At 38.2% G+C, this 72,089-nt stretch overlaps 1 protein-coding gene and 1 long non-coding RNA gene across 14 annotated transcripts; one reads left to right on the plus strand and one right to left on the minus strand.

The window, feature by feature from the left end:
• Positions 1-10,811: 10,811 nt before the first annotated feature.
• Positions 10,812-37,901, minus strand: SLC35B3 (solute carrier family 35 member B3). 3 transcript variants are annotated; one of them, XM_037378836.1, is made up of 10 exons: positions 37,774-37,901; positions 32,947-33,225; positions 31,095-31,222; positions 29,443-29,597; positions 27,809-27,916; positions 23,050-23,147; positions 20,108-20,200; positions 19,590-19,701; positions 15,194-15,263; positions 10,812-14,078 (listed from the first exon to the last, which is right to left on the minus strand). In XM_037378836.1, the coding sequence occupies exons 2-10, from the start codon at positions 33,145-33,147 to the stop codon at positions 13,928-13,930; spliced, it is 1,116 nt and encodes a 371-aa protein (XP_037234733.1). In that variant the 5' UTR covers positions 33,148-33,225; positions 37,774-37,901; the 3' UTR covers positions 10,812-13,927. The 3 variants fall into 3 exon arrangements, with proteins under 3 accessions (XP_037234733.1, XP_037234731.1, XP_037234732.1); XM_037378834.1 differs by lacking the exon at positions 37,774-37,901 and adding an exon at positions 37,687-37,725; XM_037378835.1 differs by lacking the exons at positions 31,095-31,222; positions 37,774-37,901 and adding exons at positions 31,531-31,652; positions 37,687-37,710.
• Positions 37,902-38,034: 133 nt separating this feature from the next.
• Positions 38,035-58,644, plus strand: LOC119144039. Of its 11 annotated transcripts, none has more exons than XR_005102951.1 (7): positions 38,035-38,405; positions 38,503-38,628; positions 39,195-39,305; positions 40,095-40,203; positions 41,305-41,446; positions 42,203-43,788; positions 44,575-58,644. It is a non-coding gene; the product is annotated as an uncharacterized LOC119144039 (long non-coding RNA). The 11 variants fall into 11 exon arrangements; XR_005102944.1 differs by having other exon boundaries at positions 38,037-38,405; positions 42,203-42,938; positions 43,647-58,644; XR_005102942.1 differs by having other exon boundaries at positions 38,046-38,405; positions 42,203-42,322; positions 42,827-58,644.
• The last annotated feature ends 13,445 nt before the right edge of the window (positions 58,645-72,089 follow it).

Below are 72,089 nucleotides of genomic sequence, written 5' to 3' on the forward strand. Positions count from 1 at the left end.
ATGGTATAATTGCGTTCTCTGTCTGGAAAGCGGGATGTACAGATCCATTTTACTGTGTGAATACTCAGGCTTTCAAGATTTGAACATTCTCCCTAAATAAAGTTAGGCACGTGAACATTTTAATCCGTAACTCACAGATGAGGATGGGAGTTCTTTGCTTTGGGGTCACATTGCCCAGGAGACTCATATCTCCCTTTGTAGCTGGGTGGGAAAGGGACCTACTTCTGTCTTGCTGCTGTGAGAGAGCATCCTGGCGTAGAGACGGCTGCAAGCCTGTGTGCTAATTAAGGCAGCCCTAGGAAGTTACTGCATCAGAAGCATTTCCTGATGAATCTCCAGCAAGTATCCAAACACTTGCTGAAGTACTGACTAAGCTCTTTGCTCAGCTGCCCTTCTGCCTGCTGTGGAGAAACCTGTGGGAGTCTACTTAGTGAACGTGGCATCCAGGGGACTGAAAGGCTATAAAATGAATTGGGGTCTCTGACACAGCCCTATCTGGGCCACCACAGCAGCCCTGGAAGGTATTTTCAAACTACATTTTTCATGTTATACCAGCTAGAATGAGAGCAGTTGTCAAGCTAATGAAATTCTTACCTCCCTGTCAGCTGATGGGAATAAAGCCATGCAATACCATTTCCTAAAACAGCAGCATGAAGTCACCGACCGAAAGTGCAACCTATAAAACAAAAGAAGAAAAATACAGCATTTACGGTACAAAGGCGCCAGGCTGGGATCCAGCAGGCCCACCTTAGGGTCACCCTGTGCCACATTCCTGTGTCAGCTGTCCTCTCCTTTTTTGCTGTGAAATGGGGAGAAACCTCTCGTCATTTTTCAGGGGCGGCTGACTGCTTGTGGATTCTGTTTGCTCTCCATGATGAGGACAACTTCATACAGCAGAGCTGTTTGGGAACCAGGGAGGCAGAGCTAGGCATGGGTCACCCCGACACAAACAGCGATAGCTAGGCGGTTCAAGTACTCTCTCTAAACCAAGTACTCTAAATCCAGAAAACTCAATTAAGGTTACGCTTACGAGACAGCAGAAAATGTACTTAAAGCTCTCGGCCTCACGGCAGCCCTGCAGAGACACAAAGCTCTAACTATTCAGTAACAGAGAGGTATTTTAGCTCCTCAAATTAAGCACTTTTAAAACAATGCTATACATGTTCCTCCAGTGCTTCATCCTCTGCATGCCTGGGTGCGAGGCAGAGGAAAGGTGTGGGGGATCTGGGCAGGGATAAAGTGGCAAACTGTATTGCTCCGGCTGGGGATAGTTATAACTTCCCCATAAAATTTATGTTCTGTGCATTACATTATCAAAACCTGAACTTGATTTTAATTTAGCTCAAGACTTTCCTTAGGATAAACTATTAAAAATCTATTACATGAATGCCAATTAAGAAACTCAAATAAAATACTAGCACTCAATATTCCTAATGAAGACACCATTTTAAAAAATACCCCCCCCCCCCCCCACTCATGCAGTCCCCTCCTCCAAAGAAGTCTAGAGCAAGAGCAAGGAGAAACAAGATAGTATTTTGGCATTTGTCCCCCCTTTGCTTTCTGTTTTAGAGGACTTGCAGAGTGGCCAGATCTCTAAAGTATGGGTTAAACAGGACCCAATATTTCTCCACATCGAGAATGCTAAACTGTCATCCCAGCCTTACTTTGGAGGAGTAAGAGAAGTGGAAGGAGCAGATTCTCAGGTATTGATGCTCCAGCTACATGCTAGGGAAATACAAAGAGTAAAATTGAACAGAATCATTTGTAAATGTGCTGATTTCACCCTATAGAACTGGTAAGATTCAGTTCACCATTTATAGAAAACCTATATAGAAGACCTAATTCTATTATTTCCCTTCTCTACTAGCTACAAAAATGCCCAGGTAGATTACGTTGTACAGTTTGGTGGGATACTGTCCCTTCACCTTTCCATCCTCATATTTGAACCTACTCTATAAAATCAGTATCATCTCTGGCAACATTACAATCTTCTTAAGGAAAAGGGACTGAAACAGTCTCCAGCAGCCAAGATGACTGGTATGGTAACTAGCGCAATGGGTAAGTCTCCTGTTCCAGCACTTCTGCCAATCTAGTTCTTCGTTTCTTTTGGCTTTTTGATGGTAACATTATCTAAAAATGTAACATCTCATCTTAGATCAAACAGTACTTTCCATTAAGTGCAAACTGTTCTTCCTTGGGTTTGGGTTTTCTGGAGAAACCTCTGCATCTCCTACCACCCAAAAGTGCCCGACACTTCCCCTAAGGATTAAATTTGGCCTCAGCCCGAACCAAATATACATGCAATTGCTTCGGTTTGGCTGTTGGGTTTGAACGAGTTTAAATTGGTGAAACTCAGCCCCAGGGAGGAGCTGGGTGATCTCCTTTTGTAGGAATTAGTACATTTTTGCTCTTCAAGAATTTCTACAAATGTCTGTGTTCGGTTTCTTTAAAAAACGATTGTTCTTAGTTACTCTGCATGAAATGCTAATTTCGTGCATATTAAACGTATGAGCTCATAGCAGCGCCCTATCCTTCATTTACAAGAAAAGGTCTCAAATAAGGGTTTTTTTCTTCAGAAAACATGTTCTTTTTTTGGCAGAAAGAAGCACTAGCTCCTCTGTCTCAACAAGAAATCCTAAAGATACGAGATGTTATTCTGAGATTTCTGTTCTCCTCTGAAATGTAACTAGCAGTTACAATCCTCTTGCAGTGAAATAACAATAGATCTCCAGTCCACACCGCTCGTATGTGTCGACAGGCTTTATGGTACATTGTGCAATGCACTACATTCAATAGAATTGGTATGAATTTGTCGTTATTGCACTTCTTGCAAACTAACAGTATAGATTTTTGTAGACAACTGTGGAGAAACAGGGAATCAGGACTGAACAGAACTTTATTAATCCATTGTTTAAAAAATAATCTGCAGCAGTGTCAGCCACAGACTTCTGGGTAACAAATCCAAGTAAATCACTTGGTTTGCTTTTAGATACCAGCATTCCGGAGGAAAAGAGGCTAACTTATGTTAGAGTCATAAGTGTCAGTTTTTCCACCAAATAAATCCACTGACTACACACATTCATTGAGAGTTGAGAGAGTCAGTATGTAGCTCGCACATTAACTGAGATGAAACTACACCTGTTCAAAAACTGATTTGGTTGTATTTGTCAGTAGGATAATATAACGAGTATAAATTCACACTTAATATTAACTGGTTTAGCAGAGAGAGGGTATGTTCACCCCTACAGCAGTGTGCAGCTCACAGGCTACGGGTACGGGTGTTTTGATAGCTGGATATTAATAGACTCTACAGGCAATGGGACTTCGCTATGATTTTTCTCCATCTTTTCTTGCAGAGTTCTGAGGTTACGAGGCACATGTGTATTCAAGGAAGTATGGCTACACCTCTCTGCTCAGTCCCAGATTTACTCCAGCTTCTTGCAAAATGTAACGGAGTTCAGATCACAGACACATGAACAGTACTGCAGGATAGGGAAGACCATGATCTTATACTGCCAGCTATTCCACAGGAACAACCTATGTGCTCAAAACACATGAGATAATTCATGTTTTTTTCAGTGAGAAGTGTATACACAGGCAGTTTCTACTGAGTTTACTGTGTGGCAGCTTTCTGAGTCTCACGTCACAGAAATAATGCGGACACAAACTCTTAGGTGTCTACCATCCATTTAAAGGAGCAAAATGGTTACATATTTTGGGGGATCTGGTCTTTTTTTTTTTTTTCCCAACAATTCAAAACTTTCTTTGCATAAAGAAATAGTACATATACCCTTGGCTCAAAAGATAAGAAAAGAATAAGCCCATGGACACTCAAAAAAGTCATAGTTGTCACGGTGAAAGGAATGCAAAATGACAGAAAAATTACTTGCATAGTATAAAACTAGTAACTAGGATGCCAGGTCTTCAACTGCTATTCTCCAGCTAGCCTACAGGAATGAGAAACCAAAAAGGGTGAGGGCAGAGGAGCAAATACGGCAATAAAACCGCAAGTAATGCAGTGTGGGTTGCTCCTCTGACCGAAAGGAACAGCCTTCTCCCAAAGGCCCACTGCCTCCTGTGGCTACCTCAGCTCTTTTTCTGTTGCTGCCTTACAACATCCACACGCAGAAAAATTAAGCTTCTTGCAAGAAATAACAGAGGTAATGGATGTACTGCCAGCCCTCCCTGCTGTGGCAATTTTGAGAAGATGATGTGTTATGCACCATCTTATTTGCTGTTGTGATAAGCTTCAGACATGTACCATTATTTACTACATGAGGCTGAGAAAATAACACAGGTTACCAATTCTGTTGAAAAGAGATTACAATAATATAAATGAACACAGGGAAGAAGAGATGCAGACAACTTTTACTGTGAGTCTCAATAAATAAACCAGAGAGGAAAAAAAGGTCAATATTGAAAATTGCTCATGAAGAATCCCCTGTGCCACAGAATATTAATTAGAAAAACAAAGAAAAGAAATCAACCTGAAGCCTCTCCAAACTGTGCAAATGCAAAAATACACATTTTAACACTGTAAGTCATTACCAGAAAGAGAACAGCTAAACTGATTCAACTGCCATAGCTCTGAAAGAAGAAATCTAGGAGACTGAAGAAATGACCCACTAAATCATACACAGATCCCTTCAGCCACCTGCCTATCCACCAAACGTGCTCACTCATTTCCAGTCTGGCACAGCTATTCTCGACTTTGAAGGACCTGCAATGAAGATGACTGACAGGAGCCATCCTATTTCTGACCATAAAGTCTCAACATACCTAAAAATAATGTCTTTGCCCATCAATCAAGGTATACATTTTAAGATTAATCTGTCTTCGCAGTGGATCTCCACAGCCAGCAAGGGAAGATTTGCACAGGGAGGGGCCACCCAATGCTGTCCTCTGGGGACTGATTTGGTATTTTCAGAACAGTAAAGCCATTAACACTCAACAGGATTTTGATTGTCTTTGTTTTGAAAAATCCCTGTCCCGATTCTTAGTCCGGTTACTGAAACCTGCGTTGTATCTGTTGCATCCCACATTGTGTAATGGAGACATAAGATGGCCAAGACATAATGCTGTTGCTGTCCAACACATCTTGATTTTCATTGCTTTCCTCATCCTACCACAGCGCACAGTGCAGAATTCCAACCTGGTAAAAGATACCACATTGCATTTCTCCGATACACAGTTACACCTGTCCTCCACACAGATGTAGCTGTCGGTAGGAAAAAATCTGGCTCTCCCAGTTAGTGACATTTCTACTTAGGAGCCAAACATGTATCATTTGTACACAGTCTATGCTTCAACTTCTTCGGAAAAAATGAGCTCTTATCTGAGAAAGAATAGATTATATTGAAGCTCTCTTGCAATGCAAAATTTACCAAGACTAAGATGGTCAATTCAAGCTGCCCTGGGGATCCAAAAGCTTTAGGCAGTAACTGGTCTCATCCCTGGCAAGCATGCAAACATGATTGCTTAATCTCAGGCTGCTTTAATCCCAGGAAAGATGGAGTATGCAAACCAGGGTTGTACAGCTGGGCATAAGTAATTTATTAAGGATAAGGAGTCCAGGAAAACCAGGTGTATCTCACAGTAAGGATTAGCTACTTTAAAATCAGTTCTTACTATGTAGTTACGTAGAATTTGTTTTCATTTGTTAAAATCAAGGATGGTGATACTACCTGACAGCCGGAATAGAGTCTTCATTGGAAGAGGCCAAGCACTCACATTCAGATTTTACTATTAGCTGCACTGCATAGGATGGGGTAAACTAGGGATAGAATACTACCAGCTGTTAGCTTGAACTGCTTATTAAGTGCAATTTTTAGTGTATTTCTCACTAAAATGATTTTCCAGTACCAAAATTTGGATAGTACACAAAACAAATAATCCTAACTTTAGGCTAGAGCAACAAAAGATTAACGGCATGTTAAAGCCTAAAGAGCTTAAATTCTGCTTAGTCGCTGCCTGAAGCCTATATGAACTCTGCTTTATGCATGAAAGCCTTTCAGGGGCCTCAAATCCTCTTTTTGGACATAGAACCATAGAATAGTTTGGGTTGGAAGGGACCTTTAAAGGTCATTTAGTCCAACCCCCCTTCAGTGAGCAGGGACACCTTCAACCAGATCAGCCCCGTCCAACCTGGCCTTCAGTGTTTCCAGGGATGGGGCATCTACCACATCTCCACCTGTTTCATCACCCTCATCATAAAAATTTCTTCCTTGTAGCTAGTCTAAATCTACCCTCTTTCAGTTTAAAACCATTACCCCTTGTCCTATTGCTACAGGCCCTGCTAAAAAGTCTGGCCCCATCTTCCGTACAAGCCCCCTTAAGTACTGGCAGGTAGCTACAAGGTCTCCCCGGAGCCGTCTCTTCTCCAGGCTGTACAACCCCAGCTCTCCCAGCCTGTCTTCACAGGAGAGGTGTTCCATCCCTCTGCCCATTTTTGTGGCGCTCCTCCAGACCTGCTCCAACAGATCCATGTCTCTTCTGATCCACCTCTCTTCTGAAGGGGTACTTTTAACTTTTAAACTACAGGTTGTTTTGAAAGGTGAGATGGGGCATTGCTATTGCTGTCGCTGTTTTGCTCATGAAGGACAATTACTTAGCTGCACTTGCTCATTCAAATTAAAGCTGAGGTGGGTTTGAATAACTCACCTACCTGCAAATTTAAGTGCTTCTACTTTCTATAGATAGCCTATAACATAACCCACTTCCTAAGCATAGCCTGTAGTGCCCTTAATTTTTTGTGCTGAGGACTCTACCTGTGATGTGTAGTCCTGCAAAACACCGCAGTAGTACCCACGTAATGGAACTACCACAAGAGCCTGCAAGTTTTGAAGTCATGGAGAAGCACGCAATAAGGAAACACCTCTGTAGTACACAGCCAAAAATATCCCATTATACGTGAGACTGGGCTGCAGAGCTTCTGCAGTGCTTTGGCACTGGGATGCACCATTCCTGTTCCCCAGCTGCAGACAACAGCGTGAAAAAGCCTTTTCAGAGGTTTGGTTCTATCCATGTTTGTGTTAGCACTGAGTGCCAATAGTTACGGTAGCGCTGGGGAAACGAAGGAGTTCAGGAACCTAGAATGAGGCAAAAGCGAAAAGATAGGAACTGTAGCCTGTCAAGAAAGATTCATTCTTCTACATATGGCACTAGTAAACGGATCCTATAAATGTGTCTGAATTCCCCAAGATGATGTTAGTGGCCTACTGAACCGCTCCCCAGTTGCTTCCCAGGCTACGACTGGAGCTACAGCCTCTCTCTTGTATAACAGTACCGCATTGGTCCTTCCTAGGGCGGACAGGGAGAGCACCCACTTCCATCTCCATCTGGAAAACACCTTCCATAGGAATGGCAGAGAGTTCGGGGAGACCCATGTTCCCTCAAGGTGCAGATTGCAGAGGAAGTAAACACCGATGCTTTCCTTAAACTGCGAGTGAGGCTTGGCTTGGTAAATCCAGTTTACTGCCAGCACTACCCAGAAAATGCAGCAAGCTGAGGTGAGAGGGACCTGCTGCCTGCACAGAGCGCAGGCTGGGCATACTGGCGGCACAGCCCCAGCCAGGTGTGGTGCGCAGCCCCAGCCTGCTGCGGTGTGCAGCCCCAGCCACACGTGGTGCGTAGCCCCAGCCACACGTGGTGCACATCACCAGCCAGACGTGGTGCGCAGCCCCAACCTGCTGCCTCGCAGCCCTCTCCCGCGCCACACCAGGTACTTCACCCAGACCCAGACCACGCCACCATCTATCCCAGGACAGTTTGCAGCAGAAGCTGAACTGAGCCTGTTCCGCACTCAGACGTGCCACACTGCCAGGAGCCCAGGGGACAGTGATTTGATCAGTTTCCCCTTTACTGCTGCAGTTACAGGCAAACAGCAGATCACCCTGTGACAGGTTGTGTGCTGGTTAACAGCAGCGTTTACCGCGTGTGCGTTCCAGTGCTGCTGGGGTTCAAATGTTCAACCCGACACAGCAACTCGGCTTCAGTTGTACGTGGAACTAGGGCTGCTATACAATAGATTTTTGCATATATGCTTGCGTAAATGCCTGATAATACAGAAATGTGTTTAAGTGGAATTTATACCTGGGTTTTGAGCAAGCAGAACGGCACCTAGCACCACTGCCCACGTTCATGCAGAATGCCGAGTGTAAGGCAGCAAATGGTGTAGCGACACTTCTAACAGACACCTGCAGAGCACCTCTGGTCATCTGGTCCAACCTCCCCTGCTCAGACGCCAGCTGCCCAGGGCTCTGCGCAGACACCTTTTGAGTATCTCCAAGGATGGAGACTCCACAACCTCCCTGGGCAACCTGTGCAACCTCAGTCACCCTCACAGTACAGTTATGTGTCCTGAGGTTCAGAGGCAGCCTCCCGTGTCCCTGGTCCTGCTACTGGCACCGCAGAGAAGAGCGTGGCTCCATCCTCTCTGCACCCTCCCTTCAGGTATTTGTACACACCACGTAAGATTCCCCTGAGCCTTCTCTTCTCCAGGCTGAACAGTCCGGCTCGCTCAGGCTTTCTTCAGAGGAGAAACACACCAGTCCTGCCATCATCTTTGTGACCATTTCCTGGACTCTCTCCTGCAGCCCTGTATCTCTCTTGTCCTGGGAGCCCAGAACTGGACACAGTACTACAGGTCTAACAGAAATTACAAGGTAAAACTTCACACCTGAAATAAATAAAAAAAAAAAAAAAAAGAGGAAACATAAAACTGAGAAATCTAACAAAGAAAAAATATTTAAATATCCAAAAGCGTAGAGAAGCAATACATTACTATCACAACTCAAGGAAGGAAAAAAAAAAAAAAAAAAGTGAAAAACATCAGAAACTGAGCCAAGTACAGAAAAGAAGCATTAAGTCAGCATCATATTCTAAGCTGAGTATTTGCGCCGGGATGTTCTTTATTGCATTACTGTCTTTGCTTCTCCACAAGTGAATGGCAAAAAGATATAGATCCAGCATACCACTATGCTCAGCTCCTCACATTATTACAACTCCTCACAGCCTTCCAGCGGCAGCAGCTTTTGAGCAGTGGCAAGGAGAACGAAATTCAGACCAGCCACCTGAAGGGGAATGATATCACACCTCTCCTACGGCTGCTGTGCTCTCTGGCTTGTTTCTATAGCAGTGTTCACAGAAAATGGAACAAATCAACAAGACGGTAACAATGCACACAACGCAAAGAAGCTTCAAACAACAATGCAGGAAACCTATTTTATGGCTGCCTTAATTTCAACCTTAAATTATACTAGTATAGAACACAGACAGAAATAATTTAAAATCTCTAACACCAGGGTAAAAGGAAACTGAGCTTACATTGGTACCGTTTCATTTCAGATACAGAAGGGCTCTGTTGGACTTGGGGCATGGAATAACGGAGGGTATTAACATCCATTCCTCGCTCATCACGGACTTACGAAGGCAACTTTGGGCAAGGTACCATCTCGGCTTCATCAGTGAAATGGAGATAGGATTTTTCTGCCTCATAGGCAAAACTAAAATTAATCTCTATGAACTGCCTGAATAGTCAGGAGTTTTATATTAAATATTAAAATTAATATAAAGATTTTTAAACAGGTAAAATGTAAAAGAAAAAACCCACCTTCCACTAACAAATTCTGAGCTATTACCTAAAGCACATATAAAATCCCTCCAGAAAAAAAGTACGAATCCATTTAATTACTTCCCTAACTTGTGAAGTTTACTTATTATTTCCTGCCCCCCAGAGTATACATGCACTTCTATACCTCTTTTCAGAACAGTAAACAACTCAATTTCCATGACTGAAGCAGCAGTGGTCAAACATGAGAGAAGGGCTTGTTTTTGCCTGGGAGCACTGGAGGCATAAAGAAAAGAAATAATTAAGACAAACCAGGTTAGTAAGGAAGGCACTTAAACAAAAAAAGAGCACTTGTGAGAATTTATTTCCTCTTCCTTCAGTTCTCAAAAGGCAAGCAAAGGAGAAGAGAGATTTTCTTGGAAGATGGAATGAGGTCAAGGAGCTAACTCATACATGTACTCATCAAGACCCTTCCAAAAATAATGGAAAGTGTAAAAGGAAAGATTTTTTTTTTTTTTTTTGTGGAGGAAAAAAAAGGATATAAAAGAATCATCCATCCACTCAGTCATAACTGATACGAAGCAGGAAATATGGAATGTGACCAATCTGTAATAGTATAATGTGAGCCCTTAAATGCAGGAATAGAAACCTGAACCAACCCACAGCGCACCAACAGAACACGTTACAGAGGAAGTCAGCACCCAGAAGCAAGACGGGTAAGGAAGGAAGTCAGGAAGACAAGCAGGAATGACGTGTGCCTGTTTTAGCTTAAAATGTTTGGGAAGCACACGAGTGGTAAAACAAGATTAAGAAAAACAGTTTAATGCAGTATCAGGAGCCACTGTAGGTGTGGGGGAAGGGGCCGGGGTGGCGGCTCATAGCATTAATTCTTCCACACTTGTATTCACACACAGGTATCTGAGTAATTAGCAGTTCGACAATACTGACGTGCCGAAATACTGAAGAAATCCACTGCACAGTCAATTACTCTGGTATTCAAGTGTGCCAAATAAATGCAAAAATGTAATGGGAAAGCAACAGCAGGCACATACTGATGTAGTCACGCAGAGCTCCCTGGGTCCCCCCAAGGAGGCAGGCACAGAGCACGGCACTGGGGGAGGTCGCCAGCATCAGTGGAGACCTTGGGCAGCCTCATGTTTCAGTGTGGACATCAATCCCACAATAACCAATTCTTGTATCACAGTGTTTCTGCCGCGAGGAGAAAGCCGTGTACCACAATAAGTAACTAATTCACATTATATTTAGATAATAGATTTTATGGTGACAGAATGAATGTTTTTTTTCCTGTAGCTTCATAATGCCTACTGCAAAGAGTCCTGGAGCCAAGGAGTATGAAATGCCAAAGTGACTACTATCAGCCCACACAGCAACATGAGGGAGGGTTAACCAACACCCCAATGTAAGTGCTCTTACACAAAAAATAAAGAATCTACAGTTACTTTGTGGACAAGCCCTTATTCATATTTCACAGATAACACAAAATCAACATAGATATACAGTACAGAGGATCCTAAACCAAAATTATGTAATAAGAACACTTGGAGGATTGTGAGGTTCACTTACTTGCATGCACTATAAAGCTTATTAAAAAGCCAAAGAAACCCACAAACAGCAATTCAATGAAATGAAAGTTTTCTTAAATGTCTCCATGAAAGTATGAAACTGCCACAACAGGTGGAAAACTATGAACTACTCTCGTGTGTGCATTTTCTTTAACACACATATTGTTGATCAGCAAGTACTAGACTCACACCTACGAAAATAAAAATCTGACTCTTAAGCTATTAACACTAAATCTACAATATTCATTTCTGTATAAAAATAAGTTTTAAAAGTACACCTGCAAAACGAAACATTAATTTCTATAGGTAAGAAAATGAATAAAAAATAAATCAAAACTTCCCCTAATGTGCTTCATTAACTCAGTCTTGTATACAATAGAGAATAAATTAAAAGGTAAATTACCATGAACACTACACTCTCCAAAGAGAAAACACAGAGACAAAACTGCATTAAATAAACAGTTTGGCAATCTACATACTACATTTGATTTCCACTCAAAAGCTTTGGGAGTGACCTCATCTATTTATATACGATGCCAAACAAATTGTATTTACTAAGACTTTCTGCATGTATGGAGCTTTCACATAATTTGGTTTCCTGAAATTCAGTAAAGTTTAGCAATAGTGTTTACAGATGGCAAAACTGAGACTGAAAAATTGTTCAAAATTATGCTCAAATGCTAATTACCAAGTTCCACCAAGATAGTGAACAGAGCAGTAAATGTAACATAATTAACTTTCTTTTCAATGGTTAAAAAAACGTCCCTCTCTTAAGCTTTATAGGTAACGTAACCGCACTGGAAAGAGCAACCTCATCTAGTGAAAAGAATTCATGGGAATATAAGAGTTGATAAGTATTATGGGGAAAGAAATGTGTCAATCCCCCTGACTTGGTCAAATGCCCTCTTGCATCAAATTTGCAATTGTAACCCTTTTTCGTATCTTATCATAAAGCTCTGGCTGCAACATGAAAACCGATTGACAGGGCAGGCCATCCTTCTCTATCAAGATGTATCTGTCCATCAAACTCGCACCTCTCTGCCTTATCCAGGGCACAATCAATCATGCAGCAGCTGGGAATTTAAAAAGCAAAATTGTTACACGCAGTAATTTCTCCTAACTTGACAGCATTGGGTGTATATGGGTTGAAAAGCTTTGCTGACACACCAGAGTACTGAGTGCTGGCAACAGCGCCGTTACGTGGCACTGTTCTCCACGCCACTTGTCCCATTGTGCTAAGATGGCTACGTTATTCCATGTTCTATTTCCTAACATAATATGGCACAAGCTAGCTACCAACTCAGTAAGTAAAATCTAAGGCACATTTTGTGTCTGGGGTTTGACTGCAAGCTCCCTGGAACGGCAATTCTTCCTAAGTGTCTGAAAAAACATTTTGCACGTTTTGAATACTTTAATGAAGTACTATTTTTGGCAGAAGGCAATCCTGTGAGGTACTTCCATTCTTTGTATGTTCTTCCCGACTATGTAATTTTATGATCCAATTTACTTTTGTCCAAGGTGAAAGAACACACACCAAGATGCACCTAAGGGACACAACAACAAAAAAATCATGAGCACATGAGAATGAACTGTAAGGTGATTAGTATTTTTTTTAGTGTTCTTAAAGTGCTATTGTTAATTACATAAAATGAAAGAGATGGCAAGTGATTCAAAAGTAACTTCAATATGAAAGTAAAAGAGATAAACGGACTTAGTCTTCCTAAATTCATGATGAAAAAGACAGACTGCTAGTACATTGTCTCCTCCTGTCGTTAAATAAAGAAAATAAAGAAAATTGTAATCTGTACTCTAATCCTCTTCAGTTCATCACAGGACCACACAAAGACTGACACAATACATATACCAAATACATCAGCAGATGCTGTCATTCTTTACTCCAATATTGAAAAGATTGAAGAGCTTTGATTTTATGATATGAATTTAGAGGACTTCCATGTCTCTTTACACCACTATGATACGGAGGACCACAGGCCACTAAAAATTCTGTGTTTCACCACAGAATAAGCAAATAACAGTGTGTATTACACCACTGTTTCAGTCATGACTTTTTCATTTTGTGTTCTCACCCTGTTCAGGCCTCAAAGCCCATTCCTCCTTTGTAAAATGGGTGTTGACTGCACAAACTCAATCACTTTTTTGTTACTCGCAAGCACAAGTCAAAAAGAGTAACACTGTGAGATTTCCATAAAAAAAAAACAACACAATTATCACAATAAATACCAAGTTCTGTGATGATCTAATCAATAAATTAAAAAAAACCCCAACACTTTTATTTAAAAAGAGTGACAACATACCATATTCTAAACCCTCCACCTTTAAAAGCACAATTTGGTCAACCAGTTGCTGATTAGGTTCCATTAAATGTTAATACAGTATTACATTTAAATTACCCCGCCTAAACAATTAACAAAGAACCACTATTCTCAGATCAGCCATATGGGCCATATTATTAAAATGCCCAAATTAGTCTTCTACTGTGTCCCACTTGGAGTGCAGCTTCTCAGCAGTTTGCCAGGAGCTGCTGTCCTTCATTGCCTGGTAGGGCCATCTGACAGTGGCCTGCAACACCCTTCACGACGAATTCAAGTGCTCTGAAGAGAGGGCTCAAAAAAACTTGCATTTGTAGCAAACTGCAAGCAGACAATATGCCTTCAGCTCCTTTGGTTTTAATAACGTTTCCTTTGGAAAGTGAATCAGTTGAAGACTGTTCCAATAAAATAGTAAGTCATGGTCCAGACAAGGCATAAACCACTGTCTATACAGTTTGTGACAACGTCCTTGTTTTTCTTTCTTCCACACTTTTTTTCCAAAGACCATGCAGTGAAGGCAGTTTGATTTTATCCATATTCTTACTGTAAACATTAAGAAATATACCAAGGACAACCAGTAAGCCTGACCACACGTACCTAAAGAGGAAGGAGAGGAGGGGGGAAAAAAAAAAAAAAATCATTAGCATTTTATCTGTAGTGATTACATACCGATATTTGTGGATTAAAAAAAATAAAGCCCCTACATTAAGGAAAGAAGAGTTTTAAGAAAAAATTCCCCAACATAAATTAGCGACTCAGAAAGAATTTGCATGAATCTTTATCTTTACTAGCCTTCCACCATTCCTTTTCTCATCCTGGCTGGAGAGCTTATTAAGGTGCATTTATAGTTGAATAATAACAGAACAGTAGCTGCTCTTTCTCACATGAATAAAGCAGTCCTGAGGGGTTTTACTGTTTTTCCTTCCTAAGGTTATGAGAGCTATACTCTCAATTACTGCTCCAAAATGTGTTCTCACTCAGTGCCTTACATCCACACTTCCCAATGTAAGCTCCTTTTCGTTTCAGCTCTCCATTAACTTAAGCCTCAAGATTTTTAGCTGGAATAAAATCCATTTGGGCATTTGCCTGTAAGTTTTATTCTTAAATCTCAGATAAATGTATACATAGCAATTTAACTGAACGTTATTTTGTTTCAAACTAGCAGCAATTAGGATCTATGTAGCTACTCAGCTGCATTTATCAATGTAAGCTCTTCCTTGAAATTAATAAAAGGGAAGAAAATAAAACTAAAAAATCTTGCAGTTGAATGTATCAGGATAACAGAAGCTTGCAGTTATTTAAAAGGGCTAGCTAAAAACTTAAACTTGAGCTCATAAAAGGGGAAACAATACCGTTGTGGAGAAAATGCCTTCCGTTAGCCAAATCTTCCACAGAGAAAGTACCCAAACAATTTATTATCACACACACTAGATATTACGTAAGATTTTCATTAAAAACACCCCAAAACCCACCAACACACAGAACAGCCTGTCTTCCAGACCTTTAGAAAAATGGAAACTATTTTCTCTGGCATGATTAGCATCAACAAGCCTGCAATATTTACAACAGATTGCCAACATTTGTAGAAGATATGAAATGAAAAGCATTAAAGCCTGAATATGATTAATTATTGTTACTATATTTCCATGATCAGGAATATGACCTTTTTTTTAGAAAAGATATAAAAAAAATTTAAAACTATAAATACTTACTGTAATGTGAATGGCTTTGCAAAGAACAAAAAAGAAAGCACAATGGTCATTGCTTTTCTTCCTGTTGTTACTGCAGAGGAAAACAAATATTTACTACTTTAAGAATTCAGTTGCAGCAAAAGATTGTAATACAGGCTTCAATATTAGTAGATAACCTCATTCCATGATTAATTATCTGGCTAAACCAATGACCATCCTTGGTGCAAACACAGCCTGCAGATGCACTATCAGTCCAGTGCAAAATTGTGCTAGAAACATACATTGTTTGAAACAAGTACACTGTGTCAGTACTATCAGCTCCAGTCAAAATATCTGCAGCAGAGAAACTTCCAGAACAAGACTTGCTATTTAATAACTCCATGCTAATCAGTTCAAAATATCTGAGAGCAACAAACAATTGTTGCATGTAGCTGATGGCATAAACTAATCTGTTAAAGCAGAAAAAAGTGGTATCACTGTTTGGATACACCAAATCTCTTGCCATTTCCACCTCATGTTGTTACACACAGTTCAGTGGTGTTTTGGGCTTTAAAGTGGAATGGGACCATCACCTTGTCATTCTTTTGAAGTTACTGAAAATTTACCTAACAGTGCAGAGAAATACAATTTTGGTCAGAAACCGAAGAGACCAAGAACATCTGACTTCAATGACTGCATTAGGAAGTTTCCATCAAAACCATTAAGAGACCTTCTTCTGTATGTGGTATCACTAGGAGGAATCAAGGTAGTAAGAAGAGGTGAGAACACAATCCTGTTACCAAAATGGAAGTAAACAATCTGTTTGGGTTACTCTCAAATTAACTGTAGCTCCAACAGTTATTTGAACAATTTCAATGCTATCTGCTATGAACAAGAACACAGGGTTGCTAGCAAATTGTGTATTGGGAAATCTATAAAGTTTATCACTAAACCAAAAATCAATAAATGAGTAAAAGTTATAGAAAATTAAAAAATAAAAGTAAAAATAACAACGTAGCCAGGCACACAAGTTTAGCTATGGAGGTTAAGGGTCTGAGAAGGTGTTATTCCACACAATAGTGCAGGCTTCTCACTACAATTGTCTGTACCTAAATAGACCTACATTTTTTAGCAACAAAAATTATTTTGCTTACCACAAAGTATTTTTTACTATACAATACTGGAAAGCCTTACTTGTATAACTACATCCACATGAGTTTTCCTGTAACATACTGACAACAGGAACCAAGGACTACTGATGTATTTTCATGCTGTTACGGCTCCTAAAGCAAGTTTCATTCTCCCCAACCCTCCCCCCCAAACAAATTTTTACTTAAAAGCATGTTTTTCAGCGGAAGAAACAGCCTCCACCATTGCTTTACCTGCCCTATCCTCAACTTTTTGGTAACAATTTTCTTTACATTTTAAGAAATTTATGTGTATCGAATAAAATGATTTTCTATTACATGAAAAATTGAATGAGAATGAAAAAGAAAATTGAGTTTTAATTAGAAAACAGTTTACAGATGAATAATTTAAAAAATGGTTAAATTACTTCAGTTTTTCTAATTACAATTATTTCTGTTCTTTCAAATCAGTTATTAATTAAAATATTTATGTAACCATTTCCTTCTAAATTAAGTGCCTTTTCTTCTTTTTCCCCAATTAAGTCTGACAATTTCTCATTCTGCTAATAGAAATACAATTTTCATTAAACTCTTTCACCCCAGTCCCCCCCAAGAAGGGGGAGGGTGTATGGGGGGTGGGAGGGACAGTAATGAATGTAGCATTCTTCCAAAGCACAATAAACATTTTCACATTGCTACAGGCAAGACAGAAAGGGCTCAAGTGTTAGGACTGTCAAGGTCAGGCATAAGAAAATCTGGGAAGGGTTTGCCATTCCACAGCATTCTTAAACATTTTTTAGCACAGTAAGACTTCTTTTTTCTTTCTAAAGAGCTATTTTAATGCATGAACCAACCCTCTCGTCTGGGCCAATTTCCAGTCAGGGGGCATACTGAATTTTGTTAAAAACAAACATAAAACAGAAGCACTATAGAGGAAATAATTAATAGGAAAGCAGAGCAAGCAATCCAATCCTCAGGTCGGAAAACAACCGTCTATATCCTCCTCTCCACTGCTGGGGATGAAGTGAGCAGCTTTTAAGGGTAGAGGGAAGAGAGGAAAGTTGCATCTGGCTACACCTTCCCCCTCTGGTCCTTGTGACTAATATTTGTAGTTTAAAAAAGGTAACCTCAGGAAGGAATGAGCCTGCTGTAACTGTTCTTGATAGGCTACTGTAAAGACTATAGAAATTATAGAAGCAGCTAAACAGGCAATGACTGATTCTTGAAAATACACTCAAGTTACATTTTAAGTTTAGAAGCAGCAATTTTCTACAAACAATTTTATGTTCTATAGCAGCTGCATATAGTGAACAATAATAATTTTAGGGAGAGCCTGAAAACAGGTGTACAGGAAGATGATGAAAAATGACCAAGTGTCAGACTTCTCCTTTAGTGTTGTTAGATACATAAAAAATGTTAAACATTAAATTAACTGCTGTTAAAATGAATGGCAGGGTCATTTCCTCTTATTCCTGCAGTTGAGGATATTGTGATATGTATACAGTTGAGTTACTTGACTGTTTTACAAACTCATAATAATACAGGTGACAAGCATTCAGCTGTAACACAGTTTTGTCAATTGGCTGTAGCCAGCTTTGCCACACTCGGGTAACGCCGCATGCTAAAATAGGCCACGGTCTAACAAATACAGAGGCAAGCCAAAATAAACCAGTACAAATAATTTCTGAGTTGCAATTTCTGTTGCATCTGTCTTACTATCGATACCTTTGATTTAATCAGATTCTATACCGCTTCTTCCGTTAAGGATCTCAGGCAGGTAAAGTATAGGCTGTGAACACACTTCCTTCTCTGAAGCCATACGGTTCTCCTTCCACACAGAATATATTTTGTTTTAGTATTTTTCTTTGTTTCTAAGGCACACATCGGCCAATGCACTACTAAAGACCAAGCACCACTACTCAGTGCAGTGTTGAGACTCACTGTGCTCAGTGGCTTCCTCATTCATGGAGAGCCAACCTCAGCTATTAGGATTTCAGTCTCTCCACGTGATTTTCCCAGACCGCTGATTACTCAACATAAAGGGTATGTCCAGTTGTATATGTGATAAGAGTCAAGTCTGAATATCTATAGAGGTAAAAAATCTATAATGGTTGTGACTGCTTCTTGCTTCACATCCTCCTTTTTCCTCATCCATCTGGATACACACCTGGAACATGTCAGTGCAGATAGGTCTGACTTGCATTTATCGCTAGGTAATTATTGTATTATTAGGGGAGAACACCTTATCACCAAAACTTTCATTTGTGCGTGAACTATCACAGAAACAGACTCTTTCTTAGCCTGAGGAGGATTCCAGTAACTTCTGACATACTTTAGGGACTTACATTGTTCCACAGTCACATGTGGCTAGCAGACACACCAATGAGCGGCCCAAATCTTTTCAACCTATTACTGATCAGTGTTCTTTACATTTGTTTCTTCTGATTGTCATATGCTGTACTCTAAGCATTTAACAGAAAATACAAATGCTTCCATTTTTTGTGGGACAATTACATTAGAAGCCTAGAAGAAGATCTGAAAGCCTGGACAGTCTACTTTTGTTCTTAACAATAGGCTTGTGTCTGTCCTGTGAATACACAAGTTGCAATTTAGAGATAATACAGCAGCTGTTACACAGCTCACCAGAAGCTTGTTTAGTTCAAACCATGACTTCCAAAACTAATACACACCCTTTACTCCCTTCAGTTTAGTAAAAAGAACTGATGAGACTATCACAGTGTCAGAATTTGTTTCACTTGAGTTCCTTCTGAACTGAGTCTGGAGTGTACGTTTAACACGGCTAGAGCAGCATTCCACTGAAAGTGTATGGACATTCAGGAGCTTCGGGGGAGTTCTTTATAGTTTTTCTAGCAATACCAATTGTAGGAAATCTCTGGAAATTCTGTGCTTAGAGACTATGACACTGCCTACTATGCCTTACTGGAATCCCCTTACTTTTTCTTCCATGCTTCAAATAATAGCTGTCTTTTCATTACACCTTGCTATACATTTCCATTGCACTCCTCTGTTTTGAACGGTGTTCTTTCTGCACTAAAATATAGCACAGGCTATATGCACAAGATTACTTAACAGGCTCTTCAAGGTTGAAACAGTGGAACAGAAAGAACCAGGAAGCTCTCAGACACATAGTAGTAGTGAAGATTCATGCTACACAAACCATAATGAGTCAGCACAAAGAACAGAAAAAAAGCCAGAGTAAGAACAATTCTCAAAAGCTCTGTCTTAAATAATAGAATATGACTACTTTGTGTTTTTAAACCAAAAGCAGTAAAGATATCATTTGTTCATACCTGTCACAGCCAGAAGGGCACCAAAGATTTTAATCAAAGCTAGAACAAAGGATATGCCAAAATACCCAGTCAGGGAGAAAAGGAATGCATAACCGTAAGTCTGAACTGGATGCTGCAACGACAACAACAAAAAAGCCTGTTAGGAAAATGTAAAACAAACCCTGAGGTATTGCAAAATGACATAAACTACAGACTTTAATCAACTGCTTGAGCAATAATAAGCTGTTCAACAATGCATTCATGCAAAGATCCTTATTTAATTTTAGTTAAATAATGGAAAAATAATAATGCAATTATAAGCTCATAAGACTGGTCCTGTGATTTTGTTGTTTTTTAAAACATAACCGTATCTTATACATCAAGGACTGTAACAACTTGCTTAATGTATGAATTATACAAGTTAACCAGTTTACATGATGAAAACATAACTTTAGAGAAGTAGTGAGATTTTCTAAACCATACAGAGCAAAGTTTTCCAATGAGGTTCTTCATAGAAAAAAGGAAATCTTTACACCTACCTTTGAGCAAAATGTTACTGCAGGGCTTAATCCACTAGTGCATGTTAATCCAAATAAAATATACACAAACCCTATTGAATAGGAATACAAAACCTAGAATAGTTTAAGAGAAAATAATTACCAGGTGATACTATACAAAAGGACAAAATTAAATGCTTTCAAATGCCTGGTCCTATTAATAACGTTCAACTTCTCAGAGCTGAATCTGCAGTGTTTGAAGGTATTTTTACTAGTACTTCTGTAACAGCTGATGTACAGTGAAAAGTGAGTAAGTCATCTTAAGACATTCTTCCTCCTCACGACTACATAAAAACAAGTTTTCTAAGCTAGTCAGTTAATAATATCCTGAGGTCAATGCTGACTGTGGTAAATCCTTCAAATTCAGGATTTCACAGCCTAAATAAAACTACACACAACTATGTAATTTAATAGTTTGAATAATACGTTCAACATATTTCATTTTCTGCTACTTATCCTGCATGGTAAAGATCCATATTGCATTAAATGTGCAAAGGGTAGCACATAATCACCATAATCTGCCAGAATTGTTACATGAGTTTCATCTGTCACATGTGTCACTTCTGTTGACGCACATGGCGCCCCTGCATTACGGTTATAGGATACAAAATTTTCAAATATGACCAGCTCTAGCCTAGTTCAGTACTCAGACTATACTCAGCAATCAGGTAAACTCTTAATTTTGTCTGTACCCTTATTTAATGCATAGCTTCATACATCAACGAAAGAGTCTTCACCCTACCCTTTCCCATGTAAGGGCAGCAACCGGAGCTGGAACTGCCCATCTGTACACCCTCCCATGCAGTGGGAGGCATTCGGGTGTTTGGGGGACATTTAGTGGCCTTTTCTTGTGAAAAAGGGAGACAGTGAACAGAGCTACTGTATTTACACATTACTAGCTAGAACACGCTGATCTACTTTCAAAACTCAGTGTCAATTACAGGCCTACTTCTTGTGACAAATTTAATCGTTTTCTTGTTATACAATCTCAATTATTTGCAAAAAAATTATGTAATAACAATTAACAATGCCATGAGACAACAGAACACTTATCTAAAGTGGTTTTTAAACTAATAAAATATTATAAAAATATAAATTAAAATAAATAAAATAAAATAAAAATAAAGGAGGATGACTATACGTTTCAACAGCAGAACTGCTTTCAAACTCTTAAAGAACAATGACCTGATCTTCAGAGTTCTTATTTTGCAGTGTTTATACACACACAAGTTAGTCTCTAGTTCTTCATTTGCCATCCTGCTTTTCTCCCAAACTACCCAAAGACCTCACTTTCCACAACCAGGACTGAGCATCACATTGCTACTTCCCCGTTAGGCAGTGTGATGTAAGTCACCTCCTTAGAATCACACACAAGGCAAAATTAGGTATAACCTTCCAGAGCAGGTTACTATTTCAGCTGCAAGTCATCTTTTCTCTTTTCATAACTGCTTAATCCAGGGCAAGTTCCAAATTCGGCAATGAAACAGAGATCCTGTGGATGACAGGTTCCTTCACTATTCACTTCCAGGTCATTGTTCATTAAACATCATCTCTGCTTCAGAGGACCTCTTTAAGTTTTTACCCACAGTCTTCAGTCTCAGAAGAATGATTTCTGAAATTCTGCTTGTACTTCTGCACTAAATTCTACAGATAAAATCCTGGAGTGTAATCTCTAGGCCTCAAACAAACAAAATCTTAATATCCTTAATCACACACTGATTCTCTACAAGTAGTATGAGTATGCAATATGAAGACCAACATTTGTCAGACTAGCGCAGAATAAAAAGCAAAGTTCTGGAGATAACAGGAGCTTTGTAGGTAAGGCAGTTAACAGCTGCCAGATGACTGTTACCAAGATGCAAAGTGGGCAAGAAAACAGTTAAGAAATTGTATTTTGTTTTGGATTTCAGAGATTATAGCTATAGAAGGCTGCACTGGGTCAGATGAGGTCCATGTAGCCAAAATCTCTGCCTCCAGCAGCACTCAACAGTGAATATTACGGAGTACAAAAATAAAAACATACAACAACACTTTACAGGCATATTTTTCTACTTCCCAGAAACTGGCAGCTCAAACTTCTTGAGACAACCTACGTTACTTTCAGTCTTAAATGAAGCCTCATTCTAATGAATTTGTTATCCATTTATGAAGCTATTCTCATGAGAAAGCAGATTTTGTAGTTAAATGTAAAAAATATGCATAATATGATAAATTTCAATATTTTTTAACACGTGGCATATTCAATTAATGACTATTATAATAAAATATTTTCTTTTATTTACTTGAATTTAGAGAAAACGATGCCAAATTCAAACTTAAGTTTTGTCTAAAAAGAAAAAAATTATCAGGCCATAGAAACAGATAATCCACATTCCAAATAACATATAAAAAATACAAAGCCAAGACTTTTTCAAAATTAAGTCATCGAGTCAAGAGCACACATTCATCCGTTGTGAAAGAGTTTTATGGACTTCAAAACCTTCAACAAAGGCTGCTTCTAAAATACTAGCACACTTGAGTTCTAAGTCTAGCAAATAAGAAAACCAGTGTGTTCCATCTAACACATTCTCATTTATACCAGAACAGTATATATATTTCAGACATTAAGTGCATAATCATACATAAAACACTCCATTGATTTCAGGCCTGCAGAGTAGACAAACTATTGCTAGAAATGAGTGTTTCTATAGCAGCAATATACATGTGAAGTTGCACACAGAAAACAGCACCCTTGAAAGGTTAAAAGCCAACCAACCAAAGAAACAGCAGAAGTCCCCAAACAAACAGAAAACCCCAAGAGCAGCACAGCAAGAGCTCTTCTTTACATATGCAAGAGAAAAGCAGATTGAAGTTTCATGTCTTGTCATTGTATGCCTTGTCTACGATGGAACATGTTCTTTTAAAATTGCAAATCTGGTATTTACCATTTCTGAATTAGAACCATTGTGCAACTTCATAGCTTTTTCCTGTACATTTCCTATAACTGCATCTGCGCAGAGGGCAAGGGATATTAGGACCACACCTAATATAAGAAACAAACAAACAAAAACCTGTTCAGAATATTTATCAGCAGAGTAGTGTCGAAAACCACTCTGTACTTACCCTGAAAAAAATAAAAAAATCTCAGGAATAGAAAAATAATAATAAAACCCTCTCTGTATCGTACTCTAAATGTCAGCAAAATTATTGCATTATACCAGTATAAAGCGATGTCCACCCACACTCCCTCCACCAGTTAACCCCTGAGCACTGTGTATCTCTAAACTTGATAGGAGCATCGGGACACTGGTATAAAGAAGCCAGCTGTAGTTTTTGTAGTAACAAGAATGAAAGACTGGCAATTGCATTTATTTCGGTATTTGTAATGAAGGTAAATAACCAGAGAACATACTCTTTTGAGTAGTTAATTCTAGATTATTTTTTCCCAACAAAGGCAAGTAGAAATGTTAGATGAAATGGTAAAACAAACATAAAAGATTCACAGTGGAAATATTTCGTTACCGAAACACTAATTTTAAAAAACCTACTGTTCAGGTACAAATCCACGGGTTTAGGTTACCATATTTGTTCACAACAAAGTCACTGCACAGTCAATAATGTAACCAGCTTTCCAACAACAAAAATTAGTAACTCTTTATCCATGCCAGTCACAATTCATTTCCCAACCTCCAACGATTCTTTCATGACTGCAGCAACTGTTGTATTTAATGAAGCACACAGGTTGAAAATACCGCTTTTCTTAAGTATAAAACATCACAGACGGTAACAGTCATCACAATCATGTTTACTGTCTGATCTAGTCTTGGCTCCTTAAAAACATTTTAAGTGTCAGGGAAGAATGAGGAGAGGAAGACTAGAAACAAGCAGTGTTATGTTTTCTTGGTATTATGTTCTTACTATCGGAGGTCTCAAAACAGGCATGCTGATGGACCAAATGGAGTATAAGCTCCTGACAGAGGAAAAAAATCCCAGCTCCCAGGATTTTCAGAATTGAAAGATTTTTAAGACCAATAAAGTTTAAGGTGGCATCTCCTTGGCAAATTTTTGGATATATGAGAACTTCCAAACCAGTGTTTTTAGTTTGGGAACCATTTCCTTTTCCAGGCTAGACTTACGCAACTGAAGCAACAGAAAAAGACTCTTCATTATTTAAAGTTATCAGGCACTGGAAAAGGTACGAGTCAATGGAAATGATAAAAGACATAGATATATTAACTACATAGATTCAGTTCTGGTCCAAAGGTATTATAACACCTCCAGCTTAGCAACAGCCTTACTGCAGATCACTTCTGTAAAGTGACACAGACGGAATATGTCTCCATCTGTCTTCTCTATCATGCTTGTTCCATCAGTGCTTAATGGCCCAGGCATATCCCTGGGCAAACACATGAGTTCAGGACTGGATTGAGATGAAAAGGTTACCTGGAATCTGAAGTGCAAGTGCACATGGAAAGGAGAAATGCAGGGACAAGACAAATGTCAGTATTACATACATACACAGTTTGGAGCATTAAGAGAAGAATTACTCCACTCATTGTGATAGCACTGCACCTGCCGAGCAGCAGCAGCAAAACCACAAACGGGACCGGTAATGCTATGTAGTATGCCAAGCATGAAATAAAACTCATTGGAAGAAGTGGCTCTAAATTAGTTCTAAAAAATTAAACCTGGAGGTCTTGCACCAGCAGACTTCATTGAAACACTACATTACATCGTGTTTTACGCTATTAATGTGACACTTGAAGTCATTAAAATACTGGATCTACCAGCGTTCCTCAATAACACATTCTCACACTTGCAATCCCCACCACACCAATGTGTTAGGACCAGTGAGTTGTTTGGAGTTTACTTGCCCATTACTCCAGGTTTTTGAAGGCTGCTACACATAAGATTGTAAGACACAGTAGAGGCAGCTAACCAAGTAATATCACTTAACAGTGAAGCTAAGGACTAAACACCCCAGTCTGCAGAAGACTAAACTTCAAGTGTACAAACAGTCCTAGGGTGGAAGAATTTGCATGCAATTGATATTTTTACTGTGTCTTCCCTGAAAATAGTTAATTTCCGTTTACACCTGCAATGCCAGAACAGTAGAAGTTCCCACAGCAGCAATGTTTCAATACTGTCTCCTTCTGCACACCCATCTCTTCTGGTTTCTCTTTTGGATTATTCACAGCTATTTAGGATATCTACCACTGCCTCTCCAATCTGATAACGCTATGAGATGCTTTGAGCTCTTAGCATCAACTCCATCTTGAAAAATATACCTCTTCCTTAGTTATAAATATATACCTGTTCTGTCAGAAGAGAGTTTCAATTTCTTGGCTGACTTTCATGTGTAAACAAAATCTGTGCAGATTCCTGTTTTGGCCCAGCAATACTGGGAGGTCAGATTTCAATAGCCAGGGACAGGGGAAGAGAGACGGGAGAGATGAGAAAAGAACTTGTGAAATTGTTCATCCAGATATTATTTTATGTCTGCTCATGCACCATTTTTAGTATTTGCATCAGAAAACAAAGAGATTATATGTTTTGTTTAACTTCACAGCATGGTTTTGCTCTCTTAGTACTATGAAATGTAAAAAACCTTTGTTCTTAATGAATTAGTCTAAGTTCTATGAAATCATGCTAGAATCATACTAGTTTGCGTGGAAACAGTTCTACGTAAATGTGCATGAATCACTGGCACAAAGTCAGGAATTTACAGGGCAGTAAGTAGGCAGTAACATAAAATTGCAACTTTAGAAAACATCCTTAAATTTAACATTTGTTTTGCTGTTTTGTTTCTGAAAATTTTAATAACCTTAAATACTTTGTTATTTCTTTGAAGATCCTCTGTGAAGATACAAAATTAAATTCTGCGTCTCCGCTTTCAGTTCTTATTCCATGATTTACCTCAAGAAAAGTGTAATTATTCAAAAGACTGTGTCATTTTGCAGAGTGAACAAAGTTTTTAATAATTCTTGTAATTAGTTTTAAACTTTGGCAGCTCTGAATTTCTGCAATACCAAAACCCAGTATATTTCTTGAAGGAAAGGAGCATCTATTTCCATAATTCATCCAAGAAATGGAAAACCTCAACCTTTCTGCTTATCGTAAGTTTCTTCTGGTTAAATTAAGTGACATAGGAATAAACCAAAACAGCTCGAGAGGGAACAGAGAACTACAGAAAGAACCTTCTCAGAAGGTGAGAATTTTGAATCATGTTCCTAAGGGGAGGTCCAGACTTTCCAATTCTAACTCTATATTCTATTTCCACAGAACTAAGTTCCTCCAAATGTTAGTGCTCTAAGTTTCAATATATACAAACTTGTTTGAAGTGCTCAAAATAGATTAATAATTAAATACAACCCTGTTTATTCTCTGAAGACGGTTAAAGTTTTTTATCTTGTGCTTTGCACATCTTTGAGGGCATCAGGACTTTGGGACATTTGCTGCACTTTACCTTATCTCATTCAGTTGAAGAATCACAATTTCCAAACCTTTTCAGAATTAAATCATAGCACACATTTAAAACAATTCAAATTTTACAAAAGGAATATATTAAGATGTGAATGCATTTAGAGGACACAGTCAAAAAGGGCTGTAATGGTAACATATATCTATATATCAGAAACACTAAAATATAATTACATGCTTACCAGCACCATACTGTACTCTATATTTTTTTTTCAAGTAGCCACCCAATTACACCACACAAACACTTTAAATGCACAGCAGGTTATATAATTCACATGCTTTTAAAATTTCTTCCACTATCAGTAGCACTAAAATTACATTAAAAGGCATGAGAATTAATTTATGAGCAAGGCAAAAAAGATACAGTTTAGACAACATCACAAATTGATCATTACTAACACTAGATGAACTAACTATATTGTGAGGGCAAAAAGTATTTTCCTTAAAACTGAGAACGTATTATTATTTTTAGGAACAAAACATCCAAATCAGTGCCTCCACTATTAAGAAACAAAGGTTTCACACTGAACGTCTGTCATAATGGTCGTTGCAAGTCGTCTCAGAATTTCATAAGAAGAATGCACAAAAAGTTGAATATTCGAAAGTTTTTCAAGGTTCAGTATTAATCCAAACACTGGCCAAGTAAGTAATATGGATTTTATAGATAACCAATTCTTCTTCCCTGTCATTTGAGAAAATAATTCCAGGAAGTTTTCAAACCCAAGCAGGTTAAAATATTTTCTTTGCCTCTGATTTCACACAGTTAAAGTTAGAACGTAGGCACTCCAGCTAAGAACTACAGTGAATCTGAGTGAGACCACCAATTAATATAAAATAAATGGTTCTGAAATGGAAAAAGAATTAAAGCTTAAGACTCAAACTGGAAAAGACAACTGATGTTTGGAAGTTTAAAAATGGTCAAACTGAATTTTGTTGTATTTATTTTAACATATCTACTGAGAAGAAAGTACTTCTTGAGAACAAGCATGAGATTTCGACCTAAAGGGTGGAATATGCAGAAATTCTGAGAACCTACAAAGTAACACTTAAAATAAAGGCCTCTTCTGCCACAGACAGAGTTCTGCTGCTGCAAAGCTGCAATGAAACATGCATTTTCTATATGATACCTGAAGGCACTCCACCAAGAACTCTCTGAACTTCTATGGAACTGTTCTTGGGAAAACCAAGTATTTTGTTGAACTCTAAAATGTAATATATCTTTACCTGTCAAGTTGAAGTTTGGCGCAACTGTGCTGTCAGCTAAAGTAAACCATATCAACCCAAGACTCATACACAGGGCAGCGGACACATCTGCAATATTATAACGTTTTCCTACAAAAGCAATAAAAACAACATGAATGGGCTGTTAACACTCTCAGAATTTCACATTTATCCTGTTTAGCACACTAGAAGCAAAAGGGAAAAATGTTCCAGTGTCATTCTTTTACTTAAGCAGAAGACTTAATGCCCTGGCCTTTCATGACTGGAATTTGTTTCTTCTACAACAGCAGCTGCTAAATGGAGGAGGACCTTAACAGACAGTATCTGATTCTTGTGGTCAATTTTAGTTTTACTCCTACTGACATAAAGCACATTGTCCCTGACAAAGCACCATCTCAGCAACTTCAGGACAGCTTAGATGTTTTCTTACGATTTTTCCCTCAGGCAAGACATTTTGGCTGCCTTTACTGATCAGAGGGAAGTAATTCCTGAACACTAACAGATGATTTGCGTACTTTCAGAACGCTACATCATCTTTTAGTTTGGGAGAAACAGGATGTAAAGGAGGGGGTGCAAAAAGAAAGAAAATTGGGAAATGGAAAGGCAGGAGTTAGTATATATGGTTTGAAATAACATGTTCCTTTCCCAGATGCTATACTTTCAATATAAGCTTCCATGGTAACTTAACTGAAGTGAAAATGTTAACTGAAATTTTTTAAAGCAATAATAAAAAGAGAATAAAATCACAGCTTCTGAGAATACAACACAATATAAAGTTTCATGAAGCTTTAAGGGAATACTAGTTGCTCTACAATAAAACTATATAGAATGACTTCTGATACAAGGTAAACAGTGTGTGTGCATGTGCATATGTAAACTTGTACCCTCCTCTGAAAGTTCAGCTTCCTATTGCAACTAGGCCAGAATTAACTACACAGAAATATACAATTCTAGATTCTGTTCTGTAACGCTTGCTCATGCAGAGATTTACTTACTTAATCAATCCTTGTGTATTGAACACATAGAAACTTTTATCACATACATGAGTCTTCTAAATCCAGAAATACTGACATACGTTTATTCACATAACTACAGACTTTATCTGTGCTACTCCAGATCCCTTTTTCTGTTCTTGGAATATGAACTATGACTTTTGGACTAGCCAAAGACATGTAAAGTCAGGTGTACTTCTGATTACATGTTCTAGCAAAATTTAGAAATTTTAATTAGGAATTTAGGAACAAGACGAGTAGGGGATTTCTTCACAAATCATGGCTGGATATTTTCTTTCCCATTTCAAGTTTTCTATTTCAATACTGGAAATATTTTATTTGTGACGTGATTAGGTTTAGAAAACATCATATTACATAAAAATTAAGAAAGCATCCACTAAAATTAAGTTTTGCAAGTGACCTGTGAAACTTTTTTCCCCACATTTTCTGTTGGTATAATTGTATTTGTACATTTTCTGAGAAGATGCTTCAGAAATACACATTTTTCCTCCATAGGAAAATGCTACCTGCCCCTCTCCATTCCAAGAGCCTCAGTGAAATTTAACAAAGTACAGGATTCCATACATGCCAGCCTCCCAAAGAAAGAGCAAAAAAAAGTCATCTAATAGCAAGTTTAACACTTACCTTGTATAAAAACCCCGCCTATCATAACTGGAATCAGTTTACAGCACTTGAAGATGACTTGAGTAGGGTAATTCAGATATCCTAAAGAGGTATTGGACAAACCCATAGTTCCCACTGTTAAAAATGCTATTATCATGTAGGTTTTGCCAGGAATTCTGCAAAATATAAGCACATGAATCTTGGTATTACAGACTCATACAGAGGAGATTTAGCATGGAAAATTTAGATAAAGCAATATGTTTTTAATACAACTTGACTATCTTTCTCACTGAATTTCATTCTGTAACAAAAATTTAAAAACGCACATAAATCACTGATTTCAAATTTCATTTATTTTAATTACTGCTAATAAACAGCATTCAAATACAAGACAATAAAAACTTCATGACTCATGAAGCATTCAAACAGTAATTCTTTAACCTCCTTCTAAGAAGTTATATTATTTACAGGAAAATCGAGACAAGGTTTCAGGTAACTTATCAAAGGAAATACAGAATGTTGGTATACCAAGATATTCTGAATGTTAGTCCTGTCATGGTCACTGTGTCAATTTTTTTGGTGAAGCTTTCACATGAACATTGACATTTTTAGAATAAGGAAAGTTGAAAAAAAGTACCATCGTTTTATAAAACTCAACAGAACTAAGAAAGAAGTGATTCAGATATCATGAACGGAGAGGCTTATTGAACATTTACAGATGTACTGTTTGCAATTTGATGAAATTATCACCTGACAACAGATGATACGACAGTAATTTTTAGCAATCACTGTGCTCACTCTGTGATTTTTTTACAGTTATTGTGCATATGTTCAGCTATTTTTTCACGCATACTCAGAGTCACATTAAGCAACATAAGGAGATGTCTTGCTCTAACGCTGTCTTATCCATAACTCATTATATGATGTAGGCATTCTGTGAGGAATGCAAGAAAAAATTACAATTTAAGAAAGAGATTTCAGCATAAAAATTAGGATTTTTTAATCTTCTACAAGAAGATGCCTAAATTATAGCAAATAAAATGTAAAATGTGTTTAAGATCTACGTTTCCAACATAGCTTACTTACAGGGTCATGCTCTGTAAGCATTAGTAACTACTTGGTATTCAAAACCTAAATACCAGTTACGGAACACTCAAAAGGTAACTAAGCAATATCATCTGATGCATCTCAAAAAGTCAGATAACTTGAAATACTAAATAGTGAGTGTTTAAAAGAAAAAAAATTAAATTAAAATTATATTGTTTGGCTATAGAAGAATTCTATTACCTAAAATCAGTATATGCAAAATCAGCTAAGGCTGACTACAGGTAAGGAAAACCAGTTATGCTCAGCTAGGCTATAATACTTTAAAGAAATTTTAAAATATATGTACAGCATGACAGCCTCTATCCAAGCTTTCAGAGGGCCTCAATATACAGTTTTCAGAGGCTGTAGTTGGGCAGGAAGCCATAGAAAGGCTGCACTGTGTCAGATCAAACTATCCCATATCCACACAATTCAAGACAGCAAGAATCTCCTGGGTCAGCTGCAGTGAAAACCCAGAATAATTTTGTGGCAGGGTGTTACGAGTGCTATCTTAAATGAAAAATGCAAAAACTAAGCACATCCTTTGAAGCAAATCTACACAGCCATATGGCAAACAGAGAGCAGACCTCTTGACACTCTCCACGATGCACAGCATGCTAGAGGAACCTCTTGGTGAGGAGGTGCCGTGGGGTTTGAGGAAAAGGTGTTCAGTGACAGATGGCTTCAAGTGATGTGAAGTGCAGTTGGCCCTATTCTGAAAGTGATAATCACAAGCAACACATATGAGTCAGTCTGTATCAGCTACCTCAAGGACAGAATATGCTCTGTAAGTGGAACAAAGTGACAGTAGAGTCAACAAGACTACTTACAGGTCTGAAATCTAAGCAGGTGCTTACAAAACATTTTCTATCATTGTCCAGTAAAGTCACATCATTTTAACTATGGAACTGCTACTAATGCCTCACAGTATTCACATTCAAACAACAGAAGTTAAATTTACCACAAATATCAAATGCTTCTAATTTGATGGACAGTGGGTAAAATGCTTGGAAAAACACATACCTTCTCCTTTTGTCCTGAATCAACTGCAATTCTATTAGTCCAAAAATGGAATAAAATCCAAACTGCACTAAAGTGAGGTACCAACCAAAAGGTTTAAAACCTTCCACTGAAAATATCAATTCCTATAAAAACAAAAACCCACGAAGATCACATACATACACCAAAATATTACATCAAAACAAAACTAACAATTTTTTTTTCCTTCACGTACATGCAAATCTAGCCTTCGCAGCTGATGGTTATTAATGAGAATTTACCTGCCATACATAACTTGCAAAGTATTTTAAAAGACAATTTAGGTTCTCCAAAATGCAAAGAGAAAATTTACTGCTGGTGTAAATCCACTGAAATTAATGGATTGATTGATCTGGGGAATACATTTGATCCATTATTTATCTCAAATTAGATGTCCTCCTGTCTGCTTTTCAGTTCATTTACTTCAGTAGACTGTTTTTATCCAGAATGTATAAATAGCTCACAATAAATCAAATACAAAGTTTCTCTTACAGACATATTTACTGGTAGTTTTCATCTCATAGGAAGGCATACCTAATGTTTTGAGCGCCTACATTAAATAGCACTTGTGAGCTTATAAATTTGCAGTCTGTAGGAACATTTAAAATCAGAGCAATTTGTTATGAAAAAATACATGCACTGTATAAAGAATTATGTAGATGCGTCAGTTATGGAAACAAAAGGCTACCTAATACTTTCCTTTTTGAGACTCGGCTTTCAATTACTGGTAACTGTCTAACTCTTTGGAACTTTATTTTAAAAAACTTCTCAGCTGTTTTTGAGAACTGCATTTGAAAACATGGTGACTTTTAATTATCAGCTTTTTAAAGTCACTGCTTTATTGAGAAGACTCACTGAACTTAAAAAATATTTAGAAAAGGAACAGAAATGTAGCTGCTCAAGATAAAAGGGAAAAAGTTAGCAGGAAGAGAAAAGTCTTAACGAAAACAGCATAAGAATTATGCTTCTGCTTAACAACCAACATCATTCACATTTCAGCTTTGTCCTGAAGGGAGAGCAGAGAGCACAATAGACTGTACGGCACTCATGGACTCAAGGAGATCTAAAGGTTTCAACACCAATGAAGACTCACATGTCAGTCTGTATTGTTCTACAATTTGGTTGTTTTCAATAGACTATGAAATCACATTTAAAAAATACATATTCAAAATAATATTGAAAGGTATGTCTTACACACAGAAGTAAAAGATGAGGTCCAACTGAAGGAAACCTTGCAGGCACATAAATGGAATTTTACATTATGCAATTACTGTTCTTGAATTCTGAAAGCTTGCCTTTGCAATCAGTATCTATTTTAAATGACTATACATATTAAAATACATACTATATTACGCTATTGAAAAAGAAAACTGGGCTAAGACACAAATTCATAGGCTTTACCTGTAAATATCCATAGATCAGATAAAACATAAAAACTCCAGAAACACAGATGAAAAACTGAGTAGGTTTGTTAAATTTGCTGAGATTCATGCCAAGAACTACAACATCATCTACTGATTTGATATGAGGAGACATAGTTTGAGATTTGGAAGGTACACTGATGGAAACGTATTTTCTTGATGAAGTGAATTTCAGATCCATGATTCCTAGCTCGCTGCCTTCAGTGCTATTGTTATCTTCTTTTTGCTCTTCTATTTCCGTGGGTCCTCTGCCTGAAAGCTGAAAGAAATGCTAGTTAGATAAGACATAACACACAGCCTTCCAACAGTAACAGTAAAGAAATGTGGCATTTCTTTATATATATGGAAAATATAAAGATTTAAAAGTTTTGTTGGAGTGTTTTTATTCACAAATTTTATTTATCTTTTCTGATGTTCAAAGTTAAGATCAGTTAACGTAAGAGGCCAACAGCACTTTATGAAAGCACTTTTGCTTCATGGCAGGAGGTAGTATTCCTCCTACCCTCCACAAAACAAACCAACCAACCAAGCCCAATACACCGGCTGTATGAAACCAGCTTGAGCTTCACAACAGCTCAAACTAGCCCTTTTATGCCAGTACTCACAGGAATGACTGCTTGGGTGAGAAGTGATCTCTATGATCAAATCACAATGAAAGATCCAGTACTGAAGCACTGTGGTTCTGTCTACTCTACTTCATTTCCACAGTGAAATATACCAGACTAGTCCCCTGCATGGGAAGCCTTCCTAAAAACTATGAATTCAAGCCTATGATTGGTTACAAACACCAAACTGGAAGAAGTTATCCCCTCATTCTCACATTTATTTACTATTTCTCAAACACTTCTGAGGAAAAGAACAGAAGATGGAAACAAGAAGATTAAGTAGCCAGTCTCAGAAATTAGATTAGTTATCTGATGAGGTCTATGGTATGGCAATCCCTTTAATATTAACCACATACAGCCATTTCCACATGTAATAGAAAACAAAATTAGATCACTGAAGCCTGGAGAAGGAATTTAGCAGCTTAAAAGATTGAGAGGCAAATAATTCTTTTCTCCAGCTCAGCAGAGTATGATGTTTCAGTCTTCCCCCACGCCCCCACCCCCCCAGCCTCAAGATAAAACACACTGGTCAGTTGTCCCACGATTTTTAAGTGTAGGTCAGCATCTAGTTCAGCAAGCAGTCAGTAATTACATTGTTTGTCTCAACTATTTCCTGGTTTGTTCTCCCCAGCTCAAAAATACTTTTCATCACACATGTACAAAAAGTGCTTTTCCCACTGTTTTTAAATGGAAGAAGTGCCAGTACACAAAAGTTTGATCACGTAATAAACGTAGCAAATGTAATCTGCATGGACATTGGTAATTTATTATACAATAAAAAAATGGCAAGTTTAGCTGAAAAATGAAGGATTCATATAAAACTTGCAATGTGGTTACGTTTCCTTTTTTGATAAAACATACTATCAGGTTCGAACAAGGTTCCTATTGAAGTCAGTCCTGAAATAATAGCTTGGGGACTATTATAGGAGTTTACGGACTATAATTATTATTTGTGTTTAAATTCAGAGCTCTTCAGTTGAAAAAACAAAAGTGAGAGGTAGTGAGTTTACCCTTGTGGACTGTTAGCTAATCCCAAAATGAGGTAACCATAAAAAAAAAAAAAAAGGAAAAAGAGAAAGTTTAAGTAGACTCTTTTCAGTAAAAACAGAGAAGTGCCAGTGTCATGCAATGAAGCACTAGTGAGCCTTCACATACAGTACCATACAGAGTTCTGATCACTCTCAAAGAAAGATTCAAAGAACTGCAAAAAAGGCTAAGAGGATGGAGGAACAGATTGCCCATGTTATGAACTGAAATAAGATGAAACTGTAACTTGTCTAGCCTGGCAAAACCCCGTTGAAAAGAAAATAGACTTGCTTACAATAAAAGTATCACAGGTATTACCACTAAGAAGGAAAAATAATTCTAATTTTAAGGACAGCAGAATAAGAGCAAATGGGCACGAAGTGACCACGAACAAACTTTACTAGACGCTACCTTTTCATCCGTAGACTACCTGTATTCTAGAGCAGCCTAAAAATGAAAGAAGGAATAACTGAACTAGTTTTAACATTAAGTTTATGAAAGCAGTTATGTAGAGCTTTTAATACTGGGTGTGATGACTGAGCAGTCCCCTTTAATCCTGTGTTTATAGCATTGTACCACTAGGGAAAGCAGAGTAAAGGTGCCTGTCGAGATACTCAGTGATCCTTACTTGGTCACTATGCCAGGACTACTCTCCCCAGATGAACTGCATGCAAAGTTAGGACTCCCAAGTACAAGTCCAAGGAGTAAATCACCATACAGGAAAGACACTGTATTTAGAAATCTACCCATTGCTGACATCTTAGCTGAATGTGTAATTTCATGGGTACCTGCTCAAATGTTTCCTGACCAGTGTACGCTTCCTCTTGACAGGCACAGAGCATTTGTTAATGTCACACTTTTCAGCAGGAACAAGAGCTGAGACTTATTTTTCACCTAAACTGTAACATGACATATGCCCAGCACAAGACACAGCCATGTACTGTCATGGACTTCAAAATGGAGCGAATTGTGTAACGCATGGTTTTGTACATACATTTTCCACTTTGTCCACTAATTTTGATATTATTTGTGTGACAGCCATGTTAGGATTGGGAGAAGTAGAGGGAAGAAGAAACTGTAGCAAGTATATTTATCTACTGAGCCTGGCTGGGATTAAGTTAATTTTCTTCATAGCAGCTTGTATGGCGTTGTGTTTTAGATCCGTGACCAAAACAATGCCGATAACACAGTAACGTTTTAGCTATTGCTGAGCAGAGCCTGCACAGCATCAAGGCCTTTTTTGTTTCTCCGCCTGCCCCAGTGAACAGAATAGGCTGTGTGCAAGATGGTAAGAGGGGGCACAACCAGACAGATGACCCGAACAAACCAGAGATATTTCATGCTATAAAGCGTCATGCTCAGCAATAAAAAGCAAGAGGAGGGGGTTTAGGGAGGTTAGTCATCTTTTGCTCAAGAACTGGCTGGGCATCAGTCTACCTGTGGGAGAAGCGATTGACTTCATACCACCGGTTTTGTTTTCTGTTTGTCTTCTTCCACTTTTCCCCCACTGCTTAAACAATTTTTATCTTAACCCGTAAGTTTTCTTGGGTTTACTGCTTTTCCTCTTCCTCCATCCATATGAGCATGGGGGGGGGGGGGGGGGGGGGGGGGAGTGAGCAAACAGCTGCATAGTGCTAAACTGCCTGCAAGTGTTAACCCACACCACAATTAACACATTTTTTTCTGACTTTCAGGCATTTACATTCAAATTATTTCCTCAGGAACAACATCGGTTTTTACAATCTGTACATTTAACTTCTTGCAGATTACTGAGTCTACTGCTAAAGTAAGAAGAAACAACACTGATAGCTCTAGTTACACCCAAGGCCATCCATAAGAAGATGATGTATAGTAATTGTTTTTTCTCTATTGTGTTCTAAAGGAAAAAAAATATTACTGTGTTCAAGAAATCCTTCAAGGAACATTATTTAATAGCTGAAGAAACTTTAAATGTATGTATCCATTTGAAACACTATCCACCAAGTAATTTCATTACCAACAGTGACAGAACTCTTCTGAAGTCCACCATGACTTCTCAGAATTATTTTTCTAAGTATCAAAAATGCTATTCACCCTCCTCTCACCAAAATAACTCAAGCAACTGATTAACCTTCTGAACAAACACGCAGCAAAAATCTGATTTATGAAGAGTCAAGTGGCTTAAGAGCTGTCCTGATGTGAAATAGCATATTCCTCTCCTTTTTTTTACTCCTGGGTAAAAATGTATACGCCACATTCTTTAATCAGAGACTTTTTGTTCCTTCCCCTTTGAAAAAAAAACAACCAACTATGCAGAGCAAGACTTTAACTTAACACACAAGTAAAATAATACAGTGATTGTATATAAAGTAATTTTACAGTAATAAAAAGAAGCAAAGAAACACATAACTAGAAAAGCAAAATTTCTTTGTCCTCCAAAAAGTTAATGACGTGTACCAAACATGGCAAAATCATTACAAAGGAGCTGGTGTTTTTATTTAACCCTGAAGAACATCCATTAAAAATATCAGTTTGGCAGAAACTAGCATCTCTGTACTCTCAGAAAATTTGCTCGCATAAGCCATGCAAGGCAAGTTCCATGCTGGCCCTGGCCAAGAGCCATTTCCTTTGGAACCACTTCCACAAACGCCTGGTGGCAGGACAGCTGCTGGCACCTGACAGGGATGCTCCCGGTTACAGGGACACAAACATACACCGGTGAGAAACTCGAGCGGATCCTTTACTTGGTGGTCCCTGGCTCCTGCCCCGGAGGCAAAAAAAAAAGAGGGAAAAGGGACAGGGACCAGCACGACCCTTGAAGCCTCCTCCGTGCCCACCCGCCCGCGCCCAGCTCTCCGCCAGCCCAGCCGCCCGGCGCTGCCCCACGCCGCACCCCCAGGCCAGGCCAGACGTGGCTCTGCTCCAGCACCTGCCCCGGGCAGCGTACCCCGGAACCGCGGCAGGCCGCCATTCCTCGCCTCTCCCCCGGGGCAGGGCACGTCTCACCGCACACGGGCCCCCAGGGCCCCCATCCCCTCGGGCCAGCCGAGCCCCCCGCCAGGCCGCGCCAGCCTCCTCCTGCTCCGGGCCCCGGCCCCCGCGATCCTCACCGTCGTGGCCATGGCCCCCCGCTACCAGGTGACGCTCCCCAGGAAGCGACCCCGGTGCGTGGGGGAGGAGCAGCCCCGCCCCCGTACCTGTTCGGCGGGGGAGGGGCACGGCGGCCGCGGCCAACCCTTCCCCTCCGCCGGCCGCCGCGGCGCCCGTCCCGCTCGCTCCCTCCAGCCTCACGCGCCGCCGGAAGTGGCGGCGGGGGTGCCAGGGGTCCGCGCGAGCTCCGAGCGCATCGAGGGAGAGCCGCTCGCTCGGCCTTCCGCTACTCGGCCTGGGGCGAGCGGAGCCGCCCGCCCTACTCCGGCCTCACCCCCGCTGCGGGTTCCCCAGGAACCGCCCACCGCGGCGGGCCGGGGGGCGTGGGGTGGCCGGGCTGCCCGCTCCCCACCTGCGGCCGCTGGGGGCTCTCCCGAGCGGGTCCCTCGGGCCGGGTGACTCCGCTCAGCCCCGCCGGAACGCAGCCGGGGAACGGGTGTCCTGGCGTGGGGAGCCAAGGTCCCTCCGCTCGGGGGGCCGCACCTGCCAGCCTCCCCCCCCCCCGCGGGGGTGGGCGCGGCGCCTCAGGGCCAGGTGCGGGGGGCGGCCGCCGTCCGCTGAGGCGCCGCTCCGGGGCCGCCTGAATGCTTGGAAAAGCCCCGGGAGAACGGGAGTTGTGTTTCGCACCGCGGTGAAATCGAAATAGTTTGGAATCCTTGACAAGAAGTTTTGTTCCAAGGTTTGGTTAATGCTCTGCTGTTCCAATGTGAGTAGCAAATCGCCCACCAGAAGTTGCTGCCTTCATAAAAGTCGCAAAAACGCGTTTTAATCCACAGGGAGGCCTTCTTGCCATCTTTCCATGTGAGTCTGCAGGAGGAAAATATTTAATAATGGCAAGTGGAAACGTAAACGAGAGCAATAACAGCAAAACGCATAAAGAACGTAATGGCCAAAAGAATCAGGTAAAAAACATACAAGAGAGGTAGCTAAAGGCGTTTTGGGGATAATATATGAATTAGATGTAACTTGAAAATACGTAAGATCTAGTTACTAATCATATCAGGCTATAAAATGAAAGTACTGCGTTTCTGGTAACAATGTGCAGAAGTACTTAACATTATACATAAACATATATGTATTGCCCTGTAGTGTTTGGGGAACTTGAGGTTTTTATGTTTGCAGTGTTTTAAAAGTTTACCTTTTCCAATGCTAGCATAGTAAATCACTATGTATTATGGATAGTAGCAACAAATGCAGAAGCATTTAAAATATTTTAAATGATATTTATTAAGTGACAAACACCAAAAAGAAGGCATGTGCTTGAGGTTGACTTTAAAATTTAAAGAAAAAAAGAAATCTGAATTCCTGCAAACCCTTCAGCAAAATAGCTGTTCCTGAAAAAGGGGTTAGTGATTGTTGAAAATATGGAAGCCATCCTCTTGAGAGGTTCTGGCGCTTCTTGGTTTGGGTTTCTTCTGTCTGGGCTGAGTATTTGCACATTTAGCAAAGAATTGTGCTTTTTTTGCAGCAATATTGGGACGGTGCTTTTCACTGTCTCCATGAGAGAAGCAACTACCCCAATAACTCAGGTAAACAAATTGAATCTTGCCTGTAGTCAGCTGGGATTGTCTAGGTTCCTGTAAGTAAATTCTCTAGATATGTCATCTGTAATGAACTTTACTATTACGGGTGTGAGTGGAGAGATAACTTGTCCACAATATTTTTTTCCAGCTAGTGCTAGGTGGGAAATAGGTATCAAGAGTGCAAAGCTCCCAACTTTGTGAAGTTTGGAGGCATGTTACAATCTATAGGAAGCAAGATGTGGAGTGGAGTGTGTCTGAATAACTCGGTGGAAGCAGGCAGATAGGAAGAATCAAACTGCACCACTAAATGGGATTGACAAGCAACCTTAACTGGAATGAGGAACCTGGGAGTGTGGGGCTCTAGACTAGGAAGAGCACTGAGGAGAGACACTGCCAAATGTGATACTGATATTCCCTAACATCTGAGACTTTGCAGTCTTGTTGCTTTCTTATTGTCACGTGTTTTTATTCAGAAATGTAGAAATTAGACAGTGTAATTTCATCTTGGAAGGTCTCTTGCCTACTGGTAAAGAACATGCATTTTTCCACATGCAATGCATTTTTCTATTTCTGTTATCCATATGACATCATTCAAACTGGGGGAAGTGTAGAGGGGGGTGTATGCTGTGGAATGTTCTGTTTAAATAAAGAAGAATGAACAATGAGCAGGATGTTTATTATTGATCTCTCCGCTGTTCTTGCAGTCTGCAATATGAACACGTATGGATTACTGGTAAAGCTGGAAAGCAAATTGCATTTTCTTTTATCGTTTTTGAAAATGAAGTTAGGGCTTATGAAAGGTAGTGAATTCAGACTCTGGGGACAGAACTTCTCTGTTTATCCAGGAAATGGATATTGTACATCACAAGCAGAGGCAGTGGAAAGTATTAAAGATCTCAAAGCTCTCATGCTGCCTGTCTGTACTTCTTCTTGACCAACTCAAGGTACTAACAGGTAAGCTTACTCTGTGCACAAACTTAATCCTATGTCTTTGTTCTGGAATACATAACTGAAGATACACAATAATGCTGTTGACTGTAGTTTTATTGACAAGAACTTTTGTTCACTACGGTCTAGCTTAGAAATGCCAACTTCTTATTAGGTTTTGTTGTCTAGCCTAGATCGTTTTCCAGTTCTTTGAATATGAGCCTTTCTACTTTTTCAACTGTAGAATGGTGTACCTGTATCCACGCCCTATATAGTAGGTTGGGAATTATGCGTAACACCTTTGTTCTGTTTTTCTTGTTTGTGGAAGGGAACACAAATATGGAATGTTTTTAACAGGGCACATCTTGCTTTATGCTAGTGGATTATGGGAAGTGATATCTTTGTGATAACATGTTCTTATTAGGAAATATTTTTTACTCCTTCAAATTCTCATGTGTGTAAAACTTACCCAATACAGTTATGTTTCACCATGAAACATGTACATAGGTATACCATTAGTGACAGAAGTATCCACAAACATTTTCATCTGGCTGATAAATAAAATGAAGTTAATGAAGGAAAAAGATGACTTTTTTGTTATATTTCAGCATGAAAGGCGAATTAATACCACTTTCAAAAGCTTGAATCCACCTCTCAGAGCTTTGTGGTTTTTAGCTTTGTATAAATAATTTTACAATCTGCTATGCTGACTTAAACATGATGTGTACAAATGAGGATGCAGTTTATGAGTCTTGATACAGCTAAACCCAATGTAGTTTACTGGTTTATTGTCTTTACCAAAAACGATGGGGAATTACATGCAAAGCCTCCTATTTTTCTATGAATTGTGCTTTAGGGTTTGCATTCAAGATGACTAAGTGTTACGCAAAAGTCAGTATTTTGGTTAGATGAAAGCACATTTTGGCTGTTGTAACTTATCTGCTGAGTTTAGGGGAGTTAGGTGAACCTAGAAACTTGACTGACAAAAGCGAGGCCATTTACCTCTGTAGCATGGGGAAGAGGGTGGAAGAGCAATAGTTCCCTTCTCCTGTTGACAAGTACAATGGTGTTACTGATAATTTAATACTGTATGTTTCACCGTAAGATTTTCATGCTGGCTTTATACAGGTTTTTATTGCTGTTATTCTGAGATGCTCCGGAATGAGAACCAAATAAATAAGGCACATGTAGAAGAAAGACTTGATCGGCTTTTTGCTGGGAATATTTTTTAAATTAGGAGTAAGTGCTCATCCAAACTGGGGATGGCTAGGTAAGTATTGCAATATCAATACATTTAAAAAAGCATGTATTTTACCTTAAAATGTATATGTTGTTTAGGCTTCTCTAGTAAATGTTTTCTGAATCCTTTCCTGTAACTTTCTGTACTGAAATTCCAGCTGCAATGATTTTTCTTAGCCTAATTTTTAAAACCTTTTCTAACGTATTCCTGGTACGAATGCATTTTGCTGCCTCAGAAACTAAATTGCAGTTTTAACAGTAACAAAAAGCTCTGTGATTATGGAATACCCAGTTTGAAATGTGTGATACATCACTTCATATTCAGGGGAAAGCTATTGTATCTGGAATTATAAAGTTAAATCAAGGTTCTGCCTCTGACATTACAAAGTACTGTAATAGTGATTTTTAAATTTTTAAATTGCACTTAAAGCATGGAACATATGACCAGACAGATAATCTATCAAGTGTTGCTAACTGTCTGGATACAACTTCATTATTTCTGTGTTGTCACTGGTGCATATACAAGCTAGTACTTGGAAATGCAAACAGTAGGTAATTTTTTCAGAGAGACTGGATGTGCAGATATATGTTCTACCACTTGTTTGGAATAAAATCATAGAGAATTTTGCAGTCGTAACTGGTTGATAATCAGAAAAAATTGTGCTTAAGTGAGGATGTATTCAAATTCTTTTGTACTTTGTGAGCTGAGGAGGTTAAAGTAACTTTACCAGTCAGTTTAAGTCACAAGCAGGCTTCTTTAGAATAACTTCTTTTTATTTGTAATCAGTTCTGAGCAGGTGTATGACCTGAAATTGACAGCATTACATTGATGACACTCCAGAGCATGTGAGTAAAGCTGTCTCACTTGTGCCTGCAGGTCTTTTGTTACACTGGAGACAATGGCAGAGTAAGTACTAGTGAGGCAGGTTGATTGATAGAATGTTTTCCATATAAAAATTTCTCACTGTCCTATCACATGATTTTTGTAATAGTTTAGGGCCTTCTAGACTGTAAATAATAGGGTGTGTCATGGCTGTGAAAAGTCTGAATTCAGGCCCTGCTTCTGAGAAGTGAAGAGGTGATAGATGTTCTTTCTTGAAGTGCAAGATTGGGATGGTTTGCTGAGTAAGCATGTGGTTTTTTTATACGTCCTGGAGATACATGATGTCTGCTTTGAAATGTTGAGGGATATCTGGGCTTGAGAACCAACCTAAGAACAAATGCTGGATCAGATCAAAGGTCTGTTTAGTCACTCTTTCTGATGGAGTCTGTGGAGCTGAGGACACATTAAGCAGTTCTCCTAGCGTAGCCCCCTGGCTTGTGCTAGTAACTTGTGTGGAGCTTGTGCCTAGATTGTTTAATGGCCACTAGTAGACATCTCCTCCATCACTTTGTCTATCTTGCTTTGAAGGCATTTAAGTTCTTGGCCTCTCTGATGTTAAGGAGCTGCCGAAGGGAGCTTTAACACATTCTCAGTGTGGATATATCTGAGACTGAAGAGGACTGTAGCAGTCATGAAATGGGTAAGTGGAGACATTATACAGAATTTTGAGGTACGTGAACTTGGAAGGTAGGTGTTTGATAAGCAAGGTATGTTCCTGGAAGACAAAACAAACGGCATTTTCGGTGTCAACTGGGTACTGGAAAGGAAGGATTGATATCTCTCAAAAGAAGGAAAGGCAAATACGAAGTCCATTTTATGCTTCTGATTGGTGGCTTTGGAGAGTAGGTTTGGACAGACTTGGCTGGAGAATGATACTTTTAGTTAAGCATCAAAATACGTTATATTGTGTTGAAATATATTTGAATAAAAATTCCTGAGTTTCTGAAGTTTGTTCATCATTACATCTTAATTCCTGTTAAAAAGGCGGTTGAAGTAATTTTTACACTTCTGTGGTTTCTTCGGCTGAATTGGTTAATGATATTAGTTAATAATTTCGAGTCAAAAAACTCTGTATAATTCGCTGATGTGCCAGGAAAATAAAGTCAGCTAGGAATTAGCCACAATTGCAGTTAAAAGCAATATACTGTATTTATTACTAAAGATTTGGTACAATAAATAAAGGATTTTATATGTATTCTCAAATTTTCTGAAGGCAAGAAAGACTGTGGAAAAACTCTGTAACATAATGTAATCTGAAGAAACTAACATGTTACGCATGGGAAGGTTTTGAAATGAATTCTCACATCGCTTGTTTTGTACTCATGGGTGTTTTTATGATATTTTATAGTGTCTTATGAGTATCTTTCAAACATGAATTGATAAAACAGCACTCCTGTGAAGCAGTTTTGTCACTGCTTTATGGGCATCAGAACTGGTATGCGACAAGAGACAATGATATGTCCAGGTTTATATGGACTTCAGCGGCAGAGGTAAGAAGGGAAAGAAGGGAATGCACATCTCCCTCTTGTGTTAACTCTTCCTCATGTTTTACAAGGATTGAGAACTTGTCATCAGTGTGCCAGAGCATTTTAATGAAAAGTTCCATTAAGCCATCCTAATCTCTACCCTGTTATCTGAGAATGGATCCATATGACACACTATAGCAAAAAGTATCTGCTGAAAATGCTTACGATTGAGCCTGCCTGTTTCTCCTTGCCTCAAATCAACATAAAGTTATATCTTCAATGCATGAAAATATGTTTTGTACTGGAGTAGTACTAGAGTAGCCGGACAGTCATTGTCAATGAATGTTCCCTACATGTTGTTGGGTGGAGACTTTTGAACTGACATGTGCCATGTTCAGCTTCCTCTGGTCCTGTTGGTGAGACCTGTGGTTCCATTTCTGCAACAGGCAGGTGATCAAAGCTGTCAAAGTCAGAGACTTATTTAACTGCCAGCTTCACCACCTGACATCTTTTGTGCTACAAAGTTGCATTCTGGTTTGGTTTGTAGCATTTGGTGTCATCAGTACTGTTTTCTGTTAGAGGACATGGGTCTTATCTCTGGTTTCCCACAGTGTAGAACTAATGAGGTAAGTGATGTGTTGAGCATATCCTTCTTTCTCTACAATCTCACCATCGTTTGCCGTATGTTAAAAGGCCACAGGAGAAATCTGTGTGGGCTGATGGTTATTGTCTAACATCCAGATGTCTGCACCAGTGGTGCTGGACCTGCAAGAGCGTGGCTTTGCTTACAAGTATTTGTCTTACTTTGAGATCCTAGTTTTCAAGACCTTACCTACTCTGTTACGCTAAAATGGCATGAAGACAATGAAAACAACTAAAACACCTTTAGAAACGCGATTTGTTCAAGTTTTGGAGCTGTACAGAAGAGGAGTAGGGCAGCTGCAGAGCAGACATTTGTGTCCATGTGCCCCCCTTTCTCCCCCAAGAAAAGTAGTTTCCCTCAAGAAAGGTATGCCTAATCTTCTAAATGCTGCATTGGCTTTTGGTTTTGTGTGATTTCAATGTTACTATGATGTACAGAGACAGCAGGCAGAGTTAGTTGATGCTTTTCAGTGCTACGTTGTCAGTGCACATTTACTGCCTGTTCCACTTTCCACAACAGTGAAGAGAACCTCTGATTTCTTGTGCTAATGGTCTGGTCAAACCAGTTGGTGATACTTGGGTAAGGCAGCAGGGTGCTGCATGCTTTCAGACATCCACATGATCACTGTGCAGCTACTGGCTGGTGTAGACTCCTGAAGAACCATCTTTTTCCCCGTCTTACAGCAAACGGCTGCCTGTGTTTTCCAACTAGGTGAAACCCTGTGCATGGAAATAAATAATCAGCAATACTATTGGAGACTGCTACCTTAAAGTTGTGAGTGGAGAGACAGGTTTTGATTTTTAAAAAAACAACAACCCCCACCCACTGCAAACCCCAAGAGCCCCCCACCACATTTTGCAAGCTTAACAGTATCACAGATACAAGCAGAAAATGTTTGTTATGTAGATATTTCAATGTATGAAGAAGGTATGCAGAAAAGACCTCTAAGCATTTTATTTCTGTAGTATTGTCCTTTTATAGCAGTATTTTTTTTTAATTTCTGCACATTTGCATAGTAAGTATCTTTTTCCCATTAGTAAGAAAGGCTCCTAATTATGCTTCAATCTTCTTTATTCTTACTACTATAGCATCTAGATTCTTCATGCAAGACAGGATTTAAGTTGTGTTCGAGTTTGTGTAAACTTAAATAAACCTCTCTGACCAAGGAAGGTTGTAATTTGCAATAACTTAGGGAAAAAGAGAAATAAATACTAATTCCCATGATGTATGGCCCATTTCAGCGGGGTCACTTTTTATTTGGGTATGTTCTACTGGGCATAAAGAGAGTGCAAGCATATGATACATAACTTTCGAGTACACAGCAATTATCAACTGCTAACGTGTGGTGGATAGCTAGGGCTAACATGCCATGAAGTGAAGCATTAATCTCACCGCATCCAGTGCAGACGGCTGATGAGCTTTCTAGGAAAGGTATGGAAGTGGTTTCACTTCAGTTTCTGTTTCTCCTTTTCCTTTCCTGCATGGCTTTAGTTTACATAGTCTTTCACAACTTAGTAAACCTGAATAAACATTACACAGTGTGCTGCTTAAAACTTGACCTTGACTCACAGATATCTGAGTCCCTGGACTGTGGATTACACTTGGAATTTTATTGCTTCAAGAAACACCCGGTTAAGAAGTATGGCTAGATCCTTTAGTGTGCTGACAAACATTACAGCTCTTAGCTTGTGAATCTGTGATTTTAAGTACCAACCAAACAGGAATCAACCTTTCCACACATTTTGGTAAATAACCGGAAGGACAGAATTTGTATGTATACCTTCAGGCAAAGAGCACAGTTGATTCTTTGAAGGTTGAGCTTTATCAGCACTATTGGCGTTATGTTGATTTCTTTTTATTAGGATTAAGTATATCGGTAAACTTTCTTTTCTCCTTCTAAAGCATTGTATATTGTCTTCTTGAAATACAGTAAGATTCAACGTATCCAGAGTCTATCTAAAATGCTTGAACAGAAGAATATTTTGTGGCATAATTAATGCAGCTGGCAAAGATAAATTGATAACTAGAAAGTTATCTTCAGTGTCCTAAATATTGTTTTGTATTTGACTTCATTGCCTTAATTAAAAATTCTTATGGATGCATCTCCGGCACCTAACTAGACAGGGACAGTGCCAAACTTTGGGCTCAACTCATTGCATAAACATTTAGGAGAGGACAGGATAAAAACTGTTTTAAGTTCTAGAAGATAGCAAGAAAGTGCAAAACCCATAGCAGAGCCATGAAAACATTTGGGTATTATTTATATTAAATTCTGAATGTTCTCTTTTATAATTTCATTTGCATCATTTTGACAGCAACTGAGTTACTCCTGTAGGCATTAAGTAATTTAAAAAGCATTACATTTCTTTGAGTGCTTATTGAGTCGTCATAGGTACTTCATCTTTTATTTCATTTTTATTAACAACTCATGCACAAAATAGAAGGTAAAAGTTTACTGATTTTGCATGAAATTGCTAATTCCACAGTCTGTGAGTACCCATTACACCATGAAGCAAAGAATACAATTCTTTTCAACCTTCTACAAAAATGAATACATTATTTTTTGAAAAATCACCACAATTTTTGCCCCTTAATTTTTTTGCTGGGAATAGTAATTGCAATAAAATAGCGTACTGTCTCCAAGTATGCTGAAATGTTAGACTATTTACTGCCATAGTAGAGATACATAAAGAAACTAGTTTTGCTTTACTGAGTAAACAACCAGGAATATTTTGATTATGAATATGTAAGCGTCATTTATATGTGGTGTGGCTGACTTTTTCCTATGTGTCAAATCTATACAGATTAAGAGTCTGATGTAAATGTCAATGTGGATCCAGGTATGACAGCTCTATTTATTTCTAAACATGATGTACAGTGCAGTGCCTGTTTCTGTAACCAAGTGTGCCTGAAAATTAAGTGTGGCATATGCATTCATTTAAAGAAATGGCCTACAGTCTGCTGAAGACATCACATAAAGAAAAATATCCTTTTCAAGAATAGAATTTGTTACTTGGCTATTTTAATGTGAATTGTTTCTTCTTTGCAGCATGTCTACTACGTCTTTGGTAGCCAACCTGATTACCCCACATCATAAAAATTTAGTACCTTTCTACTGCAGTAGTTACTGGGTTATTGTTCATTTTGAAGGTATAATCAAGTCCATAAATTGCTAACTCTGCTGCTGAACTTAGGCCAATAATCTAAAGTCTTTTGGTTTTTTTTTTTCCCCCATGGTCCATCTTGCAAGCTGTTTTCCTTTGCTAAGCAGTTTAAACTGATACTTACAAATAAGTTAAGTAGCATTATACCATGGTTGTTATTCTCAGTTTATTACAGTTGTATTCCAATTGCTTGGTTATGTTGAAGGTAGTATATTTTTGTGGTGGTTTTGGTGTCTAGTTTGTTTCTTTGTCTGAACCTGCATGGTATTATTATTTGGGGTAACCTGACCAATTCTGCCAAGGCCTTCAGCATTTTCTTTATAGACCCAAATCACATTGTAACATGGCTAGGTTGCAGTGTAGTTGGGCTCCATTAATTATATTGTTTAGTGATACCTGGAGCAGTGACATTATTAATGGTGTGTAAGAAAGCTGAAAATTATTTAGGGTACAGAAGCTGGTGACAGAAAATCCCTCTGTGAGCAAGAACCAGCAGGGTTCACTGTAAAGGATTAAAGGTAGTGTTGAACAATTTCTGTTTAGATAGAAACTAGTGTCCTTTAGTTCCTGTGTATCCAATGCATTTAATTTTGAAGATTAACCAATTCTTTTTTTTTTTCATATTTACAAAAAAGAAATAAATTTTGTAGATTTACTAAAATTAATAACTGTTCTTCTTATGGTATTGGCTGTGGCAAATGCCTGGACTGGTAAGTATGGTTAGTATTACTCTATGTGAGCATCAGTTGCAGCTGACAATTCTGATTTTTTACAAATTATTGTACAATTCCAATACAATCTGGTTGTATTGGAAGAGCACCTGCTCATATGAAAATAATAATTTCATGGTCCTTTGCTTGTAAAGATATTATGCTTCAGCTATCTTAAAGGCCATTCCTTATGGGAAGTAGCTAGAACTCAGTTTGGAACCTCCCTGTTGGGAACTCACTCAGCAGCACAATTGTTCCAGGCCTCACTAACCAGAGTCATTGCTTTTGGCTGAGGTATCTGGGCATATCTCAATAACTCTTCCAATACCAACAGATATTTTTGATTTTTTTCTTTTAGATTGAAATAAATTTTGTTTTCGTAACTTTCCTTGGGGTTCTTCAGTTTCTTGATGTTTAGTGTTTTACATGGTGGAGTGTCCGTGTAGATATTTAAATTCCATGACTACAAAACTGAACTGAATTTCAGTTTAAAGGGATAAAGTGTGGTGGTAGGTGTGACCTTAAGCAATGAACAGTGATGTTTTGTGACTTACACCATCCATTTATAATATTTTCCATTACGAAAGACTGAAAACCATTCTGTTTGCTTGTTTCCTGAAGTGAAAAGTCATCTGCATAGGAATGTGGGTTTTTTTAGTCCAGTCATTTATCTGTACTACTTTGAACTAATATGGTGTTTGATAATTTCTGCAGATGACGTAAGCTCTCACAAATAGTCTTTCAACACCATGCTGTTTTTATTCTAGCTCCTGTTCATAGGTGAGAAAACTGAAGAAGTGAGTGAAGCATTTATAACGCAGTGGGCAGTAGTACTTATACTGTTAGGGCTCATTAATTCCTTTCCCAGCCCAGTGATCATTGTCCCAGAATGCTTCAGCTTTGAGGAGAGTTTGACTTTGTTTCACAATCTAAAACGTAGACTGATTCCTTTTTTTGTTTTGTTTTTTTGTGTGGTTTTTTTTTGTTGTTGTGGTGTTGTTGTTGAGGACAGGCAGATTTGTCTTTGTTTTCAGAATTTTGCTGTCTCAGTGCATTTTCCACTTTTTTTACTCCTATATTTATGCTTCTGTTCTGTGAAATTAAATATATATTTTTTAGAACTCTTTAGGCACGTAGGATAGTAATGGAAAAAGTTTCATCCAACCAGATTTTAGCTGGATGAAATTAAAGAGTTAATCAGGATTAGGAAAGCTTCTCTGATCACAAATGTAAATGTGAACAGTACTATGGGTTAAGTAAATTTCCCTCCTAGTAGTTTGTGGATTGAAGTACCTGTTTCAAAAATGGAAGATGAAGCCTGTGGATTAAGTCACTCGTTTTAAGGAACCAAACTACTAAACAAGCTTTTCATATGGATGTCAATTTTTGTAATGCTTGCTGAGGAGCAAGGTGTTTGTTTCCCACCAAACTGAAAGAATCTGAAAAACTGATCTTTGGTCTTGCTCTTTCTTTGGCCATGTGCTCAAATGCCATTAGGCTCAGCAAATGTTGCCTGAATTTAATATTCTTTGGCAAAACTATTTTTCATTTCAAGCAACTGGATTATCGGCATGAGGTTACTAAAAATGATGAGGTGTTTTCACTTGATACTGAACTGGAAGTCTGGGAGGAGGACGAATGGTTTCTGTATCCCTGCTGCACACAATGCTTGGCAGTCTCTGCCTGGACTTCTGCTAGATTTAATTTTGCCGTACTTGAGCCTTGCTTGGCACTCAGAGCTGCTCTGCAGACCTGGAGAAAGACTTTTTCATTCAGCTGTTCTGTTGCAAATACTGGTTTTATTTTATTTATTTTTTTTTTAGGTGAAAGTGCTTTTCAATCTGCTCCGTGCTATGCAATTTGATTCCATGTTTGCTTGGGTAATAGATTTGGGTATATTATTTGTTGTTCTTCAGTATCAGAAAGTGACTTAACCCGATTTCAGCTTTGAATGTATTCCCCAGTATTGCTTGTTCGCTTAGGTGCTTTGGACATTTGGCTGGTTGAACAAAAAGGACAGAAAGATTTCTGTGCCCTGGAGAGATGCTCCTAGAGGCAGCTTTTGTATATTTTTCTGGTGGCAACTAAAAGTGGATATAACACTGACAGACACAGGGTATATTGCTGTATGTTTGTCATGAACATACAAGAAAGTGTGGACAATCTTGAAGGAGCAGAGAAGAGTAACTCAATGGTTATATTCCTAATGTAATCTCCTTGTTATGTAAGTATGTCGCAAGCCTTCCAAGCTCGCAACTGCTGCTATTGTTGACCTGCTGAATAGAATTTGAGGAAGAGAATACATTCACCAGGAGTAGTAAATACTTTCTCTTTATGAAATTGTTTAATTTTATATCCTTTCCTACTGCTGGTAAATCCTCTGCGTAAATTTAAACGTGGTTTCACAAAAGCTTATCTCAGAAGTGTATTTACTGAAATGTCAGTTGCAATTTTTTTTTTCTTAGTGTCTGTTAGAGGAAAGGGTGGAATGTGAGAGCTGCAATAGTACTTACTCTAGACCCTCTGAAAATTGGATACAACAGTAGTTCTTAATAAACCTTTTCAGTTAAACTAAAACTGTGTTCAGATTCTGAGTGTCAGAAGTGCTCGGGAATGGATTGGGAATATTTGCAAGCCAAGAGCCAGTGGTATCCCCAGGGTGGTGGCTGAATATGACTATTAAGAGAGATGACTTCTACCAGAAGTCCTGTGCCCTTCCTATCAGCGTGATGGCTGGCAAGGAAAAACATACTCTTTTTGGCAAATTCTGTTGGCAACAACAAAGGGACCTTGTGTCCTTGCATTTCTCAACAGATTTTGATTGCTATATGGATTAAAGTATGCTGGAGTGGACGATAACTAAATTTTCCTCACTGAAGTAAGAAATCTCGGACAGCCATAGTACATTTAAAAATCTGTGTTAAACTTGCATGTAGGTTTTGTAATTCTAGTTGTTTCTAATAGTCAGCATAAGGATTTCTTAGAGCTTCTCTAAAGGCTGCTTTTATTGTGCTCAGTTTTTATAGTGAAGCTGCAACCAATTGCCTAGACTGTCTTTAGTTCTCATTGCACTGTTATGTTCTGCTTTGAGGTAATAGTGAACAATTTTTTAATGAGGAAGGTAGCATTAATTAATAATAGAAAAGAGTTCTAAACATACAAAACATCAAGTGTGAGCCCACTGTGCGTGTAACTTATGTCTTTATGGGTCACTTTTAAGTGTGCATGTCCATGCATGATTTTTTTTTATACTAGGACTTGCTGATGTCACATCTGATTGGTGAATTATGTATACGTAAGAGATTTGTGCCCAGCAGACATCATCTACTCCTAGTCTGTGCCCATCACTTCCATAGAGAGTGGTCCAAGGAAGTTTTGACTTGTGCAAGGAGAAAAAAATAAATACTGCATGTTCCTATGTGACAGTATTATACTGTATGACTTTCACTGCCTCTTGCTTGACTAGCATGTTAATAAAGACATTTAGGTCAAAGCAACCTTGTTAGACTTGGTATGGGTTATTTCCTCCTCGGTGTAGTCCTCCCATACGGTTGTGTCAGTTCCAGCAGTGCAAATTTTTGCAGCTTGTTATTTGCTAGAAATGCCAGCATAGCTTCATAGGGAATTGACACCAAGGAAACCAGATTAAACAGTATGGTGCGATGCAGACATAGGCACAGAAGTAACGCGGTATATAAGTCTTCCATCCCTTTTTGACTATTAATTGCCCCAGAAGACTGTCCATGTTCTATCGCAAGGATGGAAACAGAGAACATTTATAGAAATTAATGCTGTGTGGTTAGCCAGCACCAGGACCCTAAGAACTTAAAAAGTATGAATAAATGTATTCCAATTACAGACTAATGCAGGTAATGGGTTTACGGTACTTAGAGGGCTGGATCTGTTCCCTGACAGCCTGCAGACATTAGGGGCCCCTCATGACCAGCCTGCAATGTAGGCATTATGGAGTGATTTTTACTTTACTGCCTTTTCCATCAGATCATCCCCTTTCTTTCACACACAAGGTTAATTCACTTCTTGATCACATTATTTCCTCGCTGCTCTTTGACAATATAAAAATTCTGAGTGGACAGCTCAATCCCTCTTCCATCTCAGATTTGATTGTTATGGTATTGCCTGGCGTCCCTCAGAGGCCTCCAGCAGCCTTTGCTGCACTTTATGACACTTAAATGGCTGGGCTACAATTTCTCCATCTATTCACGAAATGCTGTTAATAACTCATTTCCAAAGAGGCCCTTCTTTATGTCTTGGCATTAAAGGATTTTTTATTAGGTGCCAGGATAGGTGACACACAGCCCCAGTAACCAAAGAGTTAATTAATCTGTTGAAATTTATTGCCTTTTATACTGCACTCAGTGTGACAGTCCCTAAGAGAAACAGATACTATATTTACAACCAAGCTGAAATATTCAGTAATATAGTCTGCATACTGACCCACTCCATCAGTGTATGCCTTTTACTGGAGTACCCATTAATCAACTAAGATGGATTTGTGTAATCTGTCTTCTTTCTTATTCTGAGATTCCAATAAATATTGAAATAATAATTTATTGATTACTCTGCAATATAAATGTGTAGTAAAGGCACCCAAGATATTTGCATAGTAATGCATTTCAAAGCTCTTTGGTGTTCTGTAGGTATGAGGAAGAGAGAGATTGTAACGGTGGTTAAGAGAGATGGAATTCCGTCAGAATGCAGAACACCAGGTTCAGTTTTAGCAGGATGTGGTGGTCCTCTGAGGTCATTTTTGAGATTGGTGAAGTATAAACTGTAACAGGTTTATAGTTGTTCTCCAAAACCTCTATATGAAGGGTAAGCCTATGTTGTGCTGTCATTTGGGTAACAATAAATACAGGGATGCCTGACTGTTTTGTTTCGTAGACAGTGTTTCAATTTTTTTTCAAGTAAGGTGTTTATCGGAAGATACTGGCTTTGTTCTTTCCAAAAATAACAGTGTCGCTGCCCACTATATTGAAGTCCTGCTGTAAAAGATGTGTATCCCTATAATGTATGTAACCCAATGGGGCAGATAATCTGATGCAACTCTCCTGAGAGGTGATGTATGGAAGGCTCTGTTAAGAGACGGATTATGAAAGCTTCTGCCAAAATTAGAGAATTTCTGGGAACTGCTATAATTTATAGCAGTCTTTCTTTAGCCAATGGGATGCAGTATACCGTGTATTTTCTATAGCACTGAGATCCAAGGTTTCCACACACTGTAACCATGCTCTGTACTGTGGCCTGGCATGGAGCACAAGGCAGTTTTTGTTGACTCTGTGCTGCCTACCCGTGGTAATTTCTCACTACCTCCTTGTGATTTACTCCTTTGTCTTGTTTATCACTTTAGCGGTGGTTAAAGGCCGTGGCAGAAACCCGAAGCAGCTCTGCATAACTACTGAGATGTCATGTACGAGCAGAACAGTTTGCATTCATTTACGGAGCATATCTGTTGTTTATGACCTTGTATGGTATACGGGACTAAACAGGACTAAAACAGTGATAAATTTTAATTATGTTTTAAAGAACTGCTACATCAAAAAGTTAGTTGGTCAATCTACTTGGAATATTACCTGCTGAATATTGGTCCTTGTGAGGTAGTCAAAATTTACCTCTTTATGCTGTCTCTTACTTTCTTCATTTCTTCCTGATGATAAGAGCTAGAAGCAGCTTTACAATAGACAGTAAGACTGGTGTTTCTGCCAGAGAAAGTTTCAAGAGAAAAGTTGAGCAAGTTTTTTGGATCACTCTTAAAGAGGTATTCTTTTACTAACTCCAGTTTGAATTTTTGCCCTTACTTCATAAAGGAGGCAATGGAGCAATAGTTAGATAAGAGGATTTCCTGGCTGCTGTGTCGGAAAAACAAATCTTTGTCTTTTCTTTGAGAATGCCGACAAGAAAGAAAGCTGCTATGGCAAATCTTCTTCCCTAAGGAATTGGAAAAACCGGTCAGTGTGGCTGATGACCTGCACTTCACTTTCTAGCATGGCTCAAATTTGTTTTAAAGTTTTAGTGGCCTGTTAAGGAGACTGTAGTGTCTCAAAAACTGAGAAGGATCAATTTGTGTAGAATTAACACAGAAATTCATCCCTCTAATAAAGTAGCTTCCTTATTAAGAGCTGAGTTACGGTTATCAGCATGACTGTCATATAGTGTATTAGATATTTAGTTTTGCTTATTTTCTATTCTGTAAATGCAAGGTTTTTCCCTCTCAATATGTATATGGATAACTATGTGAGACTTTCAAAGGACCTGGTTTTCTGTAGGGTAAACATGTCTATTTTGGCCTGAAGATTCAAATGCAAAATTTCATTGCTACTTATTTTTCCTAGATCCCAAGTAGGTTACGAAGACTGGAATATTTGGGCTTTTTTGATTACAAAAAAACTTTAATCTGCTTCTGGGTGCTCTGCTCTCCCAATACCTTGGTACCAACCAGTATTACCTATTTGTCTAGTATTTAACGTAGCATTTTCTCACTCATGAAAACCATGATCATGAGTGGAGTTTTGGGGGATAATTATTTTTTCCTTGAAAAGTGCAGGAGCCTTTAGTTGAGTTCAGTCACAAGTGGTTTATGCAGCACATTTCAAGTCTCCATAACAATTTTTCATAGTTTTGGGTAACTGCTTGTGATCAGAATGACTGAAGTATAGATAAAATTGTACTGCACAGGATTTGTTTTCTAGTGTCTTGCTGATAAGGTTAACCAGATGGTGAAGTATAATCATCTAGGCAGTACCATAGATCATCACACACAAACAAAACAGACAAAAATGGAGGAAGAGGATGAATTTTCTGTTATTTTTCTTTGTACAAAAATTGAAAAAGATTCAAAACCTACAGAAAGCCAGCCTTTTAAGACTAAAGAAAACCAGTGCCACTCTTTTCTGTCTATAGCACAATATCCCAAGGAAGTCTAAACCTGTTTGTTGATTGCACTTTTTTGTCTTTAATGAAATATTATCTATTGTGAATTTGATATCAATTTTTAGGAGTGCATATTCTGTTCCATAATTCCTGATGTTAAGTATCTTAAGATCGGGCACGGGTTTAAAATGCAAACTACTTAATATGACTTTTTTTTTTTTTTTAAAACCATGTTTGTTTGAGTGATCTGAAGTCAACAATTGTATGAAGATCACAGAATTAAGCTGCTTTGCAGCACGATCTGGCTTTTTATATTTGTATAATGTTATAAATATACAATTTTTTGTGTGTTTTTTTTTTTTTTAATTGTTTTTTCTGTGTTCTCCGGAACAGGGACTTCATTGACAGAGATTCTAGTGATAATAAAAATACCAGCATGGTCTTAGCGTATCTAGTGAGACCTCTCATTTTGAATAACTTAATAAAGTTATCAGTTGTTTCTTTAGTCAATAGCGTTCCCCAGGGCTGTCTAGTGATTACACAGGTTTGATATAAAAATGGTTGCAGCACACAGCATTGCAAGATGCACATCACTTAGTAACTGTGCTTCTTAAGTCATAAATTGTGTATCACTTCACTGTACTGATTGGATATGATAGACTTTGGGTGTTACAAGCCATGTTGCTGCTTCTGCTCAGTGTAGTGGGAATTTGGGTTCATTGAAGCACTATTTGGAATGCTAGATCAGGTCTGATAACACATATGTGTAAGTATGTTAAATATTGTGAGACTGGGGTTTGCAAGCTTTTCAGGAGTACGAACTTGGTTTTGACTGTGAGTTTGTACAGGAATTAAAATCCACTGCCCGACTGCTGTTTCAGTGCAAATGATAAACAAAACGACTGGAAACAAACTACAGCAAGTGTTGCTTGTGCGAGAAGTTATGCGAGTTGGCTGTTAGGAATGTGCTAGGATTTGACTAGAGGAGAGGAGTGCGAACAGAGGAGTGTTGCAGAGGTAGGTGTGAGAATTATGCAGCTGCAGATTGTCTTCCATTAGCATATTGATAGTCTAGATTGTCAAAGAATTTATAGAGGTTTTAAATTTGGTAATTTTTAAGCTGTTAGTGTAGATAAGGGACTACTTATGCTTCTAGCATCTTTTTGTGTTTCGTTTGCTGTTGGGTCAGAATTGTAGCTATTAGAATGACTAAGTAGTAAGTTCTTTCAACATGGTTAGTACATTGCAGGCAAGTTGTTACTGTGAACAGAGAGATGGTCTGAGTGGAACATAAGCCTTTTTTATCATGTATGTTATGATAGTTATTTAGTTGAGTTGTCTCTGTGTTACAGATGCTCATAACTTGAATAACTATGCAAGTGTAACCAAGTACCTGTGGGAAAACATGAGGAAGTACTGTCACTACTGTCTCATGATGATTTCTGGGAGGAAACCAATTATTTAAATTTCATAGATGATTGTATTTCTGGAAATATTTCTCCACTTTTATGCAGAACTTTTTTTCATTGCCTTTTCTACTCAGATTAAAAATATTATCTACTATAACTTCAGATGTTTGGGTGTCTTCTAGTATTTTCAGCGTTTTCTATCTATTATTCAACTTGTAGCTGAAGAATCATGTTCTAACCAACTATTTTTGCAGAAAATTTACTATTTCTATTTCTAGATATGTGTCTATATATGACATTTTTATTTTTATTTACTTTTAGAGAAATTATAGCAAAGTAAGAGCTGTTGTGGGTAATTGAACCCATCATTTAGGCACTGAAGTAGGTATATATTCTGAGTGAAGACATTAACGAAAAAGCCATTCAGTGGCTTAAAGATGATTTCTGCTTCACTCAAAATGTTTTCATAACCCTGAAAGAAATGAAGGTTATATATGTGTGTGTGTGTGTATATATAAAAACACCTTTAATGTTATGCCTGTGATTAACTCAAATGTATATTTTTTTTTCAATTGATAATCATTTGGGACCATGTACAGCTATGGTGTAAGGAAGTGTTACACCATCCAAAGTCAATGGCAGTTGTGCACTTATATGCCAGACCTGACTATGGCCTCTGTCTGTTTAGCCATACTATATTAATATCATTTGGATATTCCCAGAGGTTATGTATTCTTACAAGCTACATATTATGGTTGGCAACTTGTGACAGGTGTGTTCTGGTTCCCATATGCCTTACGCAAAACTGCAGGAAGATATATCGGCGCTTTTCACATCAATATGCCAAAATGTCAAGAGTTACCTCTCAGCATAATGACCCTCAGAAATACAAAAGAAAAGTGCTTGGCATCATCCCTTGTAAATGCAGGCCTGTCTGAGAAGCTGTCTGTAGAAATACATCTGCCAGTCACTGCAGAGTATTGCGTCTGAGGGAACACCATGCAACACTGTCACAGCTTAAACATTGCACCTTCCTTCCATGTAATGGTGCATCTGGCACGAATGCCAGTTGACAGCAAAATGGAATGACACTCAAGGTGAGCCTGTTATTTGCTGTTGGCTTTTATTAAGCCACCTTCTAAAAGCATAGCGTTAAAGCTGGGTGAATTGTAATAAATCATCTATAAGCCTATAGATGGCATCTCAACAGATCTTCACCTTGCTTAGGTTTATCTCATAATTTTAGTAAGTTTTGATGTATACATCTGAACTGCTTTTTTCTGGTTGTTGTTTGAGATACAACCTTGTAACTGGATGCTATATGGTTACATTAGATCCCCTTTGAGAAAAGAAAAAAATCCTGCTGTGTGGTAGTTGATCTCTGTATCTTTCCCAGCTCTGAGTTGGTTTTGGGTTTTTTTGTTATATTACTCTATGGTTGCTACTAATTAAAACCCCTTTATATTACCTTAAGTTTAGAAAACTGAAAGGCAATATGATAATATGTGAAACATTTAATTTACGTGTGTGTCTACAGAGATTAAACTAGTGGAATCAAATTATAGTTTACATTTGATATCATCAGGAATTAGAAATTGAATTATACCAAACTATAACATCCATGAACTTGGCAGAATAGTGAATGTCTGTCATTTAAAAGTCAGGGGCAAACCTGTTAATGTTATCTGTAGATCTGGAATTAGTTTTTAAGGTTTTTTGTTTGTTGGTTTATAATTTATTTTTTTAAGGTATAGTTTATTGGTTTTTCTTGAAAACTGAGAAACTGATGCATGGAACATATAAAGGACAATCAGTGTCATGGCTGTTTAACAGAATTATTAGTAACATATTTCAGATTAAATATTAATTAATAGAGCCTTTTCTTCTTGCTTTTTTAGGTTATAGAGGTGGATCTAAATAAAAAACTTTTATCTTTTCCAGAAGTTGGCTACTCATGTGACTCAAGTTTTGAGCATTCTACTCGAGATCTGCCTCAAAAAATGTAAAAATCCTCATATATGAAGAAGTGTTACTTGTTTAAAAATAAAATTTTAAGAAATTGGAAATATTGTTTGGAAGTAGCATGTGAAAGTTTCAGATTGTTCAAGTGTGAGATTTTATCTTTTTGATTTGTTGTTCTTGTTTCAGTTATGGTAATAAAATTCTGTGTTTATTTGGGGAAATGACAATATCAGCATTTAATACGTTCTGATTGACTATTTTTCCTGCACCAAGAAAATCCTAGAAACTAGGTACAGAAGGGCATAAACCACCTGATAATAATGTTCCTCATACATGTAGAAATTTAGAAATTCAGGGTTCAGTTTGCCCATATTAATTGTTGCTAACTATCACCTTTTTGCCTTTATTTTTGTCAAGTAAATGCCCCACTGTGAGGTACTGTTTATTATTGTTGAAGTTGGCAGAAATTTTCCCCTAATTCCTCTTTATTCAGCTGGACTGTGTGTGGGGAAAGATTGTATGTCATCTAGTAATATTAACATAAATATGAGCCATGTTGGGGAAGTTAAGATTCAGTAAGCAAATCATCGGAGACAAAGGAAATTTACAAAAGCTTGTTTTAATATTTAAAACATTTTGAATCTTTGTGCTTTGTAAAAACTTTTAATTCCTTTATGTAACAATAACAAGTGATGAAGTCAAGCTTACAGAAAAAGTAAAGTAGCATTTTGTTTATAGGTTTATTCCAAAAAGTCGTATTTTGAAAAATTACCATTGTAAGAAAATCTTGGTGATGTATAAATAGCATATGTTTAAGGAAAATTCTAACATTAAATTCACTGTAATTCAGTGCAAGAGAAACATAAAACTGAGTATCATTTAAGTCCCATTTTGGCCTGTAACATACATTTCACCTACAAAATATGTTTTCTTTTTAATGTTTCTGAATATTTCATAACTTTTTCAATGAAAAATGATTTTGTTTTTATCAAATTAATGATTGCCTTGAACTTCCAGGACAAAATTGTTATGGAAGTCAGGTGGTGTGTAGTTTGTTGCGTGTGTTGTTTCTTTTTTTCCCCTCCTGACTTGATTCCTGCTCCCCCACCACCCCCTGAAAAAAACAAGTGATGTATAACCTACTGTTCATATTGAGAGTGACAGTAATTTAATATTCCAGAAACAGTTCTAACTAAGGTTCTTTTAAATAATTTGCTGATACAAATGTTAATAAATTAGCATTCACAGCACCCCTGTGAGTGCTGTGACAGAACTGGTTAGCAAAACTGCAATGGAACGCTTCTGTCAGGAAATTCAGCTTTTTTAAGATCAGTCAGTTTCATGAATTTGTTTATTTTCCTGAAAATTTATTTTGAAAAACAAGATAGTGGCAACATCCTGCTGTAGTAGGAGACATTTTGGTTTTTAAAAAACGTTATTTACTTCAAATTTTATTTTATTTGTTGTGTAGACAGACAGCCTGAACTAGAGGGGTGAGATGCAAGGCAAGGAAGTTTGTTCTTACACAAATAAAAAAATCATCGTAGAAGGACAAGAGACAGTGCCTGTTGCCTCTACTCCATACCAAGGTGTACTGGTCCCATATTTCCAGTAACAGTACTCAGGACTCATTGGCTGTGTTTGTATTTGCCAGTAAAATGGAAAAAGGCCCATTCTCGTGTTCTGGAGGTGTAACTGCATTGATAAGGAAGGCAGTATAACTTTGGCTCAGAGTCTAGAGAAAATTTGAGTTGTGAGAATGTGCCTAAACTTGAGCTGCACAAGACAGGAAAAGTAAAATTGCAGGTAGGGGTAGGATAGCTGGACTGCGTTTAGTTCAAAGTTCTCAGGGATTCAAGAGGAAAACCACTAACATGGAAAACCAGAAAGAAAAATGGAGTTGGCAGATGGTAACTCAGCATCAAGGAACAGCCATTCCAAGGAGCAACAGGGACCAACCTTTCTCTACCTGGCTGATGCTTGCCTAACTGGAAAATACTCATTGAGGTATGTTATTAAGGATGGTGACAATTTAATGCTTAATTAAATTGTAGTGGCTCATCTGTCCTAGTTGTCTTTTGCGTATGTTAGCCAATAAATAGAATTTTACACTTCTGAGTTGCATGTAAAAGGTGCCCAAGCAAAGTGAATCAGAGAAGGGAGAGTTACAAAAGCAATTTAATAGCTTTGTGTCCTTAAAGCTAAACTTGTTCTCATCCCTCCCTTGCTCGCCTTCTCCCAGAACAGGCTGCCCTTATCCACACTGTGTACTGAGAACCCTGTCCTGTGCTGGCCCTCAGACCAAGTCTGGGCATCATCTGGGAGAGTGCTGCTTGTTGTGGCATGAAGCCATGGTGGGCAACACGGAGCAGCTAGATATTATATTATAGATGATTGTAGGTTAGTACTCAATCCTGTGCTTTGGCTGTGCTCTGTTTGCTACTGTAGATGTAGCTCTTCATTCTAAGCAAGACTTGCTCTTTTTTACCACAATCTTTTATGGAACTATTTCAGTGACAACTTATTTTTTTTCTTGCTGCGTGCACACAAGATTTCACTTTGTGCAAAATCTTCACTTTTCTCCATCCATGTTCTTGCCTCCCAGTTCTCTATGGGCTGCTGCAGAGCCAAAATGGTATGCTCTGTTTGCTTTCAACTGCTGGTTTTGTTATTGTTTTAACACTAAGTTTTGATTGACTTGCTACGATTTTCCCTGAACAAAAAAACTCCAGAATATGAACCAGTAGTAGTAGACTCTGTGCCTGAATAATAAATGAAGCAAGGCAAGTGAAGGAATAAGGAGAGATATTAAAGGAATTCAGAGTTATTTGGCCACATCAACTTGGGGGAAGGAGAAAGGATCCTTTTATGAAGAACTTTGGTGCTGTGAGTTCATACCAAAATCTAACAAAGTCCTAAAGCACAAAATAACAGAATAAATATTTTATCATGTCTTTCCCCAAGTTGTCATCATTAACCAGGTAGTTTTTTGGCTTGAGTGAAGTGTGCTGCACAGTGAAATTATTCTCTGTTTTTTATTGTAGCAGTTAGGGCTGATACAATTTTCATTGAAGCGGCAGCTGCAAGCCTCCTAGGAGAGGCAATATAATGTCCCAGGAAAGTATTCGTTTGGAAAGCATGTTGTTTCAACTCCAAGACTTAATGTTGGCTTTTGTCAGGAATGTATTACAGTCATTGGGATTGGACCAAAAAAAAAAAAAAAATTTAGATTTGGGGGGAATTTCTCCATGGTGCAATTCAAAAAGAGGGATGAATGTGGGAGAAATGGTTCCCAGAGACAAGTAGATGGTCTTCAAACTAGGCAAATGGCTGGGCCTAGTCTGCTTATAACAAACTAACCTGAAGCATCAAATAGCGGTTTATGTCTATCATTACTTCTGCGTGCATTTCAATAGAAGAACATGAGTTGGCATCATCCCCAAATACTTCATTATCTGTTAGAGCTTTAGAATCAGAAAAAAAAAAAAAATGTGGATCCTGTGGAAGTCCTGTCATTTCCAAGTTAACTCCCATCAAATGAAGAAAAAATGGAAGTGTTCCGTTGCAGCTTTTCGGCTCTTTCTTTGTTGTTTCTTTGTCCACTCTTTTTTTAGATGTGTGTAGGTGTCCCTGTGGATAACTGTTAACGGTTGTGCTCTAAATCATCTCTCAAGCAACTTAAATGCTGTTGTAAGATATTGTGGTGATTCTTAAGATGAGTTTCTTTCTTTGGTGTTTTATCTAACAAATCAGTATTAATAGTTCCTGCAGAGTCTCTGGTTTCTGCATTGTTTATTTTGATGATCTTATTTCCTTGGATAAGGTCCAAAATAGCCTCTGACCGTATAAAACCAGACAATTATATGTTCAACTCTAAAATTTTATTATTAAATATTTTTTACTGATTTCCCTAGGAGCTGATCTTTCAGTTCAGCTTGGTATTTCCAACTGACTTCTCAGTACAAATTCATATATTAAATAATTTCTGTATTTACCTTGTGGTAAAAAGATAATATATGGTCTTGAATGAACACTGGCACTGTTAGTGTCGTTAGGTTCTCAGGTGCAGTATGTAGAAAGGAGATATTTTGGTTTGGGGCCTTTTTTCTTCACCTTTTTTCCACCTTATTTTTCTTCTCTCCTTGTCTTCTCTCTTCGTCTTCTTTTTTTTTCTTCTTTTCTTTTTTATTATTGAGCTTGCAGTAGGTGTGATTGGAGCATTGTTGGAAATTACAAGGTTAGTCTGTGTCGACAAGGGAATGACTTTTTTCAGTTATGCTATTAAATAATCTTTCAGTGTCACTTTAACTTTTGTTTTTTACTGTTTCTTTCTTTTGAAGGATGCATATTCATTATGAGAACACTGAGTGGGACATGTTTCTGAGACCTATACTACTACTTGCTTATCAGTAAGGAACCTAAACATGAAGTTCCACAGACCAGATATATGACCTTCACTAAAGAGTTTTCTGAAAATTACTTCATCTCTGGAATAATTTCTGAAAATATATTGTAAAAATGTTTAGATGTGTTTGTTGTAAAGTCAAATTAGACTTTTTTTTTAAATTATTTTTAATTCTACAGATTATTTCAATTAAGAAAGTAAAATCAGAGTTTAGTCTCCTCCAGCTTTGGCCAGAAGAGGGAACCATCTCACTGTATCAGCCGCTTCTGTGCTGCACTTCAAAACTTTTTTGCTTTTGTTATTTTCCTGCATTGCAACTAGTTATGAATCTAAGACTGTCTAGCCATCTCAGGACTCCTTCAGAATCATAAACACATTTATTTACCTTAGGGTTTATTAACACCTTGTAAATCACATTGAGCTTATTGTGTTCTGCATTTACTACCAGGAGAAAAAAACCCAAAGTCACTTAATATTGGCTTGTTAACTTGATTGCTTTGCATGTTAAGGGCTTACATCTACATTGTTTATGTACTGATAAAATAGTATCATTTTCAGTAGTAGTATCTTTGAGAAGTGCAGTGAATGGAGAAAAAAAAAAAAGTGAATAGGATAGGTTGAGTCATCCAGGGTGTGTATTAATGCAGTTTCTGTTACACAACTAGTCCATACATCCAGAGGATTTCCAGATTGCAGAGAAAGGGAAGTACTCTGGAATGACTGATAGAGTTAGGGGCTTTAAGCATGGGAATCTTGCTGCCAGAAACAATTGCTCTTCACTGCATGGAAACCTCCTTGTACATAATTGCAGATACTGGGTTTCATTGATTGGAAAGGTACAAGAATTGTATTTTTCCCCAGCACACGGACATTATTCTTAAAATATACTGGAATCACATTTATTTTGCTTGGGTTTTGGCATAAGGAACCTCCATCCTGTTCCTGAAGTTGTTATAAGATTAGCAGGCAGAACCCCACCAGGTGTTCTCAGGCTTCCATCAGCTGCCTGAGATCGTTGCAGCCCCTTCTGTGCAAGTGGATGGGTGGAGGGAGAACGAATTCATAAGTCAGGTTTTCCCGTGTTGGGGGAGGATGTGGGGTGCAGATAGGCAGAGGGATACAGTGTTGTTTCCTTATTATTTTTCCTAATACCCCGAGACTCTCTGCAAAGTGGTTCTGGCACCTGGGAAGTGGAACCTGCCATGGTGGAGTATTTTGCAAACTTTCTAGCTTTAATCTGCAGTTTAAGTAATCCTAGTGCCTAAATACCAAGGTAACTCGAAAAAAAACAAAACCCATCAGCTTTGAACTGGTCTTTACTTGTTGAGTTTCATTGTGTTCCTGAGATTATTCACTTGTCAGGATGCCACTTTGGTCTGGGATGAGTTGCAGAAGCCCTTGTATGTTGTGCCCTCAGGACAGCAAGGCTTTACATTTTAGGTGACACTGGAATGCATTAGTGTGCTATGTCAAGGTGTCTTTTGTTTGTGATTTTGTTTTCAGGCTTCTGTTTACTAGTCTGCCTCATCTTTAAAACTGCTGGTATGCATAATTTGAGTGATCTACCATTTTGTAGGGTTGATGTGTCTGAACTGAAAACAGATAGCACAGGTTGTTGGCTGATAAAATTCTGCCATTGCATTAATTGCATCAAAGCATCCCAGATTCCATGAATAAGTAGTCTTTGGACTGAGTTTTTGTTATTCAAAGTCATATATTATTCATAGTACCAAAATCATGAAACTTATTTTAAAAGACATTTAATTTTTCAGTTGTACTGACTGTATCTCCCATGTACATTTACTGGGGTCATCTCAAGCTGTAATGCCTGGCATTCAGAGGAATAAAATTACTCTTAGGTTCTTAAACATGACTGTAGATGTATAGCTTTAAGCACCTAGTTGTAAAAATGTTAAACATACTGATAGACATAACATTATGAAGAGAAACACTCTTAGGAGGACTATCCACTTTAAGAAAATGGAGTCAAGGAAAAGGTTATGACGAGTTGAAAATACTGTACTGAGCATAAGCAGGAGAAAATTTAATTGTCCGAGATGTACATTTCCTAGGGCACACGATTAATTGTAGTGGAAATATTCAATTGCTTGTAATTTTGCAGAAAATTCCCTCCTGGGCTCTGAAATTTTACATGCTGAGTCATAGCCTAACAGAGCATTTTCTTAGAAAGTTCAGCTAATTTTTTTTGTTCTACTTATGGGAATAAAAACAGGTTTGGGGGACAACTACAAATGGCTCAAGGTGACAATGAAAACTTTAGATTTACATGAGACTAGTAGAGATCAGAATTATTTTTTTGAGTTTAGGTGTTTGCACGTGCAGGATATTTTCAGCATCTAAATTGAAATGTTTCTAATCTTTAATGCTATATATAATTCACATTTTTACTCTTCTATAACATTTATAGTATTCTACAGTGGGTTTGGTTTATTTATTGAAAAGCATCCACAGTAGACTTGTGGACAAGTTGTGTACTTTTAATGGTGAACTAGTCTTTTATTAGTAGGATATTATGAAAGTAGCATGATATGATGTAGAAGTCCCTCTGTTCTTGGTGTATTATATTGGAGTTTATTATTTGCTATCATATAATTCTTCTCCTCCTTGGAGAGTTTGCCCATATGGAATAATTTTTATTATCTACTTTGTAAGTTTTCACAGTAATTTTACTACAACTTAGTTAAAAATGACCTTGGATGAAGCTGGTGGATATTTTTGGTCCTCCTGTGGTTACCTAAGGCAAGTTTCATTGTGTATCCTGCATCAAATCTTGGTGGCAAATCTCTAGTTAATGGAAGAGAGAATTTTGCTTTAAATGCCTGTAATTGTAGTTGTTAAATACACATATGTTAATATATAGTTAATTTTGTATTTCTCTGTGCTGGTTGTAGAACTCTAGTTGCAACTCTGTGATCTGATGTTTTTGCAAATGTAGGTAATGGAGGGTATAGAATCAAGGTTGTCAGTATGTAATGGAGAAGTTAAAAGTGACTGGATTTGCACAGACGTTAAGGATGGAGAGAGTAGCTGTGTTCACGGTGGGGGTTATTTTGCCTCTATTTTTCAAGGTTTTTTTTCCTTTTTTCCTCTCAAATGGAGTGCTGTAGAGTAAATTTTGACCTGATGCGACACCGTGATTCATGAAGCCTCTGTAACCATCACTTCCCTTCACCATCTCTTTTGTATCTTTGCAGCACGTATAGCCATAAATACTGAGTACCATACTGGCTTACAATGATATTTGCTCATGTTCTGAAAATTCAGGAAATTCACACACTTAAGCTGTGACTAAATTTGTGGAAGTAAAATACTATATAGTTTGGACTTAATTTCTTTCTAAACTTTGCTAAAGCAGTTTTGCTGGTTAGAAAGAAGGCTCAATACCTAGATATATATAAAACTGTCTACGCTCTGCTTCATCTGGGTTTAAATGGATATTGAAGGTGTCATTAGCACAAAACAAACTTCTTTCCTCATAGAATGTTTGTTACACACTAACCACTGCTGAGAATGGAATAAATACAGAAGAAAAAAAGAGCAAGTGAACTAGAGTATTTATGGTTGTGTGACTTGTTTTTCTGTTTAAAATAAGGAACGGTGATTAATAATGGAATCAGAAACTAACATGCATAAGTAGCTATGCAACATGTAAATATATGATTTACATACTCAAACAGCATTTGCTTCTCTTTCTATGCTGTTAATTAATGATAGAGTGGCTAGCAGAATTTTTTTTTAATAAGCCAGTAATTCAGGAGAACGCATTTGAAAGGCCCCACTATTTTGTGTGCTCTGCTTTTTGCATGCTTGCATTGAAAGGTCTTCAGTGTAATTTTTCACAGGAGGTGAATGATCTCAGCTCCTGTTGAGCTCAGAGCAGTGGGTACTGATTACCTTTCAAAGTTATGCTTTGGGAGTCCCAAAATGAGAATCCAGATACTGAATTACTCAAATTTAGCAAATGGTTTTAAATGCATAGACTGTGATATCTGTCTTTCAGTTCCTTCATTTACAAGGAGGCAGAACAGCAATTCCCCTGTCTCATTAGGGTGTTAAAAGGTTTAGTTGGAAGTCTCTAGGATACTTTGAAAATGTAGAACATCATCAAAGAACAATTTAATATAAACCAGAATCAATTGTGTCCTGCTTGCTGGCACCAGAGAATAGAGAGGCTCTTCTTCCTCTTTCATGTAGGAGGTGGCAGTTTTGCAAGCTCAGAGGAGAGTGGGAGTGTGTAATAATGTTTCTCAATTCAAATGCCCAGTATAGCCACTGAGTTAAGGGAAATCCATGCAATGAGTTCTGGTTTCCTCCCCTCCTTCCTTGGAGAAACGGAGACCTTGGAGACACCACTATCTCCAATTATTCTGTACAACAAACTCATCATATAGCTTCTGTATTCTTTATTAATTCACATTAAGGTTCAATGAGAGAAAGCATTGACCAAAGTCTAAACCCTTTGTCTTAAGGGCTCAGGGTGGAATTCATCTTGCCTTTAGCCTACAGTGTAGAATTCTGGCCCTGGCCGTGTAGTTTCTGGTCTTAGTCAATATAAAGAAATGGGCATCTCTAGGATATGGTTAATCTTGGCCCTCATCTTAATATGAGATAGATTGAGCCTAGAACTGCCATTGGCTGGCTCATGAGCAGACATCTGCACTGTGAATGTTTAAAATTAAAAAAAGATGGATCCTATCCTCACTTTCTGGAAATCCCCTGAAGCTGGTAACTGGAGAACTGCCTGATTTGTGCATCTCAGCTGGGCTCAGGTAGAACATGGATGTTTCCTTGCTCAGACTGACTTGTCTATCTGCAGAAGGGGAACCGCAGTTGTCTGGGATGCTTCAGAGCCAAACAGGATGCCTTTACTGGGTGTAGCTAATTAACTGATTGAGTGGGAAGGTATTTCAACTTAATTTTATAGTGGAGTGCCTTTGTTCTGTCTGTGTTTTGTGCTAGCTGCTTACATCTTGTACTGGATTTGGAGCAGTTTGCTTTTCCTTCATGTTTATAGGCCAGTAGTTGCATATCAAAACCTAGAGTCACTTGTGCATTTTCAGGGTGGGCTCTGAGCTCTCTCATGGCCTGAGATTACCAACAGGAACAGGATTCAGTCTGTGGTAATCTTGGCAAGATGTACACTAAGAAAAATGTGGCCGTTTTTATGTCTACTAAAGAAAATTGCCCATCAGGTGTGCTTGCGCTCCATTTAATCTTTCTTTCATTGATTGACTTAAGCACAACCACTCAGTTGAATAACTAAAAACAGCAGAAAAAAGGAAAAAAACCACCGCCATAGGAAGAATTGTTTGTTGTTGGAGTCTAATATGAGGTTTTTTTCCAAGGATAGAGTCCTATGCAAAATTTCTGTGAAAATATCCTTATACTGTGAAAGTTACCTAAAAGAGCCTTCTATTTAAAAGCCTTTTGTTTAGTGTTCAACTAAAAACCAAACAGACAAACTAGGAACTCTTCTGAGAAAAAGAAATGTGAACATGGGAGGATATTCTGTGTAGGGCTTGTGGGTGCTGCTCCAGCATGTATGTGAGAGGCTAGCTGTCATGGAATTAATAATACAAGGTCTTAAACACATGATTACTAAGTTGTGATACAAATTGTCTGTTTTCCCCATTGTATTTTACGAGTAGTCCAGCTAACGTCAGTCAATATTGAGAGTCCTTATGCAACATTGCATGCTGCTCATCTGCTTAAGGGCTAGATCCTGCTCCGGTTGTATGCCTTGCCAGGAATATGTAGGTAATGGAAGCTACCACTCACCACGAGGTCATAGTGGTGGCTTCTACCTCAGCAGAAGTCTGTTTCTGTGAGAGGCACCGTGCCCCATGTTAAGCCTCTTTTATTTCGAGGTGAAAATCATTGACTATGTTGTTGTTTAGTAAGAGAGAAAGACAGAATCTTGCCCTTGGAGGGTAAAACAAAAGCAATTTTGATAAATCAGATGAGAGTTGATGACAGTGAGCTGTGAAATGCAAAGATAGCAGTTAAATGTTTAAATTGAATCAAAAGAGGAGTAAAAAGTTTGAAATCGTAAAGAATTCTTTTTCGCTCCTCTGATACCTTATGTTGAATAGCCAGATCATTTTATTATTGCAAATACTGTGGCAGTAATCTTTTACTGCTTGCAGTATAGGCCTACAGCATTAAGTTAGTATAAAATTACATATAGTTTAATATATCTGTACAACACCTTTAAACAAGCTTCTCTAGGCAGGAAGGTTATCCGTCTTATAAATCTATTATTTCATTGTACATCTTGATAGCCTAGCATTGCTCCTAGCCATGTTTAAGCATTAAATAGTGCATTATTATTTCACATAAATCAACCAGAGATGTGTGAATTCATAAATTTTGCATTTGCACAGACAGTATTTTAAACGTTTTTACGGCTTCGTGGGAACTTGGTATAAGACCCTGTACACAAATCAGTGCCCAGGAAATTTCAATAAAATTTATTATCACAATTACTGCTTTTCAAAGTCATTGCTTGCATGTTTTAGAAATGTTTTAACAGGGTCTAAAAATAAAAACAAAACTTGGAAACAAGGTCTTTGGTCAGATTTTGCTGGATAGCTCCTTTGCTGCAGTGGAGTGGGTTGTTTTTTTCTGATGTTCCCTCAGTTGTCATCTCTGTTGTTTCTTCTACTTTAGTTGCACTTTTTTAATGCTCTAACTTTTTCTTTCTTCCTGTTTTTTATCTCAGTTCTTCTAGACCACTAAACTGTAAAGAATCACATGCAAGCCTGATTATATTCATTCAAGAAACTCCACTGATAGGAACTTAAATATATTTGCTTGAGGTTTCTCAAGTTTGAATTCTGTAGATTAAAAACCTTGAAAATACCTTCTCAAGAGATTTTATTTTCATACAATATGTAATGTATTTATTAAATGCAACATAAATACTTTGTTAAAATGACTATGTCAAGAAAGGGTGGGAAAAAAAAGGAAAGAACTAAGTATCATGTATTATGCCATTGTAACACATGATAAGGTAGCTTTGTATTTTACAGAGGAGAAACAAGCGTGCTGGGGCAAGAGGAAAACAGCTGAATTATTGTTGCTTCTGGAGCCTATTATGTTTTCAATGTGAAGTTTTCAAAATTTGAACATTGCTTTATTTTTCTGTATTTAAGTTGAATTTTGTGAATTCTCCATTGCAGTACAATCGAAAGGTAATTCAGGGAAACAAGGACAGGGAACTTAGCTGCGTGGTCCCATGCCCATTCTGCCACAAGAATTACCTTGACTTCTTTCAGATAACCCAGAGAGCACTGGGAAGTACTTTGTAGCGAAGCATGCCCAGCCAATCTCCAAATGAATGGAGATGGGGGGAACACGGGAGAAACCACTTTTGCACTTTGCAGAGAGATATGGGTGTCTGTTTCTTCCACTATTTAGCTTCTTCCTCCTGCCTCTTGTACGTAAGTAAAGAGGGAATGCCTTACAAACCTCCACTCCAGACTGTACAGCAGCAGGCTGAATCAGACTGGGAATGTTTTACTCAGAGATTGGACAGAAAATTTGTTGCAGAGCCAGCAGTGGAATCTGCATTTATTCAATTCTGTTTTCGTGGGTCCATCTTCTTTTTCTTCCTTAATGCTATTCCATGTTAAAGTGAATGTGAATTTTGCCATAAAATTTAATGAGAGTAGAATAAGATCCTGTTATTGTCCTTTGTGTCTATGCAAAAATTGTGTGTAATTATTTAAGTAAGGAACTAGAGCAGGTTTGTTTTGTTTGTTTTTCTTTTGCACTCTTCCTTATGGCTTGGAATCTTTGTGTTCCTTTCAAATTGTTGTAATTGAGGTGGAAATACCTATGCACATCTAAATTCTACCTTCATGCAGTTAACTTAAACATTCTCAGCTTCAGTCATTTTAGCTGTGGTCAAAAATATGGTTAGATTTTTCTCTCACCAGTTTGGAAAGCTTTTTATCTCACTTTCCCACAAATAAAAAATACCCAAAGGGAATTTGGTCAAATGGTAAAATATTTCAGGTTTCGGTAAAGGCTTAGCATGAAAACTTCTACCCCAAAAGACAGGTGAACTGGCTAGCACGGGAGAATGTTTTGTGTGTTCATTAGAGCAGACAACTGGACATATGGTAGATTGCTGGCTTGTCTTGGAGCTACACATACAGTACAGAATTAACTTTCTACAGGGTGGAGATGTGGAGCAAATTTGGTGTACATTCTGCTTTTGGGTAACTGGGCAACTCTTCAATGTTCTACTGATTAAACGGGCAATAAGAGTGATAAAGAGAAGACTTTGGTCCAAGATTTTATGCAGTCTTTCTAAACTGGAAGGAGGAGTCTTAATTTAAAATATTTAGGAAAAGTCAAGTTTGACTCCTCTAAATGTTCTATCCTGAACATATTGATGTTTCCTTTTCACTTTTCCCCAGCAGGTATGAGATTGCTAGGCAAGAGAGAGAGAAAAAAAAGTATTAATCAACTGCATATGTATGTTTGAATTGGATTGTTTTTATTCATAGGAAAAAGCATGTAATATCTGCGTGGATGTCACAGTGTGAGCACTTACCTGTGAAGGAGTGGATCCAACGAGGAAGTTATAGAGGGAAATTCACACTGTTTGGGGAGAGGGGTTGTGAAGGGTGTTCTGAAATTGAACAGTGAAAATGGTAGTAGTTCTCTCGACCATAAGTTTTCATAGTTTTGTTTGCTGCCATTGAAGTTTCATTACCTTTGTAACTTTTTTTTTTTAATCTGTGTTGTATTGGATGCACTGAAGATGATCTGTGCCTATCTGACATACAGGTTATTATATTAAGTCCTCCATTGCTTGGAACTCTTGAGGAGCTGAGATAGACTGAATAGAAGAAAACCACAGTTAATAGTACTGCCATGCCCAGCTTCAATGTATTAACACTGCATCACCAGCGGTTCTGAGGAAGAGCACTATACCAGCTCATGGAAAAAGCTTGGATTTGGAAACAATATAGTTTTTATCTGAGTGAATAGTCCCCTGCAGGACCTGGGCAAACCAGGGCAGAGCAGTATTGCTGTCTGGAGAACTGTATTTTCCACTGAATTTTTATTTTAGTGAGAAATGCTCTATATGAATAAAAAAAAATGCTTGAA

Source organism: Falco rusticolus, chromosome 3 (genome assembly GCF_015220075.1).
Source record: "Falco rusticolus isolate bFalRus1 chromosome 3, bFalRus1.pri, whole genome shotgun sequence".
Classification (NCBI taxonomy): Eukaryota; Metazoa; Chordata; class Aves; order Falconiformes; family Falconidae; genus Falco; species Falco rusticolus.

Coding starts and splice junctions, on each gene's coding strand:
- SLC35B3 (XM_037378834.1), bottom strand. Junction 31,223..32,946: donor TGATCTATGGATATTTACAG/GTAAAGCCTATG, acceptor TATCACTTTCAG/AATAGGGCCAACTGCACTTC. Junction 27,917..29,442: donor AGGCGGGGTTTTTATACAAG/GTAAGTGTTAAA, acceptor TTGCTTTTGTAG/GAAAACGTTATAATATTGCA.